The sequence below is a fragment of the Xiphias gladius genome, chromosome 19, assembly GCF_016859285.1.
Source record: "Xiphias gladius isolate SHS-SW01 ecotype Sanya breed wild chromosome 19, ASM1685928v1, whole genome shotgun sequence".
Taxonomy (NCBI): domain Eukaryota; kingdom Metazoa; phylum Chordata; class Actinopteri; order Istiophoriformes; family Xiphiidae; genus Xiphias; species Xiphias gladius.
In genome coordinates this window covers 1,623,050-1,679,520 of record NC_053418.1, presented here as the reverse complement: position 1 = coordinate 1,679,520, position 56,471 = coordinate 1,623,050, and the positions used below count along the sequence as shown (strand labels likewise).

The following is a 56,471-nucleotide window of genomic DNA, read 5'->3' as shown; positions in this document are numbered from 1 at the left end:
CTTCGATGTCATCGGAGGAAAGGAGGAAAGGTGCGACCCAACTCTGTGACTGCTCTGTCTACACCTCCGGTCGGGATGAGTCGCCGGGTGACCTGAGGCGGTTAATGAGGTTGCCGGTTTGACTCCCAGGGAGACGGAGTGCACAGTGCAGGTAAGTTAGCAGAAAGACGTGTTCCCTAGAGCAGTGTTTTTTGGCTTGTGACCCTTTAAAGTAACACAAAATGAACTAAAAAGGTGACATGCTGAATTTATATGAGGCCAACAGCATGTCTGTCGGCTCAGACTGGAATATCTCAACTACTATTTGATGGATTCGCATTAAAATTTTGTTCATACATTCATGGTCCCCAGAGGATGACTCCTAATGACTTTGCTGATCGCCTGATTTTTTTTCTCTAGCGGCACCCGCAGGTCAAAATTTTCACTTATCGTGTGAACCGTCTCAACATCTATCAAGCTGTTCCGCGCCAAAGTTGGGACGGACAGGTCATGGTTCCCAGAGGATGAATCCCACCGACTCCTGTGACATTTTAGTGCTACTAGGCTACTATATGTGCTTTTGAGTGAAACCCTTCACATTTTATCTATCTTAATTTGTAATGAGATATTTTTTTCTACCTAGCAGCGGGGCAGCGCAACCAAATGTTGTATCGCTGTAGTTATAATGGCAGCTGCTGGTGTGTCCTCCTGGTGAGTGCTTTAGGGGACTGCTCTGGTGAAGTCCCATGTTATTGTGACTTTTTTCATTGTTGTCCGTCCCACAACTGAACCGCACTTGATACCCTCACCTACCAAGGAATAAATGCCCCATTGTCGCCACACGGTCTCGCCTTTTCAGTGGCCTATGTCCAAAACGTTCTGGTTTGTATAACACGAAAGAAACAAGGCAGAAACTTGACCGTACAGGTTCAAGTTATTGTTTTCTTACCTTCTAAGATTGAATAATTTGAATATTTTTTAGGGGTCTGAAAGGGTGAAACTAGTATTCAACAAGAAGGACAAAGAGAAAGCAGAATGTTTGTTTGTTGATCATCTCACAAATCCTCAGATTCCTCTTATGTGGGTTCACCATTGCTGCAGTAGACATTATTTACATGGTGCAGATTGTTTTAAATTAAATACAAATGATCCTCCGTATTTTATTCTGTCGATGTAATTCACTAACACCGACGCTAGCTCCCTCTTATCTACCGGAGGTAAGTGAAAGTCAAGTGTATGACCTTCCAACAAGTTACTGTGTCTCCTGGTGAAAGACATTGTTCACTGCAGCAGTTGGTTTTTTTTTTTTATGTCAAAGAGATAAATTTCCCATTTTTTGAACACAGTGTGAAACAGAGCGTGGCTGAAGAAGCTCAGAAAGTGGCAGCTCCTCCTTTGACCTTCGCTTTTATGCATGGTTTGTTAAAGTGATCACACACACACACGTTTTTTGGTTTTTGTTTTTTTTTGCACCTGCACCTCATCTACATATCTTAATAGCCTGACCTTGGCTGTGACAAAAAGGAAAAAAGAAATTAACATTTGTGTTTATTCATGGAAGACTATTCCAGCACTGTCATACTTCATATTGTTTAAAAGTGCTGGGAGCTTCCCAGCACAACCATTCTGCTCCTGCTGGTCTCTGTGGAGCTCCACTGCAGCAGCAGAGGAGGGACGGGAGCCCTGACAAACGGGTAGTGGCGTTACTGGGAGAGAGAGAGTGTGTCTCTCCACGCACACGTTTTCTAAGCTGGTGAGGAGCAGCGTGCTGACCTTGACTTTGACAAAGATCTAACTTTACTGATATTCAAAACATTTTTTAATAGGTTTCCTCGCGGCACGTTTGCCGTCACCAGGCTAGAAGTGCTTATTTGAATCGTCTCATTCGGTTCTGGACAAAACATTAGTAGTTTCTGAGCTGAGCAGTCGCACTCTCTGACAACGGCCTTTACTGGGACCAAACCTCAGGTTCAATATATACACACCTGTGGAGTTACAATTACCCAGGTGAGAACATTCTCATCATTAAGCTGAACGTAGAAATGCAGCATCTAGACTCACACCACAGACATATAAAACGTGGAAACAGTCCAACACATAGATAAATCAGAAATACATAGAACCAGACAAGGGAAATTCCTAACATGAAAAGAAAAAATAAAAAGGATGGAGGAGAGTTTATCTGGATTATTACTGTCAGAAATTACAAGTATGCAAAAGTTGCAAAGCATTAAATGACATTTCCAAATTTCCAAAGTTCTGGAAAAAGCTATTAATAAAAAATAAAATGTTTTTTTGTCAAGTTATTGTTTGACATTTTCAGTTGATCTATTTCTTCCTGATGGTCGTAGGCAGCTGTCTGTTGTCTCGAAGGTGGCACCTCTGGTTGACTCTTACTGGCAATTTTATTTATCATTTTTATTTAACTCTAATCTTTTTTTATTTTCTGTTGGTCGCCTGTAACTTTTTGTAGCTGCCAGGACGTTTGAAAAGCAGATTATTAATCCCACTTAGGTTCCTTTCCTAAATGAATATTAAATAAACATACATTTGAAAAACGTAAAGAGGGCTGGCGGTTTGGAGGCGGTAGACCCAGGCTGCCTCTCATCTCCTCTTTAAGCCTGTTGCTGAGCTCTTCAGCCTCTTGGGAAGCTTTTCTTTTCTGATTGCTCGTCTTTGACGTGACTCTAGATGCGGTATTTCTATTTTGAACTTGATGACTTCAGTGATCTCACCTGGCCCCAGGTGTGTTTTCACCTCACTTTTTCAGCAAAGACAAATTCCTCTAAAGTCAATGCACTTGGCGATTGAAGAGATTTGGTCCGAGTAGAATAAGTCACCCTCCCAGTTTCTGATACCTGAATGTTTGAAGCACCTCCTGCAGCGTTAGTGGGACAGAAAAGGTTGAGATGGCATAAGGAGACGAGGGGGGTCAGGTGCTCTTAGGACACATTTCCAATAAAAGCCTCCTCAAACAGAGATGCTCTCCACGCGCTTCAGTGGAGACGAGCTGGAATATTCCTTGAAAAAGCCTTTTTCTTCTTCTAAAAGCGGGGTCAGAGCGTCAGGGAGGGGGCCGAACCATCAAATAGAAATCTTTGCGTTCCATTATTAATAATACTGCTGGTTCTCTTCTGTGGACCGCAGGAGGGGGAGGCGGTGTCTCGGCACCAAGCCGTAATTTGTTGTACTGACTCAGACAGAGAAACTCTGCAGCGCATGCTTCCACAGGACGTTACTACCGATAAATCTGTTGATTGAATGATTCGCTTCACCAACTGCCAAATCGTGCCCATTAAAGGTTTTCAGAGCCCCCTTACTCTGACCGAGAGCCGACAGTATTCACTGTGACACGGGGAAAACAAGCAAATCACATCACTGACAGCAGGAGTTTGGGATATTTTCATTTGACAAATGACTGATTATCCAATGGGTGTGTGACTCCGTCGCGTCACAGATTCAGCACAGATTTCTATGACTTGTAACATTTCAAAACACTGCTGCACATTGTGCGATGGCAGCCCAGAGTTAAAAAAAAAATGACAAAAAAAGAAACGAAAAAACAAAGTTACGCTCCTGTTTCAGGTTTTGTGCACAGGTGTCTGCAGTGTGCAGAAGCCGTCTCGTTGTTGAAATGTTTCTCATCTTATTTGGTATTTCAGCCGTTTGAAAAATACACGCAGAAGCACTTATCTGTTCTCTTACATCAGCGTTTTGTCTGAGCGCAAGCCGTTCACTCTGCGAGGACACACGAGATCACATTTTGTCTCTTTTGGTATCCTGAGCGAAGGGGCTGCGTGTGTGAACTGCGAGCAACGTTTTAGATGTAATTTCAGCCCAGCTGATTTAGATTATACGAGACCATAAAGGCCTGGTTCATCCACGCGACCTGTCAAAATAGGTGTTGAGCTAACGGCTAAGGCGCTAGCCAGCTTGGAGTGGGAAATGCTAGCAAAACTCATTCACAGTAGCCCTCCAGTCTACGTAGCAAGGTCACCCACTGGACATGCCTCCACTGTCGACCAGTTTATAGACGGCAGCAGAGGACGGCTGTTCAAATGGGTGATGGTGCAGAAGAGCTCATGCTACGATAGCTTAATTCACCACCAGGGAAACGGCTGTTTGCAGTAATTCCTTTTTTCTCATATTTTTCTTCCGTCGTGTTATTTATACGGACATCAAGCTCCAAGATAAGTTAAAAGAATGGAAAATTTTGAAAGATTCCAGAAAATTTTGAGGGATTTTATAGATTATTTTTTAAAAAGTCTATCTTCAGTAATGCTACATGAATGCAACAGGAGTGAGAATTGACATCAAACGGTTGGAAAGTGAGCAAAACTGGCCAGCGAACAGCCTCAGGGGTTTATGTACCTCTTTAAAATGATATTAAAGACCTTTAACCACTGGAAACAAATCAAACAAAGTGGGAACAGGGGCTCATGTCTGAAGACAAGAGGAATACAGGCCCTTTCCTCTGTTTTGTCTGAAGGTGAGGGCCTGTTTGTGCAGCGTTCAGGATCACAGGGCTGCTTGAATGGATCCAGACTCCCACCTCTGCTGCCCGGGCCAGTCGATGACGCAGGGAGACAGCGCCGAGCGGCGGCCTGACATCACGGGCCGTAACATGAGGATAACTCTATATATTTTATAAACACTGGGGTCTGGTGGGAAAGCCGGGGAGGGCTAATGCGGCGGATCAGGCTAACATCACATTTCCCTCACCCGCGGCGTTTTAAGGAGACCCAGCTAAGCCTTGTAGTTCACCACAACACTGAGAGCCTTCACACCACTGCGGGTAGCCGTCCAGGAGTCTGACCTTTCACAGACAACCTGCGGGCTGATGAAATGATAATAAAGCTGCCGGGTGCCAGAGGCTCCCTCCCTGCCTTCCCTCAGACAGGTCGGAGGCACCTCTCACGCTGAAATCCCTAGACTAAATAACAGAGGAAACAGTAGACACCTGTTATCTGACGGGCCGGATCATGGGAGGGAGTCTGCTCCGACGTTCACACAAGCATTTACATGTTGAAAGGAAAGCCACCGAGACCTGCTGCCTGCTTCACTTTGTCGGATCCGGACTCTGATAGCTTCCTGACATCAACTCGAAGGTGCCGGCCAGCTTAGCTTAGCACAAACACTGGAAACAGAGGTACACAGCCAGCCTGGCTCCGTCCACAGGCAACAAAATCTGACGACCAGCACCTCCAAATCTCACTCATTAGCATGTCGTATCTCATATGTTTAAATAATGTGATCCCATGGGATTGCGTTTAAATAGAAACGCCACTTTCGGGGACATATCGCGTGTCAAAATGTCAAACCTTTTCTTTAAGACGCATCTAAAACACAAGATATCTAAAAAGTTAGCATTCTTCGACACTCCTGTGTTACACCAGGCATTAAACATCCAATAAAATAGATGCATTTCCTTCTTTCTTAATCTGTAGATGCAATTTTGATAAACGACAGCAGTTAGCGCCAATCTCAGTGACAAACACATTGCGTTTCTTGCGACTACTACTACTACATCTACCCATAAATTGTATTAGGGTGAGAGAGGCTGAACCTTACTGGAGACCAGTGCTAAAAAGAAATAAACTTTTCTCAACTTACACCGACCGCTCTTTGAGCAGGTGACGCGCCAACGGCACGTTGTAATGTGCCGTAGCGCCGGCAACATCGACCGTTTACTTTAAATAAGTGTGTGTGTTTCTTCCCATGGTGGATCTCTCGTGTAGGAATGAAGCTCTTCATTAGCATGACATGAGCTGTGATGACATTAAAGTGACATTTTGTGGCATTTCTCTGTCTCCAGGCGGCACACGGAGGTGAGCGACGACACCGGCGACACTGACCAAACCAGTAGTAGTTTCTCTCCGGTAACTTTTGGCTCTCGCTTCACATTTACCACACATGGTCCTGATTTCAACTGACATCGCAGAGGCGGCGACTTAGATGCATGCGCTGGATTCATGGTTTCTCGGATTGTCAGATTCACTTCTTCATGTCAGCAGCTGTAGATCCATTAGCTGACTAAAAGGACAAAAAAACAAAACAAAAGTATGAGCTGTCTTACATATCAACATGTTTAAATGTTGATGCAAACCTGCAGAATTCAGACTCCACTTAACCTCCATTGCTGAGAGTGAAATATGATGTCCTTGCACCCAGAAATGTGGATTTGTTACATCTGGCGAGCTGAAGTCGGACTTCAGCTTCAGGAATGAGCCGATGTTTGTGAAATCATGGACTCACTGTTTCCATAGGCTGAGTATAAGTGTTCTCAAGACGTTTCTCTTTTGTTTTGTTGTTGAAAATGTCCCGGGAGATGACTAAATGTAAGTAAAGCTGCACTGTAGGTAGAGGTATATCCGACATGAAGTACACGTCCGCCTCGCTTTACTGGAACACAGTTGACTGCTGGACTGTTTTTGCCCCGTGTGTTTATTTGACACAGCGGCCACTTTACCAACGGAACAGATGCAGCTGCTAACTAGCTGTTATTTTCCTCCAGTTTCTCTCCTCTGCCTGGTCATAACGATGGGATGAGTGAAACTTTTCTGCTGAGGTAGAAACATTTTCAACTTGCACAGATGTACCTTTAATGCCGCCCAGAGTGCGTCAGTGTTTTTCCAGTGACTTTAAAACACGCAATCTCACCGCCTATAAAATTCACTTGGACCTCACTCAGAACGCACCTTTAGACTTAATCCTTCCCTTGTGACTACTTCACTGAGCTTCATTTACTTGCTCAGGAAAATTCTCTCTTTGGTTTCCTCCCACCGACATTTAACTCAACCAACAAATCAAATCAGTCCCAGAGAATGCTGTCAACAGTAAACTAGAGCCCTCGTGATTAAAGGCAGAGATTCCGTGAGCAGTGCGAGTAACTGCGAAAGGGAGGTGGAACCGAAAAAGAAGATGCGTGTTCAGAAAATACTGGACTAATAAAGATGCGGAAAAGCCTATTTTCTATCACTTTTTCACAGGAATCCGACCTGACTTTCTGCCCGTGGTTTGTTGGGACGGAAGGTGTCACTGACAGTATGGTGCTGCATTTCAAACCGGCAGGCCCGTCTTTCACAACCGACTTCACTGTGACTGAAAGCCAGAAGCCGGGGGAGTCATCTCTGCTAATAAAACTAAACAAAGAGAAGAAAACCGCTTTAATGAGGACCTGTCAGGGTAGATTAATGTCACAAAGATGTGCCTGTGTTGTACTTCATACCGCTGAAAGCTCCATGTTTATCTGTCTTGTTTAGTCTGCAGTCATGTACTCGTACGTCATGTACTACCCATTTAAATCAAACTGCATGTGAAGCACTGTTGTCGCTCTTGGCATTTTCCTGACCAGTGTGCATTCATTTCTGCGTGCTGATGGTTCTGCTCAAAGAAAGCCACTGGCAAGATGGAAATCAAACTATTTAAAGTACATTTTATGAGTGAATAAAACACACGGACATGGAGACCATAGGTAAGCAAGGTTTAGCAGCAGCGATGGTCTTGGTGTCTTTAAAAAGGGGCCTGACTGCTCGTGGGAGGCGGCGGCTGATCTTTCCGATTGGAGCGAAGCCCCCTCTCGGAGGTCTGAACCCTGAGAGAAAGGTTTTATGGCTCCCCACCGTCCTGGACCTCAGCCCTGCAGCGCCACAAATCAATAGCCATTCTGGCTGGAGAGTTTAGAGGACATTCGAGGCGTATTGAGTGCTGGTTTTTCTCCAGCTATCTCTCCTGATGGACCGCGCATCAACGGGTATTGCTGTAATCATGGGTGAGAAGCCCTGAAAGCTGGACGCTGCGGCAGTGACACCCTGCAGTAAGAGACACATTTGACATGAGAGGCGTGAAAACTAAATACTTACACAGCGCATTTTCCACTGTACAAGTTTTAATTTTCAGCACCAATTATTTGTGCCGCCAAGCGTTTATTGGACAGTTTGTTTTGGCTCGGCAGTGTGTACATTTCAGGTGTGACACACTGGCATGGACTTGATTTTTACACTGCAACGAAACAAAATGACCTGAAACATCTGGAACACAACAAAACAAGTCAGAATTCATCAGGACTCTAAATTATAGCCCTTGAGATCTGAGTCCTGATTGATCTGGCAACACTTGAACTGAGATTAAAATTCAAGAAATCTCTCCTTGGTGTTGACTGAACTTATTTGGTAAAAAGTATTTTTTCTAAAAAGATATTGTGAGGACCCATACACAGACTCACTGGCAGGCAGCGCAGCTACTTTAGTTGAAGGTGATGACAATGGAACATACACACAACGGCATCAACGTGAATGGCAGTAGAGGCAGGCTAATGAGTCCAGCAGGGAAAGATAGGTCAAAGAACAGGTCCAAGCGGCTTGGACGCGTAACAGGAACAGTGACATAAATACTGGGGAAGGAGGAACAGGTGACACACAGGTGGGTGTGGGAGTCAGGTGTTTGGGACCGATGGGGACGTCCGAGCGCAGCCGGAACAGGAATGGACCACAGGGGGCAGCTGAGACTGAGCGTCTCAGAAATGAAACAGAGGACGAGCAACTCACGTAGTCAGCAGCCAAACAAACCGTGGGCTGAGAGGATTCACTGTTTCCTGTTGTAACAAAGAGGACTAAGGCGGACAATCATTGTTTTTGTTTGTCTTCTGTGTTTCATAAAACGAACTGACGCAGGAGTCAGTATTTCCAGTACACAAATGCGCCGTTTCGAGTGAATCCCTTGTGCGTGATTTTGCAGTTTGAATCCACCGGTAACGACGAAAACCGTTATATAGGGAGGACGTTGCAATGACAATACATCGAATGGCTGCTGCAGAAAAATGCTGGTCATCAAAAGTATCAAAAATTGGATGTGATCTAAGAAAAAAATGTCCTTTTTTTTTTTTTTTTAAATCTGGCTTGATTTATTTTGCCTGTTTTTCATATTCTTTGAATAATCATTCATCCAGTTTTTAAATGTTTATTTAAAAGTGAGGTTTGATATAGTGAAAACCATAAATTATATGAATGATAAATCGTAAGATTTGGTATCCGGCTTGTTGTAGAGATGCTGCAGTAAACAGACTGTGTGGAAAGCCGGAGGGAGGAGGAAACATCCTGTCAGGCCCGCTGGCTCGCTCGGTTGCATCCATGTTCTAGATGATGTTCTGACTGAAAGAACAAGATCTCAGATCAGTCAGAGCGAGGCGAGGGGGGGGGGCAGGAAGAGCGGGGGGCTTGTCAGGATGTGAGAGATACAAAGGAGGGCGAGGGCATCTGGTGGGTATCACGGTGTTGTGTCAGATTAAGGATTCTGAAGCTCCTCGGTGCCAGTGAGGCTTATGAACTGGAGAGGAACAAATGCTGGAGGACACAGATCCTCGTCTCTGAACCAGAAAAAGAGAAAAAAAGAGGAGACAGGCGAATGGACTTCACTAGGAGCGTGACAGAAACTGTCAGCGAGGCCAGGTTTTGGTCTCTGTGCAGCCACAATAGTAAAAAAAAAACAAAACAAAAAAAAAAAAACCTGGCAACCCGCAATCACAACAGTATGTGGTCCTGCAGTGAACGCACTCGGCTGTTGATCACCAGGAAATAATTCCAGCATGCGCCTCCCCCTAAAACCACAAGCTGTTGTTTCTGCACGCGTTTGAATGGAGAATCTGCACACTGAAAAAATAATGACAAAATGTGGATCCTCTCGAGGTCTTCATCATTTAGAAGACCGACCACGGCATGACACGATGTTAACGCCAGCATGCTAACACACGGCAATGTTTACTGTGGTCACCAACTTGGTTCAGCATGTTAGCAATTAGCACTGAACACAAAAGCTGACAGGAATGTCATGCGTTTTGTCGACATTTCAATTTGCCCAACATTCAAAACGTTGGGCAAATTAAAATGTCGAGAAAACGATTTTTTGTGTAGATATTTTTGCGATTCCTACAACCTCTGCGGTTCTAATGTTTGCGATGCCACATCTGTGGGGCCACACTCTGAGAAAATCATTTGAAATATGAAAACACTGTTAAAAGTTTTTTTTCTTCAGCTTCCTTGGAGAAACAAAGAGTCTAATTTGATAAAAAAAAAAGTTGTTGTTCGGTTCACTGTGAAAGCTCCGGTCTGACACAGCGAATGTGTCGTCTGCGTCGGACTCTGCGTCACCAGTGCCGACCCGTCAACCGGACCTTGCCCGCCGTGGAGCGTTCCCACTGCAAGCCAATCCGCCGGCCCGATGACTTCACGCCAAGACTCCGTTTGTCTTACTGAGCGATGTCACTGGACGGGTAGTGAGAGGGGGTGGGGAGCGAGAAGTGTTATGTTATGTCTATTTCCACGGAACCTTTAAAGCTTTTCAACGATGTGTGGACCACGGCTCTCGACTGCAAAAAGCACCATATTTTACACCACAAGAGGGGGAAAAAATAAATCACAACTTTTCACAACATTGCAACAAATTTCTATCTTCATCTTATACATAAAAAATTGGTTGTGACACACTCGGTTAGTTTTTTGTAAGTTTTGCAGGACTGGGCATCATTTCGAAAGTTTTCTATGCCGTTGTGAATACGGTACCTGAGCCTCGGTACCAATACTTAGCACTATGCTTTATTTACAATACATAACTTTGGGGAGTAGTTCTCAAATGTAAAAGCTGCTGTATGAGAACGGACAACTGGAAAAATCATGATGTGAATCAGGAATTTTCCGATCACAGAGAAAGTAATCAAGACTGTTCGATGGCGGTTTTTGGTACTTGGCGGTTTGACAGGTTTGTAATGACATACAGCCCTGTGCAAACGTTTGAGGCACACAACAGGGTCATCCTGCAGCAGGACAAAGAGCCCAAACAGGCAGCCGGAGTCACTGAGAACTGCCTTCAGAGACCAGGAGAACGAGGAGTCCTGCAGCAGATGGTCTGGCCCCTACAGAGACCTGATCTCAACATCATGGAGTCAGTCTGGGATCACATGAAGAGACGGAAGACACTGAGACAGACTGAATCCACAGAAGAACCGTGGCAGGTTCCCCAAGTTCCTCGGAACGACCCACCTGCCGAGAACCTGGAAAACTGTGTGCAAGTGTACCGAGGAGAACTGTTGCTGGTTTGAAGGCAAACGGGGGTCACGGCAAATACCGATCTGAATCATTAATTTAATTGATTTAAAAAAAATATATTCATGGCATTACTTTTAAAAGTATCCTCACTTTTGCACAGTACTGTATGTTCACATTCAAGTAACAGCGCCCCCTAGTGGCCGTAGTAATTAAACAAAGGAGGAAGTCAGGTGACGTTATTACAGAGCCATAAAATATCAGACCTAAACACGGGACACTGTTTGTTTCCTGTTTCCAGCTGTTAGCTCAACGCATTTTTTGTTTTTAAGCATGACCGCGATTGTTCGCTAACCTTAACCACAAGCCACGTATTCTGTCACGTTGTTGGGAGAAGCACAGCAGCTCACCGTCCAATTCGTTTTCCCCTAAACGACGAGGGGTTTGCTGTTTGTCACAGGCTTTAAGTACAGCACTAGATCTCATCTCACCCCGCATCAGACAAATCGTCTGCGAGCAGGTTTTGCACCGTCGGTTTACAGGTAACGGCTAAAGATGTCAAAAGGGGTGAAGTTGACTTTAAAGGCGACGGGTTCTGTTTTCACCATTTGCTTTAGTTTCTCTCCTTCAGAGTCTATTCCTGTTCTTTTCACAGTGCTGTTTTTTATAGTTAATCAAGCGACGCGGACGACCACCTCGGCTTCTCAGACTTTCTTAAGCAACTTGAGCCGATGCGGATTTTTCTCGCCTTAAATGAAAAAAGCCAAAGAAAAGTCGCAGTGTTTTATGGCGTCGGTGAGGTTCTGCCGTTTCGAGTCCAGGTTCGATATGAGATTCTTCTGCTTTTGCTGCTCAGAGCAGCAGTTTTTCTTTCTGGGAGCCGCCGGATGCTGAAGTGTTGAAACACAGCGGGAGCAGAAAAAGAGGAGAAATAACCTCTAATGTCTCCACTCATTAATATTACAAGCTCTTGTCTGTGGAATCTCAGCCTGCTTTAACCTCTGAATAATTCATAAAATAAAATCTTTTCTTTTTCTGCCTCCCTTACACTCTTCTTTTCTTGGCGCTGCCTTAAGTGGGGCGGTGGAGGAGAGAGGGGAGACAGAGAGAGGTAGACAGTGCAGAGAGAGAGAGACCGGCACAACCGTCGGCCAGTGCTCATTTTACTGAGTATCCGATTTCATCCAGTTAGACGTCTCTTCTTAATAACAGCTGCGGAGACCTTTTCTTTTTTTTCTAAATGTACTCTTGACTTTCAGGATGCGTAACAGCCCAGTCTTTCCCTAACAAAGGCCAGGTGTGACACTAAAAGTGGACCTTTTAGTGTCCAGTGATGCTTTCAGAGGATTTCAACTCCAACAAAGGAGAAAACCATGAAGTATTTCTCCCTCTATGCATTAAGACGGTCTCCTTTAAATTCAGTATTGGCACCATGGGACAAAAACTTAATACCCGCTATGTACCACGTATAAAATAAGGCAACATTCGCATCATATCTACCAGACCGTGATTACAAGCAGCTCGGTCTGAAGAAACTGCTCACGTCAACCTCCGAGTCGTAATTCGCACTCAGAGATATCGGGAATGTTTAACACTATACGCGAAACTGTCCTCAGCAGAACAAAAAACAAAGGATTGGTTGTTTGCTACCATGTCCCTGGATGAAGTCATGGAGGACAGATGTGTCAACAAACCGTGTGACTTTGGCAGCGGAGGCCGCCGTTTGCATCCTGTGTCCTAGCAACAGTCTCCTTCTTTTTTCTTTTTTTTTAGCATGACCAGCAACGTTTGCTAACCTTAACCCAGCTTTGTGCCTGAACCGAGCCAAACCCAAACCACAGTGGTTGCAGGTCAGCGAACGGTTCTCGGACGATCAACGAACTTTTGTCATTTTGTGATTCAGTCTCGTTCAGGACTCGTTGATAAAGAGACAACTGAATAAAACGGGCTGATTGTTTTTTGTGTGGTTTGTTTGATTTTTTTAAACATTTTTTTGATAGAGATGTGGCAGGTGGGAAGCCGGTGAGGGATCATCGCCTCGTTTTCGTTTTTGGTTTTTTCTTCCTCTTGTTCCTTTTTTATTTAAAAAGCAGTTTTCAAGATATTCAGACACTTTACATGACAAGCAAAAAAAAAAAGAAGAAGAAGAAGAGGTTCCCGGTAACTAAAAAACACACTAAAGCCTCGAAGTCGCACAGGACAGGACATACTGTACATGATTAGACGAGAAAAGCGTAGAGTGCTACTCAATCAGCACAATAAGCCACAACAGCCCTGATCAAACCCCCACTGAGTGACCCTAAACAAATGCCCGTGTGTGATGAATGGTTCCCAGTACGACGTGTCGAAATTCACTGTAATTCGCCGGAGGGTTGAAGAAACTTTTGGAGGGACTCAGGACCAGGTCCCCTGATCGTGTAGCTCGGGCCCTACTGAGTTGTGCCGCTCAAGGTGACCGAACGCGACGAGCGCCTATTTTAACAAGAAATTCAGGGGGAGAGTCCGGTGCGGATCGTGGTCCCACCACCACCACCAGGAGGATTGGGACTATATGAGGCGACCCGGATGCATCCTTACAGGTATGGGTTGGTTTCTTTTTTTTTTTTTTTTTGCAGCGCGCGCTGTGACGCACGGTCAGCATCGGAAATGAACGCGCTGCAACGCAGACAGGATGAGACCGGATCCGGTTTGCACATCACACATCCACAATTAATTATAAGCGGACCCGAGCTTTTCGTCCTGCGCGACTTTGGATCAGCGTGGATCGGTTGTCTTAGTTTTCGAGGCTCTGTCGGGGCTCGAGCCAAGAAGAAAACGTGGGGGACCCGGAGCCCGCGGAGGAAAGGGTTGCGGATTTTATAGGATTAGAGCGCTTCTGTATCTGCAAACTGTCGTGGGGCAGAGAGCTGCCCTGACATGAACGGGGGGAGTGAATGAGGGGAAACTGTGAGAGAAGAGCTCCTCACCGGGAAAGTTCGGTCAGATTTTCTCGCCGACGTCCGCGCGTCTCAGCGAAGAACTGAACGAGGACACAGCCATGCACCGAGACCAACGTCTGCCGCTCGCGCTCACAGAACAGACGTGTGTGTGGATGTAACACGCTGCCGCTGGTTAGGAGCTCCAGGTTTGGTTCCACCTCTCTCAGCTGAAACTCGACCCCCCCCTTTCCCCCCCCGGCCCGTCACCTCAGCCCGCAAACCGAGGCGCGCCGAGCTGGAGGTGCCGCTGCAGACGCCACGGGACGATCCAAATACTGATGTGATGGGTAAGATTACGACCTATTTATGTGGAGGTGTCTGTGGTTCCTGCGGTGCACCGGGGAGCGAAGTGGGTGCCGCTGTGCAGAGTGCCAGGGAACGGGTCTCGAGAGGTCTGTGGAAAAACCTCGGTGCTGGAAAACACTTTAAAAATGTGTTACATGCGTCAAAACGGTGATATTTTACTCCTATCACTGCTTCACTCGTTAAACGGCTTTCCAGCAGCCAACGTGGGGCTTTGAAAGGTTGTTTTATTTCAGGAATTATTATCAAAGGTTAATTCAATTACTTGGGGGGGGGGGGGGCTTTGGTTCATGTCACTTTTACGCGCGTAAACCAAGAGGCTCCGTTGAATATTTCTCTGGCAAAATCGTTCAAACGTCGATGTAAAGGAGACACTTCACGCAGCTTCCGCGTCAGTGAGAGACAGCCAGGAGGCTCGAGCGAAGCCGATCGGTCTCACACGGTCGCCCGTGCGCGTAAATCCTGCGCAAAAGTCGCGCCGCGGCCTCCGCAGTAAACGCGCAGTTGCGTCCACGTGTATTCAGGACACCGTTCCCCCGGCGCGTTATTGTTCCGCTGCCCCAACGCTTGTTCCGGCGTCAGGTGACTCGCATTCCCGCGGGGGAGTCTGTACCGTGTCTACGTCTTCAGCGCACGGGTGCATCCAGGACTTTAGAAATACTGAGGTCACGAATCCGGGTCCTTCAGACTCTCACCAGCCTCAGAAAAGTTTCACCAGACACAAAAAGATACCGAACCCCGCTAGATGACTGAGTCTAAGACACTTTGGAAGGACCTGCCACGCTCCTAACGGCAGAGTTTCGAGTCGTCTCATCGTGCACCTACAATGTCCCGCTACCAGAGGGACATTGGGACGCATTTACTGTCGGACACTGATGATATTTAACTCTCCCTGTCATTAAGACCGACTCACCTTAGGATGTACGAGTCATAAAAGTTGTTTTGTTTTATTTTTTAAATCTGCCGGTTTGTTAAGAGACAGGAAATGAATCTTTTCCATCGTAAATCAACTTGTTTAATGAATTTTTCTTAATTCTGCTCCACTGAGGCTCATCGATAGACATTTCTCACAACCATGTTGAAACAATTCTATTGTGTTCGTATTTGTTTTGACAGAAACAAGACACTTGCAATCGTAAAATTCCTTGACCAGACGGAGATTTTCTGCAGTGCATGTGCTTTTCTTATCGCTTTGACCCTATCTATTTGATATTTTTGACACTGCTGAGATCCGTGTAGGTCTACGCGGGTGTGTGGCCGGACTGAAGCGCTCAGTCAGCACCGAGAGGGGGGGGGGGCGAAGGTCGGATGTTGACCTTTGGTTGTGTGTCTCGTCCGGCGATGCGTGTGCGATGCTGGCTGCCTGTGTGGGTGCAAACGACTCTCCGGCCCGCGGGGATGCTGATGTCCGGGGCTCCATCGCTATGGCAACCCAATGCAACGGCCAGTGCCGAGCTGCTCCTCAGGGTGCTGATGAGGGCAGCGGCTCAGAGCGGCGTTTAGTCGCACATCTGAAACTCCCGAGTAGCTTCAGGCTCAATAAATACGCATCCTCAATGTGGGGGTGTGTGTGTGTGTCTGTGTGTGTGTGTGTGTGGGGGGGCTGTAGCCTGTCCAGTTGGGTGCAGCGAGCAGACAGACAAACAAAAAAGCCTGATTTTTAAAATAATCACCCTGTCAAGTCGATGAACCTTTTAGCAAACACTATTCGGTTTAAGCAGACACAGAGCCACACGGCCATCCCACTGGACCCATGCTCGTGTTCACCAGACGAATTTAAGTCCAATATTCGCTCACCTGTCCCACGTCCGTGACCTTAGTCCTGCGGTCAGAGAGTTATCCAGGGGCAGGTTGCATTCTCAGAAATTTTTGTGGTGCGTGTCGAAAGCAGCCTGTGGAAACGTCGAATTTAAACAGTGAGTTCTGCCCCGGGGCAAAAATTTTAATCGAATTTAATTTGAATGATATTTTTCCAATCGAGGAATTGAAAAAAACATTGTAAAAAAACAGCCATGTCTGTTCCCAGAAACGATGCTCAGGCCAGCTCGAGCAGTTTTATCCACTTATCAACATAGTTTCCATTTTAATGTTGTTCAGTGTTTAATGTTCACAGTGAAGCCTGTCGTCGATCATGGCTGGAACTATAACTCTGGAAAGACGCGTGGCTGTTGAGTTTTTTTAAGTGCATCATATATTTAAAGATATTAAAGGCTCATTCTGGAATTTTTAAAAACCTGGGCCCTATTTTCCCCATTTCTCTGGGCGTGAATGATCAATGGGGACAAAAATGTCTCTGTAGGAAATTCCATCCATTATGTTGTCAGACAACTATAAAAATCAGAGCCTGTCGGTGGCAGAAACAAGCACTTTCAGTGGACGTACTTTGACGGGAAACAAAAAGCCCCTTTGGATGACATTGCAGCCGTTCCTTGGTTGCAAGTCACTGCGTTGCTACGCCGGCCCAGTGGGGCGTACGACACTCCACCACTGACCCACATCAACCACGGAAAACATCTCTAAAACAACCAAATCCACGGGATTTGATTAACATAAGCATACAAAACAACCGGAAACTAAATACAGACTAGAAAAGACGCAAAGTCAAAAACACAACGGCAACACAGAATAAAATCCGGGGCCGAGAGGCGGCAAGACCAGCAGTCCCCACGCCAGAATCCTCTCCCTTCTGATGCCGGCACAGGGGCTTTCAAGCACTTCATTCCCAGGCCAGGTGCATCTCACCGATGACTGATCAGGTAGCACCTGGGCAGGGCTACAGAGAGAGGGCAGGAGAGGAGAAGGGACAAACAGAGCACCAGGAACACGTACAGCCAAAACAGCGTTCTCACTAAATACTGGACAGAGTCCAGACATTTTTTGGTCCCTATCAATCATTCCAGGTTTAAAAATACCGGAATGATCCTTTAACAACAGGACAAGAGGCAGCGGGAGAGTCTGTCAGGGTTTCCTCTAGAGATGTTTTAAGCCAGCGATGGCTGATGGGACCTTCATCACGCCCACGCAGGAAGCAGAGGAAATGCGATGATGATGATGATGACTGATCATTAAACGCCGCTTTGCTTCCAGATTTGTCGTATAAAACACGAGGGAGAGCCGAATATAAGCGATTCAGACTGAGATTCGCAAAACAAACCTGACATCAGGGATGAGTATTTTCACTTTTCAGGGGGATGTTCGAGTTGCTGAGTGCAGCAGCGCAGAAGCCTACAGCGGAGGCTTGTTACATTTCCGTCTGTCGTCACATTAAAGGTAGAAGAAGACTGGTTGGTGCCCTTTTATGATTTACTGCATTACCCATGAAGGAGAAGGGAATGTGTCTCTCTCCCTCGCTTCGATGTAATTTGAAGGGGATTACAAACAGACTTCTTGACTTGTCCCCATTCACAAGTGACAAGAAAAAGGAAAACCCAAGAAGTAGCTCATTTTTTCCTTCTTCTGTGTAGAAAATCATCCCGGTCCAGTATCTGTCTCTTCGGTTGGCCCATATTTTTCTCTTCTCTCTTGAGAAACTTTCCAGAGACAAATAAACGCTACCTGCATATTTAAAGGACTGTTTTTAAAGCAGAAGGCTTTTTTCTACTCTCCGGTCGGTTCAAAAAGTGACCAGCAGATTTTGCAATTCACCGGTCTCGAGCCGGTTCGTTCATTCAAACGCGCGGCGTCCTGGCGGCCGCGGCTCTGCAGGTTGGAGAGCGGTTTGGTGTTAGAGGGGGTTTGACCTTGAATCTCAGTGACGCAGTTTTCTCTCCTTCTTCTCACAGTTGTAACGCTTCAAAATCTGAACACACCGACGTGACACCAATCCTGTCACACTCTCCAGGGATATCACTATCTTTGATACCGTCCATTGTGGTTAAGCAGCCATAAATCCGCTCAGAAATCACAGGAAAAAGTACACAACTGTAACCTATAGCTTCAGATCTTGTCTCAACATGATCTGGTTTGGAGATTTTCTTCAGTATCAGGGCAGTTGCAGGTGCTGCCAGAAGGTGAAATGGAGGGTCTTCCAAAATGTTGAAGTATTCCTTCAAACAAACAGCATTGTGCCCCAACCTAACGAAACCCAATCTTAAAAGAGACGGAAAGACAGTCGTACGAATCATTTCTGTAAGAGTCACTTGTGATGGTCTTGGAAAGCAATGCCGAGCTCTTTATTCTCTCGTTTAGTCCCGGAGATTTATTGACCTTGTGCTCACCAAGTTCATATCTGAGAAGGGACTATGAGGGATTCTTAACGACGTTAACCAACCCGTCACCTTGTTTCCAAGTATTATTACTATGGAATTAAGCATTTTAATTATAGATGGAAATTTATGTCCAGCCACACAAAACCAGGAAAGGAAGAGGAGAAAGAAAACGATGTGACCGGTAGACACTGTTTGTGGTACACAGCCTTAGAGCAAGTTGCCTGGAGGGTTTTGCTCGGGGCAAAGACCTGTTTTCTCAGGCCTGCAAAAGATGAGCGACAGTGTGTTTCCTGCTGCCGACGTGTCACGTCTGGTCGTTACTGGGAACATGCATCAGTCAGAATCATCGTCGTCTGGATCAGGACCTGCTCATATGTGCACTTGGATTTATTTATTTATTGATTTATTTTTTGACTGGTCTTATTTTCCTTCCAAAAAAAAAATGTGCACTGAGTCGTAACAGATAAAAGACAAAAATCCATTTACTCCGAGCAGTTATATTTTCAGTGATAACGTTATTATGGCTCCTCTAACCTCCTCACTTCTCCTCCCTCTTCACTCCCTGCTCATCATCCTCTCATCTTCTCCCTCCTCTCCTCTCCCTGACCTTCTTCCAACCTTACTGCTCCTCTCATTGTCGTCCTCTTCCACTTTTCTCTCACCCCCCTCTTCCTCCTCCTCCTCCTCCTCCTCCTCCTCCTCCTCCTCCTCCCTCAGGCTGTTGATGGAGAGGATTTCGAATGTCAGCCGGGACAGTGGTCATCGCAGGAGGAATTCTAGCTACAGTCATCTTACTGACCATCGTCGCCGTACTGTGTTTATGTAGGTTGCAGGTACGACTGTTTTGCTATTCACTGAACGTCGAATGTTTGACAGAAAAAGCACCGTCGCTGGTTTTCATACCGAGGCGAGAGCTGGCACCACACTTCCATCTGCACGACTCTAGCACCACAGAACTTTCACAGACCGCCAGTAGCAGGACAAGTTACATGTATTTGAAAGTGTAATATATATGAGCATAGATGACCAAACGACAAACCAACCAAAGCACTGGACAAAAGGGAAAATTCGCCCTGACGATGGCGCTAGGTGAAAATTCAGGAATCAACAAAAGTCGTTACAGTTCATCCTGAGAGGAACATGAACGTACAAAACACATTTTATTTCAGACCATCCGATAGTTGTCGAGACGTTTCACCCATAACCACAAAGGCCAACCTCACGGTGGCGCCGGAGGACCCATCAGAGGGATTCGTCCTCTGGGAACCCTGTCCGCTAGAAATTACTTTCATATACAACTAATTTATGGCAAAACAAAAATTATGGCAAAGGTTTGAAGGAAACAAAATTGCGACTGAATTGTGTTTTCTATTAACTTAATAAGCAAATGTTGTTCATTTATGTATTTGGCAAGATGCAATATGTTGATACCTAACGCATCAGTTCAACGTTCACAGAAAACATATTTGTTTTCCACCAAAATATTTGATTTTGAAATACTTCTTGTGTCGACTTGTATTGACTCCAGCGTCATTAAACTGGTTTATGGTTCTGTCTAGACTCTCACAGAACTTGGTTCAGGTTCAGGAAAGATCCTGGTCTGGTTTAATACAGAAAAGGTTCACAGAGACTTCAGACACAACCTGTTCCTTTACATTTAACCAAAACCACCATCTCTCTTGAACCCTAACCAAAGCGCCTTGGTTGACACGTCTAACCACAGATGGAAGTCTGGATGCAAACCCCCAGTCTCCGGGACCACGGTTCTGCACTTTGTACGGCCCCCGTCCACTTCTGCCACCTGCCTGCAAGTCCGGTGTAGTTGCAGTTCGTAAATGTAGTGCTTCATTCTTTCAAAAAAAGCTTTTGTTGCCGCTACCGCAACGTAATTGGGGAAACAGCGTAATTCCTCGGAGACAGAGTCGCCTCTGGGGACCATGAATGTCTGCAGCAAATTGAATGGAAATCCATCCGATAGCAGATGAGACATATCTCACGGACTTGACTTGATGTTGTCCAGAACTTCAGACACATCGCAGAATACAAACAGTCGTATGACTGAAGTCCACAAGGACTCAAGAGTCCAGAGATGTTGAGATTCAACTGTTGGGTCATTTCAGTCAGTAGCATGGCTTCATATTTTGAGCCGTACGTTAGTGTTAACGTGACCAAACAGCGTTTAAAGTTTTGACAGTGACTCAGACCTGTATTTCTCCCTTCTCGTCTTCAACTGCACCAGTATTACTGCTGTAAGAGGGAGGAGTCTGAGAAGGGGGAAGAGGAGGAACCAGAGCTCGCCACCATGTCACCGTCCCGCCCCCTGGCTCTGTCTGCTCCTCCTACGCCTCCCACGCCAGAGCACTACAGCGACCTGCCCGAGACCTACCCCCCCACCTTCCTCACCGAGGCCGACGGGCCCGCCAGCTACTCGCCGACCCCTCAACCGCGCAGGTGCCAGCGCTCGCATGCCTTCTGCCCGTCCTGCGCCCGCTGCTCACTGCCCTTCTATCTGCAGCACCCGGAGAGGCTGTGCAACGGCGGGCGCAGGATCAGCTACAGGACTGTGCAGCAGCAGGACCTGGAACTGCCCGTGGACCTGGCCAGCCTCTACCAGAAGCTCAACCTCATCCGCTCCGTCACCATGAGGGAGGTGGTCACCCACAGCGTCAGCACCGACGTCTAGAAGCAGGCAGGATGGAAGCGGCGACGTCCTGCCGCTCTGGAGGAAAGGCTGTCTGCAGACACGAACTCCATCAGTGAGCTGGGGTCACTGCATTCATGCGGTACTGTACTGATAAATGACAACACTCGGGGCTTTAACGTGGCGGCCGCGGTGGAGGTCTCCATCTCTGAAGCGACCGCAAACAGCTGAATGCAGTTTGGAACACAAAATGTTTCCGACAGACTTGAAAAGAATAGTATTTGTCAGTTAAGACTTAAAAGTGATTTTGACCAGTATGTTTGATTATGTCTTTAGCTAGTTAAGTAACCAACCAGGATACACAACAGTATACAGATTGTGTCAAAGTACAAACAAGACAATAAATAATTTGCGCTTTTGTCAGTAAATTCAACACAGATTTGGTTTGTTTGAATCCACCACACGGGACAGAAATGGAGGTAAAGAAAATCCTAAATAAAGTTCACTGTGAATAGGACCCTTCCTAAGTGAGGCTGAGGGCTAGTTAGCTAGCTAGCTAAGAGTTTCTCTTTTAAGGGATAAGTCTGGTCTTGCTGTCAACGAATCCCACGTGCGAACCAAAACCCAAGCGTACTGTGTGTGTATCACAGCCTGATTCACCTTATTCCTCTGAGCCACAGAGCTCCATTACTGTTCAAAAACTATTAAACACGCATCGGTTAGCCACACTCTTGCACTGACATGTTCCTTCATCAGCATGAACACACACACTGTAGTTTAGTTAGACTCAGTCCCACACACACACACACACACACACACACACACACACACACACACACACACCGTCCTGCTGCCACAAATACTCACTAAAGCACCAAACTTGGATTAATCCGCCGCTGAATACAGTCCCCCAACGAGTGCGCTATTTCCTCCCGCTTGAGTAATGTTTGTTAAAAACTACAGCGAGCAGCTGTTTTAGGAAATTTACAAAATCTTTAAAAAAAAATTTTTTTTAAACAAAACTATTTAGTTGTGAGGCTGAAATCTACGTCTTCCGTAGGAGCCCGTTGGCTCGGCGCTGAGAGCCACAGACACGGTAGGGGAGTCAAGAAAGTTTCGAGGACACGGACTAATACCTTGTTGGTTTTGGGTCTTTTCGTGGGATTTGTTGACAGGAAGAAAAATATGGAATAACACCAACCTCAACCTTTAAGCTCCAGATCGAGAGCGTCCGGGAAGAAGTAAACCTCAAGACAAGTCAGTCGCTTCCGTTCGGACTGCCACTGACTTTTCACCCACAGTCACAAAAAGCCCCGTCAGTTGACTCTGTTTTGAAAGATATCGTGTGGGAGAAGCCACGTCTCCAGAAGACCAGTACTGAATACACAGTGTGTGTGGGCGCTGCCAGAGAATACTTGCTATGCCTCCTCACCGTGGGTCATTAATGCAGTGGAAAACCCCACAGATATGCAGACAAAAATGTTCTTTTGTGTGTGTTTGTTGGTGTAGCAGCGACTGTACAGTGTCAAATAACTGTAACATTTCACATTTATCTCTTTCACGGGAGAGTTCATTCACTTCACAAACACTTCAGAGCCAGAGTCGAGTTTCTCATCTAATTTTTCAGGCTGAAGCGTCTGCACACCTGTGGCGGACCTGCCGGTGTTTTCCCTTGTTCTGCCTGATTACACCCCTTCGCTAGATTATGCAGGTGAGTGCAGACTGAGTCAAGGTCTAATCGGCCAAACTAACTGAAAACACCTGTGTGGGTGTGCAGAGCCCTCAAGGATAAAAACCGGCACCCGCTGCAGCTCTCAGTCCTTTGTCTTGAGATCAACGATTCAGTTTTCTCCGAGGTGAAAAACCAACTTGTTTTAAAGGAATTACTAATCACTACTGATTTCCGTGAACGCAAATGAAGCAGTTTGAGAGAAGAAATGATTATTTGTTTTCCCTCGTGACACCTGTTGAATGACTTTGACATAAAACGTTTTTGCTCCTTTCATTGATTACGTATCGACAATGGAAAGCAGATAAAATGAGGGAGGGTTTGGGAGGGTGACAAACTGTTGTCGGTGATCTCAAGGATTTTAATGAAAACTTTATGTTGTTGATATCAAAAGCTCAAATCCTTATATCCTGAGAGTTTTAAGTGGTCAGTTATACCTGCATATGACAAGAATTGAATCGCCTGTGTCCAATGGTCGTCAGACGGCGAGGAGCTGAGTGTTGTTTGCTGTCAGGACGTGACTGCTCCAGTGCGTGAACTCCTGCGCGTCGGCCGAGCGCCGCGGTGCAGAAGACAGTTGCGATTTTATTTATTTTTTTTGAGGGTGATCTGACGACTGTGATTTCTGAAAGACGACATTGATTTCCTGCTAACGACATCCTGCTATAGATACATGCTGTGCCGTGAGTTCATGTTATATCCAAGGAGTTTTGCTCCGACATGAGAGAGCATTTCAGAGAAAGGTTACATGCAAAACAGCTGATTCAGTCGCACCCCTTGGTATTTCTTAATGATAGAACAGTAGATGAGTGCTTTGCTATATTTTACAAACTTCACCTCAGTAGGGAGAACAGCTCAACTCCAGGACTTGCAATTTTTTTTCCTTTTTGTCACAAAATAAACATACAGTAGAAGCGTTTTGGGAATAAAACTCTTCCTTTTGGGCACAAACTTACACTGTAACTTGAGCATAACATGTAAGATAAAATATTACGCCGCCACGAAAAGGACACAAGGTCTGGTCCCTCTCAGAAAGCCAGTCTCAGTGTGTTTCTTCTTTCATCTGTGATTTGTCCCTCTGTGTTTTTAATCAGTGTGTGTGTGTGTGTGTTAAGCCTCAGGTAGAAAGACGTCGTGGTGATCTAACATTGTTCGTGAGCATATTAGACGGATGAACGAGTGCACGGCCTGCAATTGTGTTGCTTCCACTTTGTCATGTTTGTAAAATAGCAACCGAATGCAATACTCAAGTGTGTCGCTATGTTGCATCAATAAAAAACATTTAGCTCATGTGGTTAATGCTAACTGCATCTCATTGCCTGCTACACACAGCACACAGGACGGAATTTCTGGTCTCATCGACCGATCAAAGCGCCTCACGCCACAAGCCACGTTCACACGGCACTTTTTCCATCAGTCGCACACCGATGACACGTGGGGGGGGGCCCATTTGCAGTTCATTATCTTGCCAGAGGACACTTCCGACGCGTGGGCTGGAGGAGCCGGGAGCCGAGCCACCAACCTTCTGATTAGTGGGCGACCCGCCCCGCCTCCTGAGCCCGCAAACAAATAAAACCCCCTCTGCATCAGCGTTTAAATACAGTATTTTTCCGAGCCTGACGCTCCCTCCGGCTTTCGGTTGCTGCATCAAAGTTCGCCTGTGTGACAACCAGACTACATGTAGTCCACATAGGTAATTAAGAGGGGCTGGGAGGTCAAAGTAAACCAGTGCCAGGTCGGGTCTGCCTGCCTCCAGAAAGCTCGACGACGCAGCCTGAAAACGAGGACACCACAAAAGGATTTTATTCTGTACTCCCCTGCACAGGCTGCATACAGGGCAGAACTTCAAAAATAAGTTCTGCAGTTTCCAGACTGTTGATCCTCCTTCCTTCCATTACCTCGCAAAGGGCAGGGCTGCATTCAACGGCTGATTCACATCCACCATGTATAACGACAGGGGTCACCACAGGGGCTGCTTCCAACGGTTTTATGGAAACCAGACGGGATTAAACCGCGTGTGTCGTAACCTTTCTTCTGCTTTACCCAGAGATTCTGAAGCTCCGGTTTCTGCCACACTTGTGGTGGAAGATCATCTTGTTTTTATTTATCTTTTATTATCATTAACACGTCTAATTATTTCCATCCACCTAATATGAAATGTACTGCCTGTTAAGACACCAGCTTTATAAACTTCCTCACCTTACCTCCGGCTGCCACTGGAGAAAAAGATTCTGTTTGCCCTGAACTGAGCCTAACCAGGCAAAGTACTGTCAACAACCAGTGCCACAAATGAAATGTTTTAGGTTGTAGATGATAGAGATTTGTCTTACAGCCACAGTTGGGGTTGAACTTTGCATTGAGCCACTGAGGAAAGGCATCCTGGGAGTCTCTACTGAGGGAAAAGAGGTCTTTGCATTAGAAGATAATTTGCAGGTTCTGCACCTTTTTGTTTTTAGAGAAGACTGAAACAGCTGCATTTGCATCTGCTCTGCTTCCATAGTTGACGTGTTTCTATCATCCTCATTTCATGAGAGATCTGATGCTGTGGCACCGACCAGCAGGGGGCGTCAACCGCTGCCGCTACGGTCACCGCTCTGTGTGTGAACCTGACTTCCATCAAACTGTTAACAAAACGATGACAAACTGTTTGGTGTCCGTGTGATGTCCTCGGGGAGAAAACTGATCCGGAGGAGCAGACACAGAGCGTTGACTCCGGATTGGGTCGGGTTCGGTTTTGTTTTGACCCTCATTAAACCGGACAAGTCGACTTATTTAGGTCAGAGGAGAGAAGAGATTCCTGCAGGAGGAGACGTAACAGCGTCGTCTCAGTGTTTTCTGTGCAGTCAGAGCTGCGATGCACCACCACAATTACCAACCTCCAACTGTAACAAACAGCAGCTCGTAGAAGACAAAACTGCAATCATTCCCCCAAACAACTCATCTGAGACACTAACATTCCTCCGCTGTTTCTAAAATGGGGTCATTCCAGTAAGGGGGCCGGTTTGAATCCGTGGAGCAGTTTTGGTTAAAGAGCTTTTAGCCACACAGCTCCTTCTGCTAAGAATGAAATACAGAAAACCTGCAGGTAAATGTCGCTTTCAATGCTTTTGAATATAAGTCATGGGCAACTGAAACTGCAGCTGTTTTACTGCAACTGAATTTTTTAACGAGATGCTGTGATCGAGGGGGATTCCTGGTGGCCCGGGGTTCGGGGCGCCATGTCCCCGGTTCATGTCCGGACAGGGAACTTTGTTGCATGTGAATCCTCATCTCTCTCTCTCTCTTTCTTTCTTTCCATATTCCCTGTTCTCTCTCTACTGTCTTCCATCAAATAAAGGCACAACAGGCCCCCGGAACAAATTAATCTTTAAAAATGATTTGAAATGGGTTTAGATGCCTTTTGCGTTTTCCTCTTTTTCTGTTTCATATTTTTTACGTTTTTTTTTCTCTCTTAGCGTTTTTTTTTCCTCACTCCTTCCTCCCTGGACAAAGAGATTCAAATCCCGACGCCGTCCTCCACCTCGGCAGCTACTGTCAAGGCTCCTCCGAGCAAGGCACTCGAGCTGCCGACGGGGCAGGAGAGAGCAGGAGTTCCCAACCCTGTTTCCAACCGCGGATCGTTTTTAGCATTCACGGTGTTCTCGCCAAACGTGCTCGGTCACCCTTCGCCGAATACATATGTCAGTCCGTATAAAAACGACAAAGACGACAAGTACGTTCATTTGAACTGTTATTTAATTGAAATACAAGTCAGTACCATTAGCTTTTCAGTTTAGTATCAACAGTACACAATCTCCATACTTACGTTTTGTACAAAGAGGTATCAGTTATATAAAAACACAGTACACAATAGTTAAAAATGAGACATACATGTACACGTCTGAATACATTTCAACCATACTTCAAGTGTCAGGATTCTCTCTGTCTGTGTTTGTATTAACTCTCCCCTCCTCCTCCTGCTCTGTCACACACACAGACCAGAACTGGCATCAGTTGAACCGACGAATAACCATCGGCTGGCATCAGGAGCGTCACGATATATGAAAATGTGCTATGACTAATAAATATGCTTCCATATCCTGCAGGCGTGCCGGCACGGCGCCAAACGACAGGGGGTGGAATGGAAATATACGTGTTTTACTTCCTGTTGGGCCATGCCAGACACCAAACTGAAACACAATTAAATAAGATTTCATGAACAGTATCTGTATTAAATATTCTAGCCATGCAGTATATTCAGTTGAGAAATAATTTAACAGATCTTTTCACTGCAGCGATGACCACAACTAGAGAAAGCTGCTGACGATGCAGGTCCGTGGGACCGTTCGACTGGTGACTCCGCTTTGTCTCCAACCCCACGTGTTGTTAGAGGAAGATTTTCTGTCAGAACTGGAACACTCGAGTGATAAATAGTCGGCATGACCTGTTACAAACAGGGTTTATGGTTGAGATGTGATTATCTGATCGTGATTTTTTTCTTTTGGGGAGGGTGTGGCAGCTGAACAGTAACAGGAAAGACTGATGGCTGAGAATGAGACAGGTCCAAGATTTCCAATTTTGGGAATGGACAGAAAATATGTCTTGTGACAAGGAGAAACATTTTCTTATCTGAACCAACCAATGAAGCCTCCTCAGCGACGCTTCATGCTGTGGGTGTGTCATTTTCTTATGCTAATGATTTCCTGGAAGGGACGTTGTAATTTGGTACCAAGTATAGGGAAATAAAGACAAGTGTTCAGTTGGCACACGACCAGTTAATCAGTTTCAATTAACTGATAGCGAAACCGAGACAGTCTTTGAGTCAGCTCACATTGCGTCCGCTGAACGGACAAAAATGTGAAATATACCTTCAGCTGGAATAGAGTTACTAATAATAAATGAATCATGAATGAATATTGGCTAACGCTTTATTTTCACGGGTTTTCTTTCCAAATGATCTCCCAAGAAGTTTCCCGGAAAGAACCGTATCATTCAACGCTAATTTACGGGTAAAACCGGGGCAGATCAGTCGCCACACTTTCAGCTCTTTCTAAACGCTAAGCTGGTACAGCCGTGAGACTTTTACTCAGAGGACAGCGGGTGAGCTACACGTGCAAAATGTCTTCCGCGTCTGCAAACATACGTCCGATTCAGCGCAAATGAAGGGTAAAGTTTCCGATCCTGAAAGACTGAGTTTAGAGGGAGAAATTTATTTCATGGAAATTCATCTGGAAGTCAGTAATAAACTCGACTCGACTGATTCAACTGACTAAACAAGGCTCCGAATTTTTCTCTGTTTTTCCAACATAAAACTTTCAAAAAATGATTTGGAAATTACAGACCTGTAAAATAAAGCGTTATTGAATATTTACGTGCTTTTAGATTGAGCTTTTCTTCTCAGGACATTCCTATTTTTCCTTTAATTTGTACCAAATTACGCAGTTTTCAGGAAACTTCCTTGGAACTGACTAACTTTCAAAGTAAAGCATTCCATTCCGTTGTCAAACCTGTCTGACTTTTGATATTTTTTTCTCCTCCATGCGACCTGTTGGTTTGTTTTTTTTTATTTTTCCTTCTCTCTCTCTCTCAGCCTACGACTGAGGTGATGCCACCTCGTCAGTTCAGTCCCTGGCTGGTCTCGCGCCGAAAACTTTCTGCAGGTGATTTCATGTTTCTTAAACACAGAGACAGTCGGCTTCATCCCATCTCTGCCCTTTTTTTTTTTTTTTTCCACTGGGTATGTTTACAGGCACAATAGTAAAGTCCCCACAGCCTCACAGGTGTTTTCACTTATTTTGACTGACTACACCTTTACCCAGGACTGTGTCAGCGTGCTTGATAGACATCCGGGTAGATCTCTCGTCAAGTGGTATCTACCCGGTCAGGTAGTTTTGGTTTTACTGTCGAGGCTTAGAGATATCTGTCGCCCAGATATTCTGCCTAGATCCCCCCCAAGAACACACTGCGAAGAGTTTTCACAGGGACTACTTCTTCAGTAGAAACTTACACCTGGGTCACTCTAGTACTTTGAATTCAGTAACGATACGTCCATCCAGTTTGGACCCGGGCAGAGGTCTAATCAGCCAGAAAAACTGGAAACACCTGTGTGGCTGTGCAGGCTCTTTAAAGCTAAACAATCCACCTGTCTTCTCAAATCACACAGTGTGACTGTGACTGTAAAAAAGTCTGGCACGTCGTCATTGGCCGCTTAACATTTTGGCGTCCGTTGAGACGAGCAGATTTCATTTTAGATCATTTAAACTATCCAGCTGACAAATGGACCAACATAAATCCAAGTTATTGGAGGAAGTTCTGCTCCGTAAAAACGGATAAGAGCTTCCAACTCTTTAGCTTCCTCTCGTTATTCACAGTAACTGCTGTACAAGTAAACATACCCATGTATTTCCTCATGCTGGAGTTAGAGTCGGGGTGGAGAGAGGCTGCGGTGTCCTGGACTAGGAGGGTGGAGGTCGCACGGCGCGGCAGGAGTGGCAGCAGGCCTTGCTGTAGTACCAGTGGCTGCACAGGTTCACCTTAAGAGCCAGCAGGCAGTTGGTGGAGGGACGATCCTGGCAGCTCTCATCTGGGACACGATCAGAATCAGAGTCAGTCATGGCGCTGGCAACCTCGAAACAATTCACTCTGAACCCAGAACCCGGTTAAGGTGGCCCGGGGCTCTCTGTGATACCAGAACAATCCCTTTACCGGTAGCTCGCTTTTCCAAATGTAAATATGGCTTTTTACGAAACCCTTATTTAATTTAGCAAAAGAAACCAAATTATGCAATGGCAGAAACTCCATCGCATAATTTCACATATATGCATGGAAAGGAACGAGATCAAGAATTAAATAAGTCCATCTTCAGAGCTCAAAAGAAGCTGGGGGCCTTCCAATTCCAAATGTCAAACTATACTGTCGGGCTTTTCATTTTAATCCAATAATAAATCAGTGGAGTCCTCCAGCAATGCCACGGATAGACATGGAGAGTAACATCATAGCACCAGTTCCTCTCCAGGAGATTGTGTATACAGACCTATCCTTCAAACCATGCAAACAGAGATTTGATTTAATAATAGCTCAGATTCGGGAAACTGGCAAAACAATGTATGTCGTGGCAGGCAGCGCAAGTCTCCTGAAGCTCTCCCAAACCTTAATTTTTCATAAACCGCGAGTCCAAAGGGAAGTAAGCCACCTGGATTAGCTACCGCTGCTAAATGCACAGAGAGGTACTTCTGGGGCAACATGTCGGCCAACCAAACCACTGTTAACCACACGAGACTGACACAGAGACAGACTGTGTGTCAGGTCGCAAAGATTGTTTGAGCTGGATTGTTTTTTTTTAATGATCAGGTAGATTTTGTTCCCTAAAACAGATGACAGCACAATGGAATAAATGCTGTGTGCGTGTTTGTGCGTGTGTGGAAGCTTGTGGGAGCAGAACAGCAGGTCTCCTGAGTTGTTACCTGGCGGCTCAGTGGGACAGGCCTGCAGGGTGCAGGTCTGTTTGGCCACGGGTTTGGTGAGGGGGTCACAGCCCCGGACCAGCTCTCTGCCCTGGTAACACTTCACGTCCCTCATCCGCACGCCCACACCGCACGTCTTAGTGCACTGGGGACACGCAGGACCAGAAACACAGTTGTTACACACCGCGCGCTTTGTGGTCCTACTGGTGCAGAGACATTTCGTCCGTCCCACATTCAGACGGAATAAAATAAAGAGACACGTATGCAAACTTACTAGGACGAGGGAATAAAACTGGATCCAGGAAGAATCTTTTTCTAATATGAACTGGCATAAACAGAATTTGTTTGTGCTTTTCATTTTACTTACGAGTAACTGACATGTTAAACTGAGAGCAAATGAGGTTTTCCTCTACCTACTGATGACAGTAAAGACTGATAGTGACCAAAAACACTGATCAATATCATCTGCCCGTCAAACGTGACCCCACTGTGCAGCGGTGTGACTGGTACTGAATGTCTTTGAAAACTATTTCATATCATACTGAAAAGTTTGATGTTTTTCTCCGTTTTCTGATTTAAAAGATTAAAACGATGGTGTCTCCTTGTTGTCATTATACACACCTCGTCGTCTTCTTCTTCTTCTTCTTCTTCTTCTTCTTTCGGCAAATTTGCAAACATTTCTGTATCATATTTGCCTAATTTATTATGTCTTGGATGAAAAGAGGGCACAATCTTAAGTTTTATTTTTGCTTTACCATTCAGTAAGATAAAACGCCACTTTTGCTCCAACTATGTATCTCTGGTCCCAACACACACACACTGGCACAAGTGAGCACAGTTCCAGTCTTCGGGATGAGGACCTGGTCCAGCGTGAATCTACAGCCTGCGGTTGGTTGCAGAGGTTTTCCTTCGTTTACCTGGATCCCAGTGGGCTGAACTGTAACTGGTGCGAGTCTAAGCCGACTACAGCCGCTGTGCTTAACGTAGGAGCAAGATAAAAAAGTTTTCGAGACTAAAGGTGCCGGGCGTTAGTGTGTTGAGCACCTGTGACTTGTCCTCACTGTAATGGGTTTCGTCAGTCCTCTCTCCATACCGGAGGTAGAAAGGTGAAGCGCGTGTACTGTGTTGACCTCACCTCAGACCAGGGGGTGGTGTACCATTTGAAGCACGGCCTCTCAAAGCAGGTGTTTTCCTCCTCAGGCTTCTCGCTGCCTCCGCACGCTTCGTCATCAACGATCTGGAACTTTCCTACACTGATGCTGACGCACAGGACGATCCTCCGCTTCACGCCGCGACCGCAGGTTGTGTTGCACTAGAGACGGAGAAACGAGGTTACTGGCATCCGTACGTGAATTCGTGGATTCCTCGCCGAGCAACTGGAGCTATACGTGTATGTTCTGGACCACAACTCGTCAACAATGGGTTCTCAGAGTTTTCTTTCTTGCTGATTTGTAACAGTTATTTATTTGGTTTTAAATGTCATATTGATTCATCCTTGAGCAGGTGACTGAACTAAAAACATGAGCCCTTAGGAAGAGCATTTTGTTTTCGGCGCCACGGCGGCTAAAGCGTTTACCACCTTCCCACAGTCACCCGAATAAACCACGGGAGAAAGGTTTCCCGCTCTCAGCTCCACTACTCTGCTGCCGTAATGCAGATTTATCAAATTGAAAGAAAATAAGCCGTTCACCGGGATGGAAGTCTCAACTATCTGCCCGTGGATTTTTATGGGGCACTGAAATTAAACAAAACAAAAATCTGCCTGGAAGGTACAGAAATGTTTTAATCAGGGTAGGCACAGTGTGCTCGGAAAAATGAGGAAAAAAATGTTCTATCCAATACTTAGATGTTTTTTGAGACATTTCTTGAGACGGGGACTGGATTTCAAAACCCTGCAGCCTAAGATTTTATCCTGAGTTGAAGAAATGATCCGACGGAGCCGAATACGACGCGGGGCGGGACGACTCTCTGACATATGATTTGAATCATCAATTTTAGGTTGGCAGAGCCCACTTCTTCACGATGACCGAATGTCTTATTACAGCGCACGAGTTTTTCACAGTCAATTTGAATCTGCATCACAATTAGTTCAACACGGGTTGATCACTTTTTCCATTACGTGTCAGAAAACGCCAGAGACAAAGGCGACATCTTGGAAAATCACTTCTTTTTTCGGGCCAACAGTGCAACACCCAAAGAGACCTCATCAACAGAGTCATTAAACTGAGGAAAAAAAGCAAATATTCACATCCCAGAAGCTGAGTTATTGATAAGTGACCATCAATTATCAAAACTGTTGTTAATGAATTTTCCGTCAATCAACTAATTAGTCAACGAATCCTTGCAACATTACTTATGAACACGTTAAGAGTGTGATTTCCGCATGGTGATGAGGCCTCACCCTCTCCCAGTCTTGGCTCAGCCAGTGTGGGGCACAGTCTCTCTCCCCACAGGGGTGGATGGCCAGCGGCTTGTCCTCCGCCGAGCACTGGTTCTCAGGGACCACGCGACCATCCGGAGCCTTACAGTACACGTGACGCACCATCTTCCCCTGGCCGCACGACCCCGAGCACTGCGACGACAAGGGTCAAAGGTCAAAATGCGTGACTCACAGCATAGGGTCAGCTCAGGGTCAGACGCTGCTCGTCACGTTTAAAGTCACACGACGTCAGGTGAGGTCACCTCCCATCACACTGGATGAAAAGGAAGCGCGACATGGCCTCGTGGGACATGACGCCACGTCGGAGGAAAGGGGAAAAAAAACGTCATATCAGGTCACATCAGATAAAGTCCTGTCCCCTGGTATCACATTCATTTCAACACACGTTATCCGAGCCGTCATTTACTGTAGCTAAAGCAGCATTCGAGAAGAAATTACAGCAAAATCTCACGTTGCATGGATCACACAGACTGGTACGACAGCGTTTGCCGCTAGTACCGATGTTCAGTCTTAGGGTCGTCGGCTGGCACACCCGGTGCACCTGCACATCTGCCTGCTCCTGATGGTGGTTTCTAGGGTAAAACCAAAAGCTTTTTGGGGGGGTTTTTTCAGAGAAATTCTGCTCTTATAACTCTTAAATTTCAGTCGATGTCCTGGTTACCGCAAACTAAATTCCATCCATCTCCATTACACTGATGCGGAGGCTGAAATCTCAGAGACAGACACCAAAAAAAAAAACTAGTCCAGATTAGTCCAAACCCATCTGAATGGATAAATTCTATTAGAGGTGAGTTTTGAGGATGCAGATAGTGGTGTTGCTGTATTGGACTGTAGTTCTCCATATTAATGGGTTTTGCTGTTTTATCCAACTCGTTTACACACAGGAGAAGGACATAATATTACAAATATCTCTCAATAAAAACACTGATTTATTGCAGAGCTGTTATATTGGTTTTGTTAGATTGCACAGCTGTACACAATAAACTGGTAAATCAGATTATACTAGAAGTGCAAAGGTGCATGTGCTCACAGTTGGTAAATTTCTAAACAATAATAAAATGTTACTGACCTAACTGTTGCATTGGGGATTGTATTTTACAGTGTGCAAGGAAAATGTCTCAGCCGTTCGTGCTTCTGACCGGTTTTTCCAAGTTTGCCTCAACGGTTGTAAATTAGACCTGAGAGTTTCCAGACTTTGACTTTGAATGGAACATCAGAAACTACATTTGTCTGTACAACACAATAAAAACCATAAATTCACACTGTGGCACAGTGAGTTTTTCACTGGAGTAAAGACAGCTGGGATAGGTGAGCTGTTTTTTTCTAACAACCCTATCAATCTCAAACATTAGATGGAGGAAAAAGCGTTTAAAATATAAGGAAAATTTTTAAATGAATGACTCAGACACGGGTCATGAGAGTAATCCGTAACTGACTTTTTTCTTCACTGTCTGTGATTTCGCAGGAGAGAAAGAAAGAGAGCAAGAAGGGCAGCAGCTAACGTGCCCCGGTAGCAGCTAATGGGAATAAAGTACGCAACACGGTCGCTCTTGCATGCTGCGACCTACAGTGCCGTGTATACGGAGAGTAAAGGCACTCACGGGCCCCCACTCGGACACGGTCCAGTGGCGTTCGCAGGGCGGACCGGTGCAGTTTTTGATGTTTGGCGGTCTGGTCATCGGGTCGCAGGGTCTGGTCTCATCGGAGCAGCGGACATCGCGGGTCACCTGGGCTTTGCGGCCACATTTAGCAGGACACTGGGTCAGGGAGAGGCACACGGGGACAGATCAAGCTTATTATTACCAACACATTTTAATAAAATAAATGCTGCTGTCGCGAAGCAGCTTTAGATGCCTGAAGGCGAAGCAGGGTTCTTATTAGACGTCACTGTTGGAAAGCCACGTTCCTTTGGAAAACTGTCAGACTTTGCACAGAGTGCGATATAGTTGCTGCTCTTGAGTAAGACACATGCGGTCAAGCTGCTCCCTTATTTTCGGCCCTTTTTTTCAGCCGCTTGGTAAAGTTTTGCTTTTTAAAGAGTCTGGAATTTGCTGGAAAAGACGAGAAAACAAACAGATCTCAAGAATCCGAGGGGATATTGATTCAGTCTTAATATATTTAATATCTAATACAGTGTGGCCCTGGCAGCAAGCTAGTGAGCTCACTGACTGCAGTAACGACGCTGCTCAATTCAAGCGTCCTAGCTGTTGTTTTCTGTGCTAATGTGCTACCCGGTTGAAAGTTCAGGCTCGACTCATTAACGGGAATAAAAAATAATAAACGTTTACTCTATATTTTGCCAACAACACAAGTGAATCTTGAAATAAACAAGAAAATATTAAATGTGCCACAAATACTAAAAGTGTGTTGCCGTGTAAACGCTGTCGAGCCACAAAGAAGCAAGTGTCAGCGAGTTGTACGTTTCAGACGTTTTTGTGTGCTTTAAAAACCCTAACTTTCCGAGTCGCGGCTCGGTTTTTTTGTCGCGTGCTACGTGTCTCCAGAGAATCCATCAGTGACCGCAATCAGACCACAAGACTGCAGCAGACAGCTGCTCAGCCTGGGCCTGACAGGGGCCGCATGTCTGCATGCAAGAAAAAGTCCCTTTGAATGACGGAGGTTTACTCAAAAATCAAATCCAACAAAAATCCGAATAAACCGAAGGAGAAAATCCAACGGTGAACAACTGGTGTTAACAAAAGCACAATTCATTACGGGAGTTACAAAAAGAGAGGAATGCGGGAAAGCTAAAATTTGACAATTCAGAGGCCCAAGTACTGTAAACATGAGACACACACCCCTTCTCTTTGTTTACTCGCTCCCTCATGTTTACATGTTGTGGTTTTACTGTCAGCGGGGCGAATCACTGCAGGCGTCTCATACCTCCGTCCACTCGGCCACCTCCCACTGTGGGCCGCAGGCGGGGCTCTTGCAGGCTCGTCTCTCCACGGGTCTCTCCAGGTCGGCCATGGTGCACAGGTCACTGTAGACTGAGCTGTCCAGGCCCGGCGAGAGCATCTTCCAACAGCGGACCTGACGAAACTGGAAACCCTCCCCACAGGTCCTGGAGCACTCGCTCCAGCTGCTCGCCTCCCATCTGAACATTAGTTCCATCTCAATTCAGATAAAAGTTCTGTCCAGGTTCACCGTCAGATTTTATAATAGCCAGAAATACATCGCGCAATGTGCTGTTAAGGGGTTTGAATCATTTCTGGTTCATTTACAGTCCTGGTTGAAATAATTGGCTCCCCTGAATTTTAATTACAGAATCTAGAACATCTTCAGAAATAAATGCAAAATAACCAATTTTGTATAATAAAATACATCATAATTTTAAAACAATGTCCAAGGTTACTGAACAAAAGAAAATAAAAGAATCTAAACTGAAAGAATAGTGAAATAATACAAACACAAACTGTACCCAGACACAATTATTGGCAGCCTTCACTTGGTTGCAGAACCTTTGGCAACAGTGTCGGCCTCTAAACGTTTCTTGTCGCCATCTAGAAGCTTCTTGCGTCTGTCTGCCGGTAGTTTCTGCAGCTTCTTCCATTGCTGTGCGTTCAGGATCTTTTACGTTTGCAGGAATCCTTTTTCGCAAAGGCAGATTTCAGCTCTCTCCAAAGGTTTTCAGAGGGATTTAGGTTCAGGACTCATTGCTGGCCAGTTTAAAACAGTCCATCATTTCCTCTCAGCCGTTCTTTTGTGCAGTTGGATGTTTGCTTTGGGTTGTTGTCCTGCTGAAAGACCCAAGACCTTTGCCTCAGAACTAGTTTTTTGACGCTGGGTAACACATTTTGCTCTAAAATGCCTCGGTAATCTTCTGATATCATCATTCCTGGAAGCGTTTTCTTTCTCTGGGGAACCGTTTTATGACTGTGAAGCTTCTTGATAACATTACGAACTGTTGAAACTGGGACTTGAAGATCTTTGGCGACTGCCTTGCAGCCTTTGGAATTGTTATGTCTTTTGATAATAGCATTTCTGATGCTCTTTGACAGCTCTCTTGTCTTCACCATTGTAAAAAAAAGAAACTGGAAACAATCGGCCCCTTCTCCTGCAGTAAAAACCATCATTCATTCACTGGTTAATTCAGGTCATGTCAACACTGAGAGTTAGGCACACGTGAGTCTTATTTGTTTCTTATTTTGGTTGGGGAATTGAAATTCATCAAAAGGTGCCAGTCAAGTCTACTTTTTATGTCTCTATTTTTTTATTTCACTATTGGAGAGCAATTTTTTTGTTGTCGTTCAGTGACCTTGGACATTGTATTCAGATATTTCGATGGTACAAAATGGGTTCATTTGCATTTATTTCTGAAGATATTCTAAATTCGGGTGTGCCAATAATTTCAACCAGGAGTGGAAATGTTTTTCCAGCGGACTGTACCTGGGCTGACATTCTCTGCCAATGCAGAAGTCGTGGACCGGCTCCGGTCTGGTCAGAGCATCGCAGTACATGTCGTGCACCTCGACGCCATCATAACGAACACATGTGACGAAGGACTTAGACACTCCTGGAGTGGGAGCAAGAATCAATGAGCTGGGGGCACATTTTACACACAAAGAAACCTCAAAGTGCTTTGCATAAAGGAAAGAAGGAGAGAAAAAAATAAAAAGATGTCATTAAAGAACGTGAGGAGAAATTTTCACAACAAGCACACACACAAAATATTCAGTTGGCAGCAGCAAGAATCCAAGTTTTGGGGGAGCTGGATTGTTTTAGCATATTAGATTCGTCTCACTTTATTTTACAGTGTCGTTTTACTGTAACTTTGTTTAAAAAAGTGCAATGTAAATAAAGATTATTATTATTATTATTATTATTATAATGAACCAGGATGCGGTCACTATGGTTCACGCTTGTGTTTGACAAGTCAAAATGTCTGTTGTCAGAAAGGCTCGTCGGGACCTCTGGCCTCAAACGTGATCGCTCAGCCGAGCGTCCTGTGGCTTAAATGTACAGGCAGATGCCGGCGCGTGAGCACCAAGTACAGCAACCTGGGCCTGCAGTCCGTCGGGTCTGGGGTCTGATCAGATGTTGCAGATTTTCCCATCGGATTTGAAGAGGGCGATGGCGGGTGACCGGGGCCTCAAAATCTAGCTGCCCGTGGATCTCGAGTGTGCGTGTGTGTTTGCATGTACCTATAGAGCACGTCATGCTGCAGGGCTCCTGGGACGAGAGTTTCCAGCGATACATGTCGGCAGCGCTCAGCTTCAGGTTCTTCTGGTAGAGCCTTTGATTCCCCCTGACACACACACACACACACACATATATAAGGAAAGGAAAACTTGATTTGATCCTTGTGTCATTCAGGTATTTAGCCATGTTTTTGTGAAAGTATGACTGGAACACGTGCATGCAAATGGTCAGTGGGGCAGTGGATCCCACTGCAGGAGTAGCTTGAAAAGCTCCTACAGAAGCACTGATACTTTTTCCACCACTAGACTCCATTGTAACTGTTAATAACAGCTACCGTCCTCCACGAAAGGAGCAAGTCATAAACCTCTGAGAGCCACTTTTCAAGACTGCAGATGGATCTTCAAATGATTGACTGTCAGAGAAATTCTCTTTTCGGGACATTTAAGGATACCCAGTACCGCGGATCCCGAAACACACACTCACCCACCCACTGAGACTGTCTCCCGGGCCTCAGACAACCCCAGTGTGACGGCTGATTCACAGCCCGCATCCCAGCAGACGCACTTTGTTTTTTCATCACATCACATAAAAGTCATGCGCACATTCTTGTCATAACACCGGTCATTCGCCAGCCGCCAGACGTTTATTTGAGAATCGCAGGCACTTTGAGTTATACCTCGCCGGCATCCCTCCGTGTACGCCAGACCGATTCCTGCACATTATTTTCTCCCCTGAGGTGACTACTGACAGCACACTTTCCCCTTTGCATCATATTTTTCACTTTTCTTGCGAATACCTTGAATTATTTGTTTATAAGTGTGGCTGTCCCCCCCTTCCCTCCCTCCCCGTGCTCCTCGGCTCTGCTCTGCTCGTTTCCTCTCCTCTCTCTGTCTCTCACAGGAAAGGGCGTGTCATCCAGTGTTTTATAGCAGCTGGCTGCAGAACGGGTGAAGCTGTGTTTGGACACAGAGCAGGGAAGCCAACATGAATTATAAATATGATGAATGCTAAACCTGCTAGGTCTACCTGTCTGCCTGCTTTGCTGCCTGTATACTGTAGCTAATGCACTGTAAGGACCTGCTTGGGGGCTGTCTGTCTCCTGGTCTACCTGTATTCCTGCTTTGCAGTCTGCTTCTTGCCCTACTGTCTACCTGCTGGTCTGCAGCCAGCTGTCTGTTTGTCTACCTGTCTGCCTGCATTTCTTACTGCTCGCCTGTCGAGACGCCCACTATCCCGCTTTGAAGTTTTCCGTCTACCTGCTTGTCATAACCGTCTCTTTACCTGTCTGTCTCACGCTCCACTTGCGTTTCCACTGGCTTACCTTGCAGCCTGCGCTGCCTTCGTGTTTTTTGCCTAGTTTTCTGTCTTACTGTCTCACATGTTCCCTGCCCTGTTGCTCGCTCTGCTCTCTGCCTGTCTGTCTTTGTCCCTTAGACTGTCCCACTGCCTTCCCACATTCTCTCTGCTGGCTTTCATGCGCTCCTCTGGCTACATATCTCTGAGGATGTCCTCAGAGGAGAACAAGTGTCCATCCTGTCCAGCATATTTCCCTCAGCCAGCAGCAGACCCAGGGGCTTGACAGTGTCTGGACATTGAGGCCCAGTGTGGGCCAATCCCCAGAAAGACTCAGCCCAGACTCAATCCAGCCTGAGGGGAAGTGGCTTTCTGTGAGCCCAAACTCGAAACTCATTTGAAATTTGGAGTCCTTACTGCTCTTCTTGCCTTTGTTCTGTCGGATTACCTGGTTCTGTTGGAGCGGGTGGAGGTCCTCCCACCGCTCTGCACTGTTTTGTTCTGGTATAAAGTGTCTCCGCTGTCGTTGCGCTTGCGGCCCAGGGTGTACTCCATCGTCTCGTTTATACCGTATTCTCGCTCCATGCTGCTCAGGTCCACCTCTGCTGGCCCCACATCTGACGAGAACAGGCTGTCTCCCTCTGTCAGCAGCTGATTGGTTGAGATGTTGATGAGCAGCTCATCGGGGCTAATGCGGCCGTCCAGCAGGACCCTCCAGATGAGGTTTGGGGAATCTGGTCCTGTATCCAGGGGCCCAGCAGCAGGGACAGGATTGGCGGTGCTGCCTATATGGCTGCTGTTTCCTTCTGATGGATCAAAGTGGAAAAATTCAGCTATGCCTGGAGAGCAAATTGATATATATTTTACTCAAGTACAATCTGTGACGTAGCTTTTAATCATATTTTCGCTCGAGAACGTAATCTATTTATTCTGGCTTGGCTTGGACGACGTTGCAGCTGTTCTCCGGTCCGTATTCATTTTCTGCAGGTATGAACACAAGCAGAATAGCTTCACGTGAAGCGTCACCCCTCTGCATACAAGGGTGTTCACCTGAACTTTTCTCAGCTTCCCACTGGTCACTGCCTCCTGTTTCTTTGCAGCTATAGATGTCTGAACAGACTGTAACATCAAGAAATCACAGATCAAAGCCCAGACACTGACAGCCCACATTTTCACGCTCGCTGAACCTGATATCGCAAAGGTTTTGTAGAAGGAAAACCCAGTTTCCTTTATCAGGTGTTTGATCTCGGCCTCACTAACCCACTGGTGGGGCAGTCATGGTGGTCAAGACCAAAGTTTGTTCAAACCAGAGGTTGTTTAAACCAGCAGAATTTTACCTCAACTTCTAGTAGACTGAGTGTTTCCATATATCCCAAAAACATCAGGCTGCATTTTGGGGAAATGTGTATAAATTGATGCACCAGACATTTACAATATTTTCATTTGATGGGATGGTGCAGCCACAAAAACGTGGAGTCAACTATTTCAATCAGTGTAAAGCTCATAGAACTTCGATGAACAGCTGGAACAAAATGGTACATACCGAAATATACTGTACCTGATGATGTCGGGCAATTTGAAATGTGATTGTTTTAACAAAATTAAAGCTGCTCAGGTGGAAACACGAGGGAAAAAAACTGCACATTAAGGCCTTTTAAACTCCTTTAAAATGAAATGAAATCTCAGAAACACCTCTCAATGTCACGCAGTTGAATTCGACACCACCACTACCCCAAGGATCAAAATGGTCCATAGTGTTGAATCAGCCTCTATCTGACACAGTGGTAACAAAAAACGGAGCGACAGAATCATCACAAGGGCAGGATCTAGTCCCAGGCTGCTGTTTTGCATTCTACCTAATAAATCAGTTATTCAATGTCTACGAAGATACTAAAGTTATCTTGTGGAAATTTGTGGTTGATAAGAGGGCCAGTCCTCTGCGCACTATGTTCTTAACTCTAGAGATAAAAAGTTTAAAATTCAAATTTTTGCAGGAAATTTCAAAAGCACTGGGTGGATGAAAAATATCAGAGGAGAAAACTAAAACAGAAAAAGGAAGGTAAGAGGACACGGTCAATTCCGACTGTTTCAACCAGCGCTCAGTAACTGGTCTGTAGTATGATGTCAGCCTGTGTAGAGAGTGTATGGCGAGCCTTTCAACCACCTCTCCATCTCCTCTCACCACCCAGAGCGGTGGCGTAATGGCCTGGACAGGCAGCTGAGCGAGCTGAGAGCCTGCAGGAGGGCCATTACCGCTCATGTTTGTGATGAAGCCATTTTTAAAAAAGGAGAAAACGCCATAAAAACTCTGAATTTTTCATCTGCTCCCGGTCTTCTTGATGCGTCGGTACCATAAATAATGCAGAGCTCCAAGGGGCCATCTCACACACATGCAGAAAAAGAGAGCGCGATAGTGGAACGGGTTAAAAATCTGACCTATTTTGTCTCGTCTGCCAATGGGCCAGTGAACCACCTTCTGCTTTCATTTTTTCCTCTCTCACACACTGTCCAGTTCTCCCTTTTTCTCTCTGTTAGAGCCCAGCCAAAACAGCATATCAGTATAATATCATCTTATCACAGATGTGTTGGAGGTGGCATTTACTATACGTCAGCTGATAAGTTAAGACGATTGCAAGTACGATTCTTAAACCAAATCTCATCAAAAAAGCGTGTGTGTGTTTGTGTGAATTTTTAATAAAAAGGAACATCGGCGGATCAATAGTAGTATCTGAAATACTGATATCAGTATCAACTACAAAACTCCAGTATCAGTCAGGCTTTAATCTCTTCTTTTCAAGCTGAACACTGTCTCACTGTCTCACTGTTACCACCAGCCTATAAACGCCATCACTCGGCACAAACAGAAATTTGGTCGGAGGAAACTGCTCTACACTTTCCTAGTGTTAATTGGCGGTAATCTCCACTATGTGTCTTAGTATTACATCGGCATTATGGTGTTACCCGGTGCCTGCTCTCGGTGAACACCAAAGCAGCGGGATTTTATTACCAAGGACGTCGCCAGAGTCAGTAAAAACAACAATCTCACCCATGGTCATTCTAGAAAAGAGTACAGTATGGTCAGATCTTCATCTAAGCTACAATGATGAACAAACACAATCTATTTTAACTAACAAATAACTGTATCGTTCTCGTCCGTCTTGAACACATAATTCAAGGATTGTGCAGATTAGAAAGTAAACCAATCAACGACACCAGACTGGTGGTGCGGGTTCCAGATACTTGGGCTCATGAAAAACACTCGAACAATTTGACTTTGCTGTTCACAAGAAGCATCTGCTGTTGGGAACCGTGCCTCACATAAAAAAAAAAAAAAAAAAAAAAACAGATCTAAGAGGGCTTACGACCAAGAAATTTAGATTTGGATAAAGATGGAAAAGGGTCACGCGGTCATCTCAAAGAATCTAAATATTCATCAGCCCACGGTCAGATTAACTGTCTATAAATGAAGGCAATTTGCCTCCTTTCCCTGGAAGTGGGCACTCAGCTCAGATGACTCCAGAGGCGAAACGCTGATTGCATGAAAAGGGCACTGCATACCAACATGAAAACATCATCCCACAGGTGGTGATTTGGGGCTGCTTTGCTGCCTCTGGGCCCGGACAGCTCGCCATCATCAAACTAAATCCACTACGGAATGACTTCAAACTAAGAAAATTTTTCTTCTGGAGGGGCCCAGTCAGAGCCCAGACTTTAAACCAATAGAGATGCTGTGAAATGAGCTCAGAGATCCGTTCACACCAGACGCCCTCAGAATTGTGGCTGAGCTGAAGAAGCTCTGTGGGAAGAACGGTCCAGCGTTCCTCCTGAACGCTGGGCAGGTCTGATCATGAAGCGCTCGTTCGAGGTTACTGCTGCCAAAGGCGGAGGCCCGACCAGCTATCAAATACAAGGGTTCGCTTACTTTTTCCACCAGCGCTGCGAATGTTCCACGGGTGTGTTCAATAAACACATTGTTTACGATTGATCGTGTGTTATTAGCTTAAGCACGTTGTGTGTTTGTCTGTACTTGTGACTTAGATGAAGATCAGATCCCATTTTATGAACAATTAATGCAGAAAACCAGGTCATTCCAAAGGGTTCGCAAACTGTTTTTTTGCCACTGTGTATTAATAAAGTATGGACATTTTAAGGCATGTTACAAGCAGCTGTCCATACCTGTAAATTTTGGGGCAGCTGCTCCGTCCTGGTCGCAGTTGATGGCCGCCGTCTCCTCATACACCTCATTGGTCTCTTGGCCCTTCTGCCCGTCTGCACCGCCCGGCTCCAACTGGCCCCGAGGGACCGCCTGGTCATAAACACTGCTGTTGGGGGACAGAAGACTCCCCATCTCCACAGACACCTCACCGGCCGATGTGTCTGATCCGGTGTAGACGGGAGGAGGTGGGATGGGTGGCAGGGAGTCCCGGAGCACGGTGTACTCGTAGGTGATGTACGGGGTGCGACCGTTCTGGTTCCACACCTGAGTGATGAGAGGAGAGTGAGTCAAGTCGAGGTCAGGTTAGTTTATACAGCTCTCAGATCAGTAAAAAGGAGAGTCAAAAACAAAGCCAGGACCAAATCAACTGATTTCACATCGAGACTTGAAAGGACAAGAAGACTGACCTCATATTTAGTCTATTGTATTTAAAATGTCATGCCCTTATAATTGGTTTCAGAACTGCCTTCAAAATTTTCTTAAAATTTCCTTTTTATTTCACATCTGACAAGAAGGTTATAAAAAAGTTAACTCTTTATTCAAAAATGAACATTAGATGTAGGAGAGATGAGCATACTTTATATTAATATAATGTTTCCCGAGACGACGCGCAGCGTAGCCGTGGGACTTGCAGGGTTTATCGGAGGGCTGTTGTAAAAGACTGCACTGCACGCATGTTGTTTTGCACTGAACTTGGTCTGTCTTGCCATACATACCCCATCAGCTCTAACAGACACTGGGTCTAAAATCATAATCTGGAGGGAAATAAGAAGCTCTTTAAGGCCACGTCCGAACAAAACCGAAGTCTGTGATGTTGTACATGGTGTGCATCTTGGCTCGCTAGGCCTCCCGGACGACCCGATCCCTATGATGAAAGCAGATCCAGATATTTTGCGGAGTCCCGCAGATTCTTCTGATGGTGGAAACTCATCGCCAGCAAAGACGAACCACACGAATCACAGTGAGCATCTGCGGGGATCTCCGTGTTCCAGCGCCCTGTAGAGAGGTCTATCAAACCGGGCCTGTGACATGGACACTGTCTGGGATTTATGGCCACTGTCAGAATCCAAGGCCTGTACTCAATCAGCCCTAGAACCAGCCCTGGACCAGACTCACCATTGCGTCTGCATCGCATTCACATCTTAGCCATTTCACTCTTAAAAAGGACAGTTTGGGTATTTCTGATTCACTGCAGGGGCTGAGCTGCTACGTCGCCACCGCTTTAAACACGCATGAGCATCTTGTTGCCAGGAAATATCTGCATAGACTCAATTTATTTATCGTTGCCGGAGGTGTTGGCAGTCCCCCCACCCCACCAAAAAAAAAAAAAAAAAACTGCCTCATGAGTCGGCAGTCTTTGTCAGACTGACCTTTATGAAGTTTAAGAGTTAAGAACAGTAGCCTGAAGCCTGAATTCTTGGGCTTCTCAATTTATAATTATCCAGCAAGGACTGCCAAGGCCAAAGCAACACATATGCCTTTGTTTCTGTAATTTAAAGGGTTCTGGAGAATCTCAGTTGAATATTACAGTGTAACGAGGACCTTGTTTGTGCCATTTCATACACGTGCCCATTTCACTCAGATGTCACGTGGCAGGCGGACGCAGGTCAGGGGTCAAAGTCTCCCTCGCTGACACTAGTGTTTACGGTGCTAGGTTTTGTTTTTTTTCCTGAGAGGATTATCAGTAGAGGGGATGGATTTACATTGTACGATGCCCCCAACGACCGTCATAAGAAAAAACCCGCTACGGCTGCTATGAACGGATTGAGCCGCGATGACAAACAGGAAAAACAACAAATGTCTCGAAAAAGTACAGTAGAGACCATCAGAATACATATATATGGATTCTAAAAAAAGAGTAAAAAACCTTAGAAATCGGTCAGTACGTTCCTCTTTGATTGATAATGCAAAAATGATTAGTTTGTATGTTTATCCTCAGTGTGAGGATAAAGTACAGGACATCGCAAGTGTAAAGTATGACACCTACACCGTGGACGTTTCCGCCAGATTTGGGTATTTTTAGGCAGCTTACATTGGTGATATGACTATCATTTCATATTGCTTCTCTTCCTGCTTAGGATTCACTAGTCTGCAAACCGAGGGCGGAGCTGCCTCGGTCACTACATGTGCAATGACGTAACAAGTCATTGAACTGTCAGCTCCACGACGAAGGAGCAACAGCTGAGCGGGGACGAGTGAGTAGAGTTGGAGTGAGAGGGGACGGGCGCACCAGAATATTGATGGCCTGGTCGATCGGGCCTTTGGCAACAATGTACTCGATCCCGGTCTCATACACATCCATGGGCCGGCGGTACTTGAAGACAGTGCCGGCAACGTGGAAGTTCTGGGGACTGTCCACCTTGTAGGCCCCGTTAAAGAAGAAGTTGCCTGCCTGGTCGGTCACAGCTGTGGAACAAGACACACATTCGACTTCTTTAAAGAGAGTACATTGTTGCACGGTTATCTTTTGTGAGTATCTGAGTGTTTGAATCAAGGGCACAAATTAGATCGCTGCATGTGCATGAGGAGCAGGGAAAGAGCAAGTGCCCACCTAGAACGTCAGCCGACTTCTTCCTCTCAATGATCTGGATGTCCCACGATCCCTCAGGGATTTGAGTGATAAAAGAGTAACCTAGAAGATAAGAAACAGGAAGCGCGGCACTTTAGCTGTAATCCTCGCACTTTTACCTTTATTTAGTTTATTTAATCCAAAGGATCGTTGTTACCATTCCCAATGATCATAGTCAATTTCATTGACCTTTAAATGTAAATGTTTATGTCAGGAAGAAAAACAAAGATATAAAAGGCTCATTAGAAAGGCTCATTAAAACATGTGTGGGAAGACGTCGTGGGACAGGCGAACTGAGAGGCTCACCCAGAGTCGTGGCCCCGCGGCGGAAGTTTCCGGTGACTCTGCTGCAGCTGCTGCCGTCCCCCTGACAGACCCCGCACTTATCCAAGGTGTTGGAGGAAAACAGGACTCCGTCACATCCGATGGGCTGAGCAGCAAGGCGGGAAGTGGAAGTACGGCAGTTAAATTTTTTTTTTTTTATCTTCTATAAATTACCAGTATTAACGTGGTAATGATACACAAGCAGGTAAATACTTTCCATAATGAGATTTGATTTTTTTTGGAAGGTGATATAAAAAGATTAACTGTGACCAAACAAAGAATCATCTCAAAGAATATTCGTAGAGTTTATTGTGTGTTTTACTGAAAGATCTGACCTCCGCCTCATTTCTCTCTGCTATATTCATTTTACTGTTGTGATTCATTCATGTTTAGTGTACATTTTGTGTTTTTATGTTAAGATTTTTGGCCAGAAATCACTTCATACATCAACCCTAATGAGAAAAAAGAGCTCCCTTGTCTGACATTGGAGGTGTCTGCATCGTCTGCAGCCGCAGAAACTAAATCAACAAAAATTTTTTACAACGGATAAAATGTTTGCGACACAGAGCAAAGACAAAACAGGCAGACGTTGTGCTGTTTCAAGTCGAAATCTGGTTCCCTCGCTCGATTTCATCCTGATCACACCGTGGCTCTCAAACGCAACCTGACTAATCTTATGAGCACAACTAGATTTGATGGAGCTTGACGGGGAAAAGGGTGCGCGTTGTCGGACTCTTCACCACGGGAGGGCTCACGTGTACAGCTGTCGTGTACATAAGTCTGTCATCGGCCACAACATTAAAACCGGCTACCGGTTTTAATGTGATGTGGCCGGTCGGTGTGAAACGTAAAAAGGTACCACGGGCGGTAGGGTGATTGGGCAACGTCAAGAAGAAAGAGCAGCGTGCGTTGAGAGTGTTTGATGCATTTAGTCTTGAAATCTCACCGCGCAGCGACAAATGCTCGTAGTCACTCTGGCTGAGAAACTCTTTTGGACTCTGTGTCAGTTTTTTTTTTTTTTTGGGATACATGACAGTTGGGTTTTGCTGCACAAGCTGTGTACCGCCAATGACTGAGGTGGTACCATGGCAGCCACCTTCCAGGGTGCTGCTTGCACACGCTTTCCGTGGCGCCGAAAACTGAAGGTGGAGTGAACCTGCTTGGGCGGAAGTGAAAACAGGTGCAAAGTAAGTAAGTAGCAGGACTCACCTCGCACTTGCTGTCCACGCAGACGCCACGGTAGCTGCTGTACTTGCAGGAAGTGCCGTCTCGTGCCGTCACCATCAGCTGCCTCTGGCCGTCGGTCGTGGTGCAGTGGAGGTCGCAGGGGTTACTGGAGATGTGAACGTAGTCGTCTAAGGAGGAACAAATGGCAAAGGTCACTGTCTTAAACCCAGTAACAGCGGAGACATTTCTACTTTCACCTGCATATTCCTAACCACTGCTGCTGCTACTGCCATGACGCTACTTTTCCGTCCCTATTTATTCTGGTACCGCTGCTATTTGTGCATCACTGTCACTTCTGAGACAGATGCTCATATACTGCACCCCACCACTACAATCACAACTTCTGCCAATTCTCCTGCTGCTACTAGCGTTAGCCCTGCTACTAACGAAGTCAACCAACAGCCCCGCCCTACGGTAGATGTGTTCCCTGGTTACAAACACGGCAGACACAGAGCAAACACTGCGTCTTAGCAGAGTCCTTTGATTTATTGTTAACGTATCAAATGTTGATTTGTGGAGCTTGAGAAGTGGGTCAAAGTCCCGTCTGACCTTTGTCTCACTTCTCACATTCCCCACAAACTTCTCTTTGTTCCTTCTTGCCATTTTCTCACTCTTTCTCACGAAAGCTCTCGGTAGCTCCCATTTTACCCAATTCATCTCCTCCCATCCTTTACCCTTGTTTTATCCCTCCGTCCCCAAAACTGGTCAGTCGTCCAACCCTATGTGTCAGCAAACTAATCACAACATTCATAATTAAGGCAGAAAAGAGACATGGAACCGCTAAAGCATATCAGATGACAAAATCTGCTTTAAATAGTCGTGCAGAGGACACTACTGTTTTGGATGCAGGGCATGCTGGAGCTCAGCAGCTCAGACAGCAAGGACCTCATTCACCTCTGGTCTATTTAATGGGGTAATGAGAGGTTGTCAAGGCTTTTTATGAGTGTTATTACCAGGATACAGAGGTTTCCACTGGTAGTTCCTCCCATTGTAAAGCTGAGAGTTGAAGGACCAGCACTGCTCCTCTCTGAAGCTCCTCCCAGTGGAAGGACATTCCTGCAGAACCGAGAGACAGCACAGACCATTAAAAGAGGTCTGTTCCACACTTGTTAGGACCCAGTTTTACAGTATGTTACACAAATAAATTCTTTTCAAGCGTTTATTTGCTTGGCGGAGGGTTTTCTGAGGGTGCACGATGGTTCTGGGCCGCGCCCGGCTTTACTTTCAGACAGCTCCATACATTCACGCCTGGAAGCTGCAGTTTTTACGGCCCTGGACTTTCAACCAGACAGAAGTGCTGTGTTTGTTTTAATAAAGACGTGAGATGAAGTGAGGAGAAATTAACTGGAAGTCTCAGACTCACTTTAGTGTTGCAGAGATGATATTTCTTAGCAGTCCCTGTACAGGTCATGTTGTCCTTCCCAGCAGCAACTTTCTTTCTTTGGACAGAAGACAAACATTTAAAGAATTAAAAACAACAACAACAACATCAACCACAATGAACCACAGTAAAATACCAGGTCGAGACACATAATGTGTTATGATCTGTCAGCTGACCTCAAAGTGCAGCTGACCCCAAATCTGCTAATCTGTGAAATGATTCTTCAGTCGCCTGTCAAGTTCCAATTAATATCATCTTACATTCTTGTTTTGGGCGCGATAAACAGCGACCGAAAAGTAATCCGATGTGTTTGACTTCAATGCGTGTGTGTGCAAGTAGAGCGTGCACGACCGCGCGTGCTTGTGCATGGGTGTGCGTATCCAGTCATTCCTATTACTGCCAGTACAACCTCTGAGTGACTGAATATATATGTGCATATTTATGTGTGTAGATGATTTTTTTTCTATATCGTGGGGACAAGACTTTGTTTTTATGGTCATGGTCAGGATAAGGTTTAGGTTAAAGGAATAGCTTAGAGAAAAACGCTTATTTGTTTGTTTTTTTTTAACCATGAATTAGATGAGAAGACTGATGTGCTGTGTCGATAAATCTTGCAGGTGTGTTTTGTAGCTCGGGACCTCTCAAAGTTTGACCCAAGATTAGGATCGGGACCAAACTTTAAATCAATTCGGACTGGACCATGTGTCACTTGTTAAATTGTGTAGGAGTTTTCAATGAAAAGGAAACGTGATCAAGATAACAGGGGGTTGCATCGGGGAAAAAGAAAAATATTCAGTGTACGAAGTGTGTGTGTGTGTGTGTGTGTGTGTGCAGACTGACTGACCTCTGTTTGAGGCAGTGTCTCTCCTGTGACATCACTCCGCCTCCACAGGTACGAGTGCAGGCGGTCCACTTGGCCCACTCCCCCCACCAGTAGGTGGTCACCTCCAGCTCCTCCTCCAGACTGTTCGAGGCCACACCCTCCTCCTACACACACACACACACACACACACACACACACACACACAAACACGCACAAAAAAACATACACACTAAGACACACAATCGGCGGTAATCCAGCTGGCAGCTGTGCAAATAGCATTAATCATATTAATAACATTAAGACCTTTGGAGAAAAAACTTTTTCAGACAAACCAAATCTTTTCAGCTGACATAGTGAATCAAATTACGTAACCTTTACCACCCTATTTATATTTTTCTCCCTCAATTGCAGTTTGGTGTGACGGGGGTAATTAAAAACCGATTGATTTTGTTTGATTTACGATACGGTACAGGAGTGAGTAATGGCCCACTGCTTACCCACATTACCGAATTCATTACGCCCACATATCCCATCAGAATATGGCTGCACGACCGTAGCCACAGCACAACCTTGAGCTCTGGGGTTTTACATGGGCCACCAGCGCGCCACAGCCTTCTATCCCTAAAAGCAGATTACAGTTGATTCGTTGCAATTGGGCGATATTTGGTCCAGGAAAGTTCAATGCTTTGTTTTCCACATGGGCCATTTTGGGCTCATAGTGCTGCTGCTGTTACCACAACTGGCCAGTAAGAGCCTTAAGTCCACCATATATTTGGTACAGCAGTTGTAGTAGTTGAGTAACGCTTGCAAAAGTATCATTAGCTGCAGAAAACGGTTGTAGTAGCTGTTCGTTGCAGGAGAAGCAGAGATAGAACAAGCCGTCGTGGTTGTATTATATAACAGCAGCCTAGTGTTTGTTGTGACAGTGACAACAGTAGCCGTAGTTGGAATAATTTTAGTAGCACTCTGGTTCCGCCTCGTAAAACTGCTGCCTAAATGATCGGACCGTGGGAACAGAGTGCGTCAGAACCCAATAGAATCCCAGCAAATGAGTGTCAGGGTGTTTTTTAGCGGGGCTCCAACAGGTGAAGACGGTCAGAATTTCACACATTCCTGATGCGCAGGAGCAGCATTAATTCAGGCCGATGGCTGCGTCGCTTCATTCAAACAGATTCATCAGAGTGACCCCTGGAATGTGCGCTGAGCTCCTTGTAAAGGTGTGAGACAGAGCAGCTGTGGGAGAGGGCGAGAGACGCTGGAAATACCAGACAGAGAGCGTAAGTGAGCGAGAGACGGCGAGAGACAGACAGAAAAAGAAGGCGACCGTAGAGCGAGTTAGGGAAAAGGAGAGAAGAGTAAATAGTAAGTGGGTTTGTCGGTTTGACAGCAACTCATCACAGTGCTGAGATGACGTAGTTTATATTATTTATATGTTTTTATTTAACCTATTTTTTGATCCATTTTAGCAGTTTGAGCTCTTTCAGATCTAAATGTGTTTTTTAAGAGAAGCCTGGACAAAATGGAATCAGAACTATGACAAATCCGGTCAACCTTCAACGAAGAAGGAAAAATTAGGGAAGGAGGGAAAAAACGGCACGTGACATTGACAGGTGGATCGGTTCTGTGTCAGCAGTAATGCGGGGAAGAGAGATTTCGATTTGCCAGTCGATTTACATTCCAACCTTCACCTATGGTCATGGGCTTTGGGTAGTGACCAAATGAATGAGATTGCGAAACCATTGGCCAAAATGAGCTTCCTCCGCAGGGGGGCTAGGCTCAGCCTTTTGAGATAGGGTAAGGAGCTCAGACATCTGGAAGGAGCTCGGTGGAGAACCGCTGCTCCTTCGCGTCAAGAAGAGCCGAATGAGGTTGGTCTATGAGGATTGCCCCCTGGTTTTCCCAGGGGTGTCCAGCTTGTAGGAGACCGCGAGGTTAGGCACAGAACACGGTGGAGAGAGTATACATCTCGTCTGGCCTGGGAATGCCTGAGGATCACCCAGGAGGAGCTGGAAAACCTGCTCAGCCTGCTGCCACCGTGACCCGGCCCCGAATAAGCGGCAGAAAATCGACGGATGGAAAGGGACAGGAGGAAAACTTTAAAACCACTAAACAACATTTAAAATAGAAAAGGGCAGAAAAATATCAAAGGCACTGAAACATACAATATTTAAACACACACATTAAAACCAAAAAGTCCTCTAAACTGAAAATTAAATATGATGTTTGTCATTGCCTTCCAAAACAATAGATGTGACTGTTTTCTGGTTTGCCACCTTTAACACTACTCGGTAAAGTTAAGGGGAATATCATCGTCATGGTTCAAAGGAACCAAAATTGACTGCTACCTCCACCTTTGCTCCTGACAGATTAAGGTCAAAATTCACATGTCACTAGGGTCTTTGTCAGGTAAAGCAGAAAGCACCAAGCCACAAATCTCCTGACTAGAAGAGAGTCGCCAGTGTTGCCCCGCGAGCGTCAGGTCGGGCTTTCCCTCCACAGGCACAACCTCGCTATGCGTCTCATTCAAATGACCTCGTGAACGAGCTTCTAACTTTCTCTCTGACTGATCATTTTGCAGGTAAATACACCTGAAATCACAGCACAGCCGTCGTCTTTTAACTGATGTGTCTGGTGATTTGACGTCTTGGTTTTAAAAACCAGGATTTTAGCAGAAGCAGAGCAGCGGCTTGGAAGTGGCTGCTGGTTAACATGTGCTCTTAACGGGCCGCGTTTCAGTCACTAGTTCATACTTGTTCCGTCGGCTGACAACAGAAACAGAAAAAACATGTACACGAGAACAGCTTCATTGGGAATTCAGCTGGACTAAATTACTGTATATGTGAGCACAGAGAGTAGGAGAGAGGCAAACAGACAAAGGACGAGTCCAGCCGAGTACTAGGATTTGATCTAGTCTTGTCTGTATTTCCTTCCAGCAGGTAGAGTTTCCATTCCTATTAAGCTCTGTGTGGACCCTTGGTATAAACAACCGAGAGGGAACTCCTAAAAAAGGCAGCTGTAATTTGACATTTGTGGTGAGGAAAAAAAAAAAAAAATCCAGAAGCTGCCTCAGGATAGTGTTCTAAATGGAGGAGTACCAGTGAATGTCCACTTTTAAAAGCAGAAATCTTGCAAACCATCATGCACACAACATGCTGTGGGATAAAAAACAGCGTTCCGCCTGTCTAGTTCAAAATAATAGATTTTAAAAAAAAAACTGCATTACATGCATACACAAGAATGATGAATAATGAAGCAACTAATTGTGTTGATGGGACTGACCCACTTATTTGCAAACTGGCTGACAGATATACTCTGAAAATGTCTGGCTAGCGCTGTGGTCATTTCGCTGACCTACTCGTGCTCAGTGAAAGGGAAGATTAACTTAAAAGAAGTGGAATTAAAGACCCAGCTGAGACGACGAAATTGCTGAGGGCAACACAGACGGACAAGGGTCGTTGTCAGCAGACGCTGTGGCTCTAATCTAAATAGTCTGGAGACTTTTGGTCATGTTTTCCTCAGCTTCAATGTCACTGCTGAGGAGCTGGGTCTTCCTATGATGGAAGAGATTTGGCTCATCTTGTCGTCGAGGGAAAATGTCAACAGGTGCGAACGTTGCAGCCGATTTTAGTCTACGCAAGTTTAACGAGAGTTGCAGCATTTCTGAGATACAGTAAACGTTGTTCCACTAACACAGACCGGAAAATGCATCTGCTGCACCTAGTAAACAGTTTCTTTCATTGGCTTTCCTGAAAAGTTTAAACGTGATACCGTGATCGCACTCTCTCGTTTGTGTCTGGGGAGTGAACGTGTGAAATTTGCTGCCGTCCTGAAGCATCGACACACGTCAGCACAGGTAATCAATGATGTCATCAGTCTAGTCGAAGGTGTTCGAGATTTCATGTTTGTTAGACAACCAATAACACGACAACTACTACACACAGACTGCACCGAAAGACTGAGGAGGACAAAAGCTGCAAGTCATCTGTGTATTTCAGTAATATCAGCAGAGAGTTTTCCTGTGTGTTGTGTACCTGCAGCCCCCTGGTGGACAGGTTCCCCACGGACACTGCCAACGTCAGGAATCCCAGCAGGACCACACCCGTCTCCCCGCATTGTTCCCACGACCACACCCTCATCCTGGTTGATCAAAGAGATAGAGAGAGAGGAAAAGAGGAAAGAAAGACACGTTTGATACGTGGGCAAAAAAAGAAATATCTGACCGTTCAGGTGCCAAAAGTTCCCAGGTCATCGCCGCTGTAGACTGGCGCGTCCCAAAGCAAGACACTGAACCATGACGAGCTCCAGCAGGCACTTGTCTGTAACTGGCCTCTGAACTTTGTGTAGAACATACAAAGTAAATAGGTATTGAATTTCAAGGCTGAAATATCCACAAAACATCCCTGCCGTCTCAGGAAAACGTACGATAACCCTGATTTATAAGGCCTTATGATAAAATACTAGGACTATCGATGCTCTTTAAACCGTCTTAAAACCATCTAGATTACTTCAGCACGAAGAAAAATGTTGGGAAAATGTCAAGGTACGCTGGGGCGTTTTGCCTAAACCTGCCTAGCGTCCCGTTTGTGGCGAAAGACAATCAGCTGCCAGAGATCAGCAACCTCTCAAGTGCTCAACGCGCAGACCAACGTCACACGCGTGACAGTTTTCACCAAACACAGAGCAGCCAACGTCCTGATTAATGGAGGGAGCTTGAGCCAGAAGGCTGTCTGTTTTTCTAGATGGAAGCACCCAGCGATGAGACTAACAATTGCTGAAGGTATGAAGGGAAATATTATGACCACTAATGAGTTCTCGTGGCATTAAAAAGCCAAGTCCAGGCACTTATGCGAGTTGTGGATGAAAGCGTATTGCTGAGACGTGTGGGTGTTTTTTCATGTCTTTTCCCCCTCTCCAAATTGAGGCTTCTCAGCTTCCAAACCCACAGAAGGGCCTGAAGCTGGATATTTTTACGCCACAAGAACACATTTGTGGTCGTAATATTTCCTTTCTGACTCTTCGGTGAAAACCCTCGCCTCCCAGAACATCTGTGGTTGTTTAAGGGGGATACCTGAAGCGCGGCTGCTCTCTTTTACCTTTACAGACAGGGAGAGGAGGCCGTTTGACAGTAAATCACATCAGTGTTGACCCAAGACTCGAGAGCACATAGCAGTAATTGCGGAGGCAATTTCAAACAGCGGAAAGTGCACACACACCAGCACTTAATCGTGTGCAGGGCGTAGAGAATTTGCTGCGCTGAAATATTTCATCTATCCTATTTTTGAAAAAGTAAAGATTTTACACGACTTGTTAAATGGAAATCCTCAGGGTTCGCATTTGACGTGACAATTCGAAAATAAATGAAAAACAAAAACCGAGCTTCCTCGACAGGAACCTGCACCACTCGATGCCACTTCGAGAAAAATATGCTTATTCGCATTACTTCCGAGCGTTAGATAAGGAGATTGTTATCACCGGCGTTGTTTTTATGTACGGAGCTCAAGTCAGAACATGGTTAACGCAGCTCATCAGAGAGACTGGAAACAGGGGAAAACAGCTAGCCTGGCTCTGTCCAAAGTTCAAATATGCAGCTAGCAACACCTCTAAAGCTCACTAATTTGTTTTACCTTCTCTGTTCTTTTGATTGTTCCTGATGCCTCAAGCTGTTTTCCCCTAACCCTTCATACTGAGTCTCGCTCCAGGGATTCTTCCTCTGTCTGACAGCATCCGCAATGCACTCTCGTAAACAGAGCGGAGTGTTTATAAAGCTCTTACCAGTCTCACATCATTGCCTTAATTGCACAAGAGTTGTATCTTGCGTGTGTGCATATAAAGCTGGTTGCTGAAAGATGTTCTGGATTACAGCATCGGGTGAACTCTGCTTCAAACGTAACCCAGTATGCACTGTCGGGGTTCCAGGCACGCCAGAGCGAAACGACAGCATGGCGAGAGAAGGGCATTTTCTCTGACAGTGCACGCTCACGCCAAAACCAGCGTGGCCAGCGGCAGGTATTTGGATTCGCTGGCAGTCCCCGGCGGGTTGGCGTCGGCGGGCGGGGAGTGACACAGACGGGCTGTTGAGAGGACACAGGTGTTGGAGACGGGAGTTGGACAGCAGAGGGGCCCACGTCAAAGTTAAACAAGCCTCAGTGTGCCTAGGACTTCACACAGGTAGGCCTTTGTTTGGCTGTGCTGTAGGAAGGCAGTCGGCTGCTTCAGACCCTAAGGAGATGTAGATGTCTGTACGTACAGGCGAACATGAACAGGTACGGAAGGAAAAGGAAGGTACTTGATGCCTTGGGTTTGGTAAGGCAGTCTGCAGAGCGGTGGCTCTGAAAAATTTGTATCTTGCTCCTTTTTCTGGTCGCTCGGATTCACAGCAGTCACTAAAAACCCAGCTTCATTCCAAAAAGAAAAAAGAATGTTTCTAACCCTTCCTGCAACACAATTCAAATTCTTTTGTCAATTTATATGATCAGTATGTTCCATATGCTAAAGTTTTGACCATAATATAGCCAAATGCATAGCTTACATTTCACGCTATCACTGCTAGCTGTGTACTTTTATCATACAAAACTATGTTAGATTTATAATTATATCATTTAATATCATGACATCACATATTTACAATAAGTAGACACACACACACACACACACACACACATACACACGCACACATATATATATATATATAATCATCAACTGTTGGCTGAATCTTTTGTTGTTTTTTCCGAAACTTAACA

At 45.6% G+C, this 56,471-nt stretch overlaps 3 protein-coding genes across 8 annotated transcripts in view; 1 reads left to right on the top strand and 2 right to left on the bottom strand.

The window, feature by feature from the left end:
- The window catches only part of LOC120804896 (natterin-3-like), a 2,754-nt gene extending 1,943 nt beyond the window's left edge, over window positions 1-811 (bottom strand). Inside the window, exon 1 of the mRNA XM_040154620.1 lies at window positions 793-811. Within this exon, the coding sequence (XP_040010554.1) occupies window positions 793-811 (19 nt within the window). The remainder of the gene's footprint in view (window positions 1-792) is intronic.
- A 12,518-nt stretch (window positions 812-13,329) lies between these two features.
- Window positions 13,330-21,578, top strand: LOC120805417 (protein FAM163B). 6 transcript variants are annotated; one of them, XM_040155633.1, is made up of 3 exons: window positions 13,330-13,594; window positions 19,222-19,337; window positions 20,744-21,578. In XM_040155633.1, exons 2-3 carry the CDS (start codon window positions 19,245-19,247, stop codon window positions 21,185-21,187), a joined length of 537 nt encoding a protein of 178 aa, XP_040011567.1. In that variant the 5' UTR covers window positions 13,330-13,594; window positions 19,222-19,244; the 3' UTR covers window positions 21,188-21,578. The 6 variants fall into 6 exon arrangements, with proteins under 6 accessions (XP_040011567.1, XP_040011566.1, XP_040011568.1 ...); XM_040155632.1 differs by lacking the exon at window positions 13,330-13,594 and adding an exon at window positions 13,649-14,280; XM_040155634.1 differs by lacking the exon at window positions 13,330-13,594 and adding an exon at window positions 14,352-14,385.
- A 5,625-nt stretch (window positions 21,579-27,203) lies between these two features.
- Window positions 27,204-53,867, bottom strand: adamtsl2 (ADAMTS-like 2). Its single transcript, XM_040155774.1, has 19 exons — window positions 53,763-53,867; window positions 49,753-49,895; window positions 48,891-48,966; window positions 48,481-48,583; window positions 47,510-47,655; window positions 46,283-46,406; window positions 45,959-46,039; window positions 45,638-45,813; window positions 43,368-43,671; window positions 39,640-39,994; window positions 37,901-38,004; window positions 37,146-37,272; window positions 35,640-35,853; window positions 34,358-34,513; window positions 32,718-32,888; window positions 31,452-31,628; window positions 30,317-30,461; window positions 29,249-29,436; window positions 27,204-27,297 (listed from the first exon to the last, which is right to left on the bottom strand). The coding sequence occupies exons 1-18, from the start codon at window positions 53,865-53,867 to the stop codon at window positions 29,309-29,311; spliced, it is 2,835 nt and encodes a 944-aa protein (XP_040011708.1). The 3' UTR covers window positions 27,204-27,297; window positions 29,249-29,308.
- Window positions 53,868-56,471: the final 2,604 nt, after the last annotated feature.

Excerpts from the sequence above, each read along its gene's own strand:
- LOC120805417 (XM_040155633.1), top strand. The coding sequence starts at position 19,245 with ATGTCAGCCGGGACAGTGGTCATCGCAGGAGGAATTCTAGCTACAGTC. Across the intron at positions 19,338-20,743 it reads TGTGTTTATGTAGGTTGCAG|TATTACTGCTGTAAGAGGGA; the intron begins GTACGACTGTTT and ends CAACTGCACCAG.
- adamtsl2 (XM_040155774.1), bottom strand. The coding sequence starts at position 53,867 with ATGAGGGTGTGGTCGTGGGAACAATGCGGGGAGACGGGTGTGGTCCTG. Across the intron at positions 46,040-46,282 it reads CCGCGGGGCCACGACTCTGG|GTTACTCTTTTATCACTCAA; the intron begins GTGAGCCTCTCA and ends CTTATCTTCTAG. Across the intron at positions 38,005-39,639 it reads ACCCGCTCCAACAGAACCAG|GGGGAATCAAAGGCTCTACC; the intron begins GTAATCCGACAG and ends TGTGTGTGTCAG.